This window comes from Drosophila ananassae, unplaced genomic scaffold (genome assembly GCF_017639315.1).
Source record: "Drosophila ananassae strain 14024-0371.13 unplaced genomic scaffold, ASM1763931v2 tig00000157, whole genome shotgun sequence".
Taxonomy (NCBI): Eukaryota; Metazoa; Arthropoda; class Insecta; order Diptera; family Drosophilidae; genus Drosophila; species Drosophila ananassae.
This window is the reverse complement of record NW_025319134.1, coordinates 13,976-85,758: the sequence shown is the minus strand read 5'-3', so window position 1 is coordinate 85,758 and position 71,783 is coordinate 13,976. Positions and strand designations below refer to the sequence as shown.

The window sequence follows — 71,783 nt, the reverse complement described above, 5'->3', positions numbered from 1 at the left end:
AATTCAGGAAGAGCTTTACTCAACTCTTCTTAGATTTTGGCTAAACAAATTCGCTCTGGTAGCCGACATAAAAAAGATGTATCGTCAAGTGATGGTAAATGAAGCAGATCGACGATACCAGTTGATAGTGTGGAGAAAAGACCCGTCTGAGTCCTTGAAATTGTGCAAGCTCAACACCGTTACTTATGGCACTGCACCAGCCCCATTCCTGGCCATAAGGTGTTTGAAGAGGTTGAGTGAATCCGCGAAAAATACATTCCCTCGAGCTGCTAAAGTTATTGGGTCTGACTTTTACGTCGACGACATGTTAACGGGGGCTGGTTGCGTGGAGGAGCTAAAGACAATTAAGTCTGAAGTAACTCAGGTTCTTCAAAACGCTGGGTGGGAATTGTGCAAGTGGTTTTCAAACTCGCCTGAAGTTACTGCATCCAAGAGCACGGTTAAGCCAATAACACTTTCGGACTCAGAGCTGACAAAAACATTAGGAATCGCTTGGGTTCCTAAAAATGATGTATTTAAATTCGAAATTGATATGTCAGTCATGGGTCAAAGGGCGACTAAGCGGAATATTCTTTCGGTGACGTCAAAGCTTTTCGACCCTCTTGGCTTATTAAGCCCGATCCTTATTAAAGGAAAGATCCTGTTACAGGAACTTTGGCTTAATAAGCTAGATTGGGATGAGTCCATTCCACTGCACTTGGAAACCGCATGGAACAAGATTCAGCTTGCCTTGTCACAGTTAGAAGAGATCTCAATACCGAGATTTGTGATGAGTGAGCCAATGTCACCAATTGAAATTCATGCCTTTTCTGACGCATCGATGAGAGCCTATGGAGCCTGCGTCTATATCCGTTGCAAATCTGCAGAAGGTAGTAAAGTCTCATTGTTGTCAGCAAAGTCGAAAGTAGCGCCGCTCAAGACAAAGACGCTCCCCCGTCTTGAGTTATGTGCCGCTCACCTTCTCGCGGACCTCTGTCGCAAAATAAAACCTCTTATCAAAGCACCGATCGAACAAAGTGTATATTGGTCAGATTCGGAAGTTTGTCTTCATTGGATTCGTTCCCATCCATCGTCGTTGTCAACGTTCGTATATATAATAGAGTTGCTGAGATTCAAGAGTGGTCAGAGCACGTGGCGGCGTGTACCGTAAAGGAGACGGTGGAATCGATCTGGTTTACAGGTCCATCGTTTTTAACGGAGCCGAAAGATAAGTGGCCAACGAGCCCTCGGTTTGATCCGTCACCAGAAATTTTGCAGATGGAAGCAAAGAAGAGTGCGGTCGGACTGACTGCAATGGTCTCTACCTCATATTTGTTGGAAGTGATAGAAGGATTTTCCTCTCACTTAAAACTGCTGCGAGTGTTCGTTTACATGGTCCGCTTTATAAAGAAGTGTAAAAAAGTAGTAGTTCCTTCTGATAATGTACCTTCCCCTGTCGAATATCGAGACGCGTTTAATAAAATTGTCCAGATAGTCCAAGAGCACGAGTATCAAGAAGAAATTAAAAATGTTAGAAAAAATCTTGTTGTTAGCCCAAGCCTACAGAAGCTAAGTCCGTTTGTCCATGAAACCTCTCAGGCTGGGCTTACCTTTTCGTTGTTGCGGGTCGGGGGGCGACTAGCTAATGCTCCTATTTCGTACGATGCCAAGTTTCCAGTATTGTTGACGAAGCGCTCTCAATTTGTTCAGAGCTACGTCCGATACTTCCACGAGTCGAATTTTCATGTGGGTCCACGAGCACTAGTGAGTCTCTTGCGACAGCGCGTTTGGATAGTAAACGCGCAGGAAGTCTGCAGTCAGATAGTGCGGTCATGCATACGCTGTTTTAAATGCAAGCCGCATCTGATGACTCAAATCATGGGAGATTTACCCTTAGATCGAGTTCGTGCTCTCCGCCCATTTTCCATATGTGGCGTGGATTTCTGTGGCCCTGTTGAGACGACCTTGAAAATTCGTGTTAGGCCACCATACAAGTCCTACATTGCCCTGTTTGTTTGTTTTTCGTCTAAAGCAGTACATTTAGAAGTAGTTTCCGATCTGTCAACTGATTCCTTTCTATTGGCTTTTCAAAGGTTCGTTGGGCGCCGAGGATGTCCGCAGATGGTACGCTGCGACAACGCGACGAACTTCGTCGGAGCGAGTCGCCACTTCGCGGCACTGCGGCACCAGATCGAGAGCGAAGCGGACGAGCTGCGGCAATACGCATCAAAAAAAGGATGCGTACTTGCGTTCATACCGCCGCGGGCTCCGCACATGGGCGGACTATGGGAGGCAGGTGTGAATTCTGCAAAACACCTACTCCTACGAGCGGTGGGCAGCGCAAAGTTGACCGCAGAGGAGCTGCAGACCGACCTCGTTGGAGTCGAGGCCGTCCTGAACTCGAGGCCCCTGGGCGCCCTCAGTCAGGACCCAAGCGACGGCGAGGCGTTGACTCCCGGGCACCTGTTGACAGGCGGGCCGCTCATCGCCCCACCAGAACCGCGGACCCCGGACCAGCAGGGTCTAACGTGCTTGCGGCGATGGCGGCTTGTCTCGTCAATCAAGCAAATGTTTTGGCAGCGTTGGTCCCGGGAGTACGTCTTGGGCCTACAGGCGCGGTCACAGTGGCAGCGGGAGCAGGAGGACGCCAGGAAGGGCGATCTGGTGCTGGTCGCCGAGGACAACCAGCCGCCCCAGCCGTGGATCACCGCCAGGGTCGTCGAGACTCACGCCGGCGCGGACGGAAGGGTCAGGGTCGCCGACGTCAGGACGAGTAGAGGAGCAGTATTTCGGAGAGCAGTCCACAAGCTGGCAAGGTTGCCAATAGTTAAAGCCTAAGGAAGGCCTTCAACGGGGCCGGTGTATAATTAGATGTAGATAATACGTGGAATTTTAATGAAGTCTAGTATAAGTTAGTTTAGGGCGGAGCGGGAGCGCAAGTGAAGCTCTCACTTGCGCTCTCCCATGAATTCGCCCCGCTTCGCCGCACTAGATAAGCTAGGCTTAAGGTTTTGTTAATATATCCTTATATCCTTATATATATAATCGAATTTATAACGTCGAAGAGTGCACGCATTTTCGTTTTCGTTCGTTTTTTTTGCAATTTAATTTAATTTCTACAGCCACCTATTTTTCCTTTCGTTTTCGCGACGAGATAAAATAATCTTAATAAACAGTTCTCATAAAGGGTAGGGTGGTCCACAAAGACAACCTTCGGTAGGCCGAGCTTGACTATATTATCGCTCGCCGGATAATTTTTCATTTTTTATTGTCTTTTTTTCGTACCCACTTGGCATAAGTTTTTTGCTTCCATTAATATTTTAATCACGGCTACCCAATTTCAACAAAACTTACAGCACATTCAAATTACAGGTTCACAACTATATCCCTGATTTTCCTTTTGGCCACAACATCGCCCATCTACGCGGCCTGCTCGACTCGTTGAGCATCCATCATAGGGTAGCAAGAAACTTAGACTTCCTAGGGACCGCGTTGAAAGTAGTGGCAGGAACGCTAGACGCGGAAGATTTTGAGAAAATGAAATTTAGAGAATTCAAATTAACAAATGCAAACAATAGACGGTCAATATTAATAATAAAGTACAAATTCATATTAATAAATTTTCCGCTACCGTCAACCAACTTTTAAGGTCAGCTAAAAAGTACCAAATTGATAAAGGGCACCTGTTCGAGATGCTTTTACCCGAAATAGGATGATAACAATGGAGCAGCAGGATTTAATACTGGCAGTAGCACTTGCCAAGGTTAATGTTGTTGTTAGATCATCCAGACCTGGAAGGTGTGTGGATGGAAGAGCCCACCGAGACCTCGATTAGGGATGTTTTGTCCGTATCGTCCGTTAAGATCTTACAATCCGATTGCGAGATCCACCAAAGCGACTCACAACCCCTCACTTAGTTGATGAGTGGATTACAATTATAAATGATAGCCCGTTTCGCGTGTGTGTGGATAATGGCACCTGTGCCCACCTTTAAAGAAGGTGCCATCGTCAATGAAACCCGATTGGTCAATCACAACACAGCCCAGAAGAGGGCTCCAGGAGTGGCCAGCTCGCCTTCCCTGAACGTCACTATATAACCTAACGTTTTCAGTCTTCCTTATCTTCACCGGTTGAGTGAACGTAACCTGGAACACATTAAGGAGTTCGGGGAGAAGATCAACCACCATCAATTATATCATTTGGTATTCATAGCGGAAGCAATATGCTGCGCTTTGAATTGCAACGGGTTGGCCTATCGGCGGGTCACTAAGGCCCGAAGAACCCTCGGCCCAACTAAAGGAGATGATTGCCCAAATAGGGTCGGCCGAGGGCGGCCTCATTTTTAAAGGGGGAATACATAACTGAAGTTAATAGCGCAACGGCAATGTCCGATTTCTTAATAGCTCGCTCTGGCCAAACTGCTGACACAGCGTCTGGCCGAATGGTCTACATAGCCGGCGAACACTGCATATTTGCGTGGCCGCTGTGAAATATATTTTGTTAGCTTTAAGTTTCAGTTTCTATTAGAGCTTCATACAATAAAGAAGTCTTTCATTAATATTCCGGAATAGCCGTTAAAGTCAATACATTTGTCAAATTGGTTACCTGGCCTTATGGGCAGTAGCAACGGAGTTAGTAACTCCCACCATAACTTCCCGCGAGAAGGAAGAACCCCCTAGGCAAACACCAGGGACAACATTCATTTCCCGCATCTGAAAATATCGTCATCAACGAGGGACCAACAACTACTACTACAAATTAACTTAATTAGCTTATATACGGCAGATCCGAACGAATTTCACAATTTTTCGAGCGGTTCCCTCTGCATACGTACAGCCCACCTCTCGTCCAACGAACAGCATCGCGTGGATAGATCCGAGAAAGTTTAAGAGAAGAGTAGGAGTAAAATATCACGAGGAAGAGTGTGATATTTCGCTTCTTTCATAAAATAAATAATTTTTATAGAATGGAGAGTAATAAACCCAAACTTAATTCCACGACCCTTTAACATTTAATCTTCCTTTTAAATCCTATCTGCGGTAGGACGGCTTAGACCCTTTCATCCAGGTAACTCTGCATTTGTGATTACAAACTCTGTGATGGTCATTCTCTCATAAGAAACTCCTGCCCAAGTTTTTTAAGCTTGTCGCATGAGGATCGTTTAGGCCTTGGATTTGGGCACCTATCTGGGCATTGCAATGCGTCCCCGCCAAATTCCCGCCAATGTAAAGCTAGCGGATCGTCATTTTCACCAGCCTTAGCCAGTTGATTTGCTAATCGTGTGGGGAAAATTTATCTGTCTCCTGGTTTGCCCTCAATCCAAAAAACTCGGCTCGGTTGGATTGTTTGTGGAGTCTGGCCGGGATCTGTGTGATTTGTGAAGCTTACAGCCTTTATTCTCATAAGAATGATTCAGGCTTTTTGGAACGTTCATGTAGATTTCATGTAGTTCCATTTAAAAATGCAGTTTTTACAACCATATGATAAATTATTAAATCATGTTGATTTGAAAGTGCCAACAAAAATCTTAAACTACAAATTCGTGCAACTGGTGCAAATGTCTCATCCCCGCACTACAAGTCTAGCTTTGTACTTTACTAAGTTCCCAAATTCATCTTGTTTCATCATCTAAATACCTATTTGCAATCAACTATGTTTTTATTATCTGGCTTCTGCACTAAGGTCCAAGTATTATTTTGAAAATGAGATTTAAGTTCATCCTATATAGCATTCTCCCAGAAAGATCTTTCCTCACGAAACTTAATCTCATCAAAGGTATTAGGAATATCATTTGGGTATACTTGAGTATTCATAAGACATTTTTCTAAAAATCGATATGATAATTTGGGTTTACTTTTAATTCTTTCTTTTAATTTATCACCAGTTTTAACGACTGGATCGGCATCCTTTATATCCAACAAGTATAGCTTTAATTGACCTTTCGTCAAACTTTCTTTTTTGTACTTTATTCTATGCATATACCGTCGAACCGTTGTCCATCGGAATGGACAACAAACAAAGGTCTTGTAATATTTTCCTTATGTTAAAATTTTTGAAACTTTAATCTAGATTGCTTGCCATTTATACAAGCCTCGCATAATTCATGGTTTAAATCAATATTGCTTAAAATATTAGTATCTTCAAAAAGACGATTTTGCTTTATTTATAACAATTTTCCTCCCTTATGTGACCTAATCTTTTATGCCATAATCGATACCCAGCGCTATTTGAAATTTTAGACGTAAATACTTTAATGTTCAATCGAAATTTTATAATAGGTACATTGTACTCACAGATTCCATTAAAAGCCAATTTACCATTCATACATACTTTTACACCTCCAGGATTAAATTCAATGATTATGCCTGCATCCTGCATTTTCTTTACCGATAGTAGGTTGTGTGGAATATTCTTGCAATACAAAACATTTTGCAAGGTGATTTGGCTTCCGCAGCTAGCTTGGCAATCTCGATGGGCACATTTGATTGTAATTGGTCATATTCGGAGAACAATGGCGTGTCATTTATTAGGTGGTCTGAGGCTCCTGAGTCTAGTATAAACTCAGCCTCGTTTGTCTTTGAATTGGAAGTTGCATTTTTCAACATGAAGGCAAAACTATGCTCTGGTTGGGTTGTTTCTGCTGTTGCCATCTGAGCCTGCCCTAGCTTTCTTTTGTTTTCATTAAAATTTTGATTTGGCTGCCTTTTCGAAAAGAAACAATCCTTTAAATGATCTAGCTTACCGCAATGAAAACATTTTGGTTTCGGTTTGAAACTGGGCTTGAATAATTTTTTCTTGAATTTCTGCATTAGATTATTTTTAAATTTTATATATTTGAACTCCCTTTTACCTACTGCTTGCAAGTTTTTAATACTCGTATCCTTACTAATATTCCTAAGTTTTATCTCTTGGTCAAGAAGTCGTGTTTTTACAAAAGTTATCAAATTATCTTCTGATAGAGTTTCTATTGCCGTTATAACTCCATCATAACTGGGTGGAAGACTTAGAAGTAAATGGGAAATTTTATCCATATCATCTAATTTTGCTCCTGATGCGATAAGTTCAGTAATGAGGTCATCGAAGAAATTAAAATGATTGAGGAGTGAAGTGTCACCTTCTAATTTCATGGCTAAAAGTTTCTTTCGCAGAGATAGTTGTGATGCCAAGCTTCTTCTCTCGTAAATTGCATCTAAATTTGCAAAAATCTGCTTAGCAGGGTTAGTAAAAGATAAAAACGCATATCATAAGTATTCAATTATTAAACCTTTTGCATTTCGTTCTGCCTTTTTTATCTCATCAGTCACTTCTTCATGCGTTTCATCTATAACCTTCTGAAGATCATGCTCTTCTAACAACGCTCTCAATCTAAACTTGCATTTTGAATATTTGTCACAGTCAAACGGTTTCATATTTCTTTTCCTTTATCCATTGTAATTTTATAACGCAATAGCAACTCAACAACTACCACGCAACTCTCCTCAGCAACAATCTCCAGGAACAATATCCAGCAACTTTTCACAGAAACAATTTCTTTCAACTTTTCACAGCCACAATTTCCTTCAACAGCAGCACTGTCTGGTAACACCGTCCCGCCGCCACGCAGAGACTTGCGGCAAATTCTTTGAAGCGTCTCTAGAAAGATCTTGGCGAATTGGCCAAATGCATGTGTGCTTTGTTATTTCTTGAGTTTTTTTTTCTGCTTCCCAGCCCATCTGATTTTCCGACTTTTCGCCCGTTCTGATCTTACAGGGTTTTCGCACTTCTCAGCCTGCCGCACACACCCTTTATAACTTTTAATAACTTTTTCACTTTTATACACTTTTTACATTGTAACAATCAAAGCGTAACTATTTATTCACTGTAATTGTGTCTGGGCCCATAACCTATTCTTTTGTTTTATAAATAAATAAGTAATTCAATTAAGTATTAACCAGACAACCCTCAATGAACAAACAATAACGCACACATTATGACAGAAAGGAAGTGAACGAGAATATCGATAGGGCAAGAGAACAACGAACAGAAGAAGTGAATGAGAATATCGATAGGGCGATGTTGTCATTGTGATTTTTGCATATTTGAACACGAAATTTTCAACAGGGCGACTAAGCGAAACCATCTTTCGGTGACATCAAAGCTATTCGAGCCCCTTGGCTTTTATGTTTTTATTTTTGTTTTTCCAAGTTTTTGTTTTTTTTAGAGGGATTTATAAGCCCTACGCGCAGTGGAGGAGTGATGGAGTGTGTTTTTGGAATTATCACAAAAAAAAGAAACACACACCCAAAAGAATCATTAAATGAGACCAAACGACCAACATACAAAAAATATACGCCACACACACACATTACGAACAATTAATTCAAATACAAATGCAATTATTAATTAGAAATTATAAAGAAAATCAATAGCAATTTAAGGACAAAATACTATTCTAATCTATTGGTGCGTATCCTAAAGATATTTATATATATATAATATTATTTATGGGAGATTAAATCGTTTTTGTCTCTTGTTTTGTTTGCTCACTCGCATTGTGGGCAAAATGTCTTGTATTTTGGAATATTTTGAATTGGAAGGGAATTGGAAGTTGAAAAGAGATGCTGCCACGCGTGCTCAGTACTTGTGCATTCTGGTCTCTATAAAAAACACACACACAAAAACATAACACAACATCTCGCACAAGTTTTAAAAACCTGTTACTAAAACACAAGTGTGTGTGTGTCTGTTGTCCTGCAAGCCTCCTCCTCCCGTTCCGCCTGATCATCCTGTTCCTCCGTAAACAAATCAGTCTGAGCAATTACAATTTAAATGTGCCTGTTACAGCTTTCAGCTGCTGCCTAACAACCTGTCTTCGAACCAATTGGCACAAATCCTAATCGATATGCTGCCCGCATACAGATGACTGTGCTCTCTAAATGGTGGCAAGGATCTAAGCGCCATAATGAGCAGCGATAACTAAGCAGCATCGCCCAGCCTTGGACATGGGCGATGGCTAGTGATACTACTGGTGATGGAATTGGTGGTTTGGCTATCGATGATGATGATGGGATCCCACAGTTGCAGTTGTGCATGGCAACGTCGCCATTTTTGCTGCATCTACCGCTGGCTTATTAAGCCCAATCCTTGTTAAAGGAAAGGTCCAGTCGCAGGAGATTTGGCTTAATAAGCTAGATTAGGATGAGTCGATTCCACTGCATTTAGAATCAGCGTGGAACAAAATTCAGCTTGCATTGTCATAGTAGAAGATGTCTCAATACCGAGATTTGTGATGAGTGAGCCGATGTCACCAATTCGTTGCGAATCTGCAAAAGGTAGTAAAGTCTGAGGCTGGACGAGCAACTCTGACTGCTTAGCTGCCATGAGGACCTTACCATCGTCAGGGCCTCGAATTGCCCCACATAAAGCAGTTCGTAAAATGGTCCAACTCCAATTAGCAAATCAACTGGCTGAGGCTGTTGAAAATGAGGATCCGCTAGCTCCACATTGTCGGGAATTTTCCAAGAGCTGACGTCCAATGCAAAATTGGGCTGAAGGTTCGTGATGTTGGAGGCTACGATTGCAGTTAATTGCGCAGAGTAGTCAGAGCATTGGAATTGCAAGCTGACTTGCACGGAAAACCAATCTGTAGAGAACCCTGCGCCTCGTATACCGGATACAGCCACCGGAGTCCTTATCTTCCGCAGCTGGTCCGCCAGCCTTGAAGTAACTAGATGCACCTGCGAGCCAGATTCAAGCAGCGCTCGGCAGGGCAGTAGATCTCCGGAGCGGTTCCTAACCAGAATATTGGCAGTGGCTGGTAACACCACATCACAAATCCGATCCTTAGCGACGAGAGAATTGACGGCGGCGGACGCTGAACCAGAAACAGCGTCGCTGGATGTGGGAACCGCAGGAGAGGGGTTTTGGTCTGGAGCTGGCGAATTGCCTCCAAAATGCAGCAGCGACAATCTTAAAAACCTTGGACAGGAGTTTATCACATGAGAATGGCCATCACAGATCATGCATGCGGAAGAGTTTGTGATAACAAACGCAGAGTTACCTGGATGAAAGGGTCTACGTCGTCCTACCGCAAAGTTTGGTGAATGTGATGTCGTCGGCAAATCCATGCTCTCGAAAGTCCGGCATCTTTGCTCAAGAAAACTGGCGATGCACTCCAACGATGGAATGGAATCCAAGGAATCCGAGTCAGCTTGCATTTCCTTCCACTTAGACTGCGTGGCATCATCAACCTTCTGCAACAGCACTTGGATTGTGATGCAGCTTTAAATTTGTCCGAAAGCTCGCGAAGCCTCGTCGCCCATGCGGACTCTACGGCCCTCAGATTCATTATCTCATTAACATGAGCTTGAAAAATGAGCCTGCGATTACTAATCCTTTTGTTTAGCAGCTCCAATGCGACGTCATAATTTTTGTCCGTGAGCTCCAACGATCGAACAGTCTCCAAGGCTGATTCACGAAGGCAGGACCGCAACCGTTGAAGCTTCTCGACCCGACTGATGAATGGGTTTGTTTCCACCATGGTCGAGAACAGTGACCGATATTCAAGCCCCTCCGCATAACCTCCACTAAACGTGGGAAGTGGCGGTGTCGGCAAAGCCTGATAGGTTCTGCCAGACGATGTGTCGAAATTGGTGGCAGAAGATGCGTTGTTCAGCGTCGAACTCGCCAGAAGTAAACTGGAGCGCCTCATAATCTCCTGATCCAGGATGAAGCGTGCCTCCCGCGCCGCATCGTTGAAGCTGACGCGCAGATCGCTCCTGAGTTCTGCAACATCCATCTCGGACAGCTCCTTGTGTGTGCTCTTGAAATCCGCAACGATTCCCTCCAATCGGCTGAGCCGCACATTTAACATCGCCTCCTTAAAATGTCCACTGACAACAACCCTTGAAGATCCTCAAAAAGGATAGACGAACTTTGGCTCAGGAATTCTTTCCTTCCCGGAGAGGCACAATCATTTTTTGCAACAAAGAATTTATTTTTTTTTTTTAGCACGTTATGAATTTGGAATTCTTAAAAAATCTTAAATGCATCGATAACAAATGAATATTTATGCTTTGGTGTACCGGTGTGGGCTGCTACTGCATCTTGCAATATAGCCTTATTGAACAAATCATAGGACTGTTACACATATATATGTTATATACGACTTTATACGGGTCTATGGGTATGGCTACGTCGCGTGTTCTCGGCCACGAGTAAAGAGAAGTGGATTTGGATTTCCATCACATCGAATGAGTGTGTCGCCCTCGACGGCTGAGTGACTTCTGACTAGGATGATCCCGATCCCGAACCCAATTTGCTGCTCCTGCTCCTTCATCCGCTCCCACGTCAGCGGCCTAGCAGAGAGGCAGTTGCCGCTGCGGGCCCCGATCATAGAAGAGCAGGTAGGCGGGCACGCTGAGCACCTCGTCGATGCTCACCTCTCGCACAATCGTGTCCGATGTGTAGAACCAGCTGGAGGAGCAAGAGACACGTCTTTAGTTGCCATGATCAAGCTGCTAGCCTACTTACCGATGCGCGTTCCTCAGCGAGCCGCGCCGGTAGGTCACAAAGTGCCCGCTGTTTGCCTCGCCGGAGTGCACCACCACCGCCAGAAGACGGTACAGATTCTTGGGGAACATGGTGCCGAAGCCTTCGCCCCCGCCCAAGCTTACGCCATTGTTCATCGGCAGACTGGATGAGTACAGGGACATGGTAGAGCCCCACGGGGTCCCAGCCTAAAATAAAAAGAGAAGTTAGTTGTATGCGCCAAATGGAAAGAGACAGAAGGCCATCACCTGGCTGTTGAGATGCGGCTCACGACCCACTGTGCCACTTCTATAGAACGGGGAATAATATATGTATGAGCGATTGTAGACCTCTGTAAACAGCGTATGTATGTATGTCACAAATCACAAACCGAATAATGTTTTTTAATTTGTTTATGTTTTAAGCCGCGCAGCTAAAATTTTCAAGGGAAAATAATTTAACAACTTATTTTCCTATGCACAATCACGTCGGGGTTCACCAAATGTTCAGTTACCGAGCGATTTCAGGAGCTATATTCAATGTTCTAAATATTAGCTTTAGTTAATACAAGCACAGTTCAATTTCATACAATTTGATTAAAATGTTTTGGCTTTATACAAAGTGATATATGTATAGATGCGACTGCGAGGGTGAAGACCGAATTAGAATGCAAACGCGGGAGCGCGGCTCAACGCTTGAAGCTGCGGAGCGATCGAGAGAGCCCGGGAGAGAGCGAGACAAACGCTAGTGCATGACGGCAGATGCAGGTGCCCGATCGAATGCACGAGAGCGGGCGATGCGAACATAAGTATAAAAGAAAGTGACGTCACGAACTCAATAAATTATTGCCGGTCAAACTTCTTTCCGGAGGCTGCTTGACCCGACAGATACGTTCCCATCCATCGTCGTTGTCAACGTTCGTATATATAATAGAGTTGCTGAGATTCAAGAGTGGTCAGAGCACGTGGCGGCGTGCACCGTAAAGGAGACGGTGGAATCGATCTGGTTTACAGGTCCATCGTTTTTAACGGAGCCGAAAGATAAGTGGCCAACAAGTCCCCCGTTTGATCCGTCACCAGAGCTTTTGCAGATTGAAGTAAAAAAGAATGCGGTCGGATTAAACGCAATGGTCTCCACCTCATATTTATTGGAAGTGATAGAAGGATTTTCCTCTCACTTAAAAATGCTGCAAGTGTTCGTTTACATGTTCCGCTTTATAAAGAAATGAAAAAATAAGTAGTACCTCTTGATAGTGTACCTTGACCTGTCGAATATCAAGATGCTTTTAATAAAATTGTCCAGATAGTTCAAGAGCACGAGTATCAAGAGGAAATCAAAAATATTCGAAAAAACCTTGTTGTTAGCCCAAGTCTACAGAAGTTTATTCCATTTGTCCAAAAAGCTTCTCAGGCTGGGCTTGCCTTTTCGTTGTTGTGGGTCGGGGGCGACTAGCTAATGCTCTTATATTGTATGATGCCAAGTTTCCAGCGCTCTGAATTTGTCCAGAGCTATTCCCGATACTTACACGAGTCCAATTTTCATGTGGGTCCACGAACACTGGTGAGTCTCTTGCGACATCGTGTTGGGATAGTAGTCTGCAGTCAGATAGTTCGGTTATACATACGCTATTTTAAATGCAAGCCTCATCTAATGAGTCAAATCATGGGAGATTTACCCTTAGATGTAATCCGTGCTCTCCGCCCATTCTCCATATATGGCGTGGATTTCTGTGGCCCTTTTAAAACGACATTAAAAATTCGTGGTCGGCCACCCAACAAGTCCCACATTGCCCTTGTTGTTTGTTTTGCGTCCAACGCAGTTCATTTAGAAGTAGTGTCTGATTTAGCAACTATCGTTGGTCGCCAAGGATGTCCGCAGATCGTGCACTGCGACATCGCGATGAACTTCGTCGCAGAAAGTCGCCAATTCGCGGCGTTCATATCGTCGGGGGCTCCCCACATTGGCGGACTATTGGAGGCAGGTGTCAAATCTGCAAAGCACCTACTCCTAGAAGCGGTAGGCAGCGCGAGGTAGACCGCAGAAGAGGTGCAGACCGTCCTCGTTGGAGTCGAGGACGTCATGAATTCGAGGCCCCTGGGCGCGCTCAGTCAGGTCCAAAGCGACGGCGAGGCGTTGACTCCTGGGCTGTTGTTGACAGGCGAACCGCTCATCGCCCCACCAGCACCGCAGACCCCGGACCAGCAGGGTCTAACGTGCTTGCGGCGATGGCGGCTTGTCTCGTCACTCAAGCAAACGTTTTGGTCGCAGAGGATCACCAGCCGCCTCAACAATGGATCACCGCCAGGGTCGTCGAAAGTCACGCCGGTGCGGGCGGAAGGGTCAGGGTGAGGCCGTCGTGCTGACTAGCTCTAGCAATTCATAAGCTGGCGAGGCTGCCAGTTGGTTGAAGCCGGATGGAAGCCTTAAACGGGGACGGTGTCTAGTAAAAGTTAGCATAGGGCGGAGTGGGAGCGGGAAAAAAGCTTAGTTGCGCTCTCTTGCCAATTTGCCCCGCTTCGCCGCAATAGATAAGCTAGGCTTAAGTTATTTTTTTTGTTGTGTAACGAACTGTTTTGCTATATTTTGCTCGCAACAAACGACGCGGCTAGCTCACAGAGCTAGATAAATTCCACCGAATTTATAGATTCGACGTGATTGCCCGAGCCCAGAAATAACACGGTATTGCTTGTTTTCAAATAAATCCCCTTTATTGTAATTAATTTACAAAGCAATAAAGAGAATCTCACCGACTGTCTGGCTCAGCCGACCGACCGCTCGTCCTCCCGTCGATCCCCGATCCCCGCTCCGGGTTGGTGTCAATACGCACGCCCTCCCAAAGCTTGCGCCCGGCAGGTCGTGCGGTCTTGGTGCCTGGCGCCGAAACGGCTCTCGGTTCCCTTCGTTCGGACTCACGGACTCTGGTTGCGGGGCCTGTGTTGCTGCTTGTCGTCTTCCGCTGGCGCTGCCTGTCCGTCGCTGCTGCTCCCTCGTCGTCGCTGCTCTACGGTTGCCGCTGCTCCCTCGTCGTCGCTGCTATGCTGCTGCCGCTGCTCCCTCGTCGTCGCTGCTCTCCTGTTGCCGCTGCTCCCTCGTCGTCGCCTCTGCCGTTGCTGTTTCTCCGTTTGGGGTGCCGTGGACTCGGAACCTTTGGCTTGCCTGGATTTGCCCTTTCGCCGTGGCCGGCACCTAATCCGTGTTAACAGACCGAGTTAACAGACCGGGCTCACCTCCCAGGCACACGCCGGGCAGGATCTGCTCCTCGCTGCTTAGCGGCCGGATCAGAGCACGAAGGGCCTTCCTACCGTACAGGACACGCCCCCGGTCGCGTTCGCCACTCGCCTCCAAACACCTGCGTGCCTACGCCCCGATCTATGGTGGGCCAGAGGTTTGGGCGTCGCGTCTCCTTTGACTCCAGGGGATACGCTGTGCATACGCTCCAACGCCTGGATCAGGATTCTCTTGACTTCCCGGGGTGTCCCTGCTTGGTTTCACTGTTGCGCTTGAGTTACCGGGCTGGCTATCCCTCGCGTTACAGGATCACACCTGGATCGAACGGTCAGGAGCTGACAAGGCGTACGCCAGGCTGATCCGTCGTTGCCGCCACTACACCAGGATACCTGTCGTGTCCGGGAATAACTCCACCCGACTCTTGTACCCTTGGGCCTTAGCTTTGCCGCGGATCCTTGATCCTTTTCCCCTTGCTCCTTGCTCGATTCGCGTACTGCCGCCGGACTTACCCACAGGGGGTCCTTAAGCTATTTGTCGTAGATCCTCGCTCACTCGCTTTAATAGCCCGCACTTAGGACTGTCGGACTTACCCACGGGGGGTCCTTCAGCCTGTACTCCTAACTCTTCCAAGGAAACTTTCCAACTTGAATGGCAGACTTACCCACGGGGGGTCTTTCACTCACTCTCCCAGCTTCCCTAGAAGACTTGGCCTCGATTCGCTCCAGGGGCCCTCCTTATATAGTGCTAGAGGCGCCCGTTAATCCTTGCAAATCTACTTCCTGCCGTTAATCCTCCGCTCATTCACTTTCTCCGTTAGCTTTCTCCAATCCCGCCGTCTTTCTATTGGCGGGCTTTCTTTATTGTCCCTCCCCCGATTGCCCCGCTTGGGCCTCCGATCCGCATTATTTTTGTGCCGGTCATTGGACTTCGCCCCCCCTGGACATTCCAAATGCATTTCTGTGTTTTTGTGCATTTTGTAAACACAGCTGCGCAGTCGCCGGCCGCTTCGTTCCCCGCCGTCCCCGCGGTTTCCTATGACCTTCGAGCGCGGCCGCGGAGGCCCGGCCGGGACCGTTACATTCCACGGTGATTCCTCCTCCTCCCTCTTTCGTGCGCGACGCCGTGCTGGTTCCTCTTGCCCCTGCAGCTGCCCCCGCATGCGGACGCATTTCTCCTTTTCAATTTTTCTAAACACAGCAGCGCTGGCCCATCCGACGCTGCAGTGCTGACTTGCCTCCCCCCCCCCCCCCCCCCCCCCCCCCCCCCCCCCCCCCCCACGCTGCTGCCCCTCTTGCCACCATGCCGAGTGGACGCATTTTATTTTTTCTTCGTTTTAGAAAGTTTATAATAAACCCCATCCTTTTTATTTTAATTATTTCGTTGAGATAAAAGGTCAGTTATATGACAGGATATAGTCGGCCGATCCTTATGAAAGATCGGATTAGACTGTCGAAAACGGAATCCGTAGAAAGTCCCAACATTCTAGCTTCAAAAACAACAAAGTTAAGCCAATTGCGATTGTTCAGTTATATGAGAGCTATAGGATATAGTCGGCCGATCCTTATGAATTTTATACATAAGATATTTTGACCAAATATAACATGGGTGGAAAGCCCCAACCCCCTATCTTAAAAAACACCAAATTTTGAAAATGTGCGATCAATCAGTTATATTGCAGCTATAGGATGTAGTCGACCGATAGGCAAATAAAGAAAAAGTTGAATGAATTGAATTGATTGATTACCACAAAATTGGTAGCTGCACTTATAGGACTTTATCTTGAGTTAACGAATTTTGCCAGATATAAGCGATATATCAAAAGTTGCTTCATCTCAAGGGTTATCTCCACGTGCAATATAAATGAGATCAAACGAGCCAATGTTAATAAAAACTAATGAAAAATATTTATGTTTAGTCCATTTTGGTCGTAGTTTGGTCGTAAAGGCCTTTGGCCTTTTCAACCGTGTAAAGTTTTAATACATGTTTTAATGTCTCCCTTGATTATAAAGTCATGCATTTTTTATTTAACAATGTTTTTTTTAATTTTTTAACGTAAGCTTAAGGTATTTTAAAAAGTTTGTTCACTGAGATTATTTTATCTCGTCGCGAAAAACCGAAAGACAAAAAAGGTGGCTGTAAAAATTAAAATAAGCAACTACGAAAATTGCGTGAACTCGCTTCAACTTTATAAATTCGATTATATTTTTACCAAAAGGAACTTAAGCCTAGCTTATCTATTGCGGCGAAGCGGGGCGAATTCACGAGAGAGCGCAAGTGAGCTTTTCCGTCCGCACCGGCGTAAGTCTCGACGACCCTGGTGATGATCCACTGTTGGGGCGGCTGGTTGTCCTTGGCGTCCACGACCAGATCGCCCTTCCTTCCTGCTCCCGCTGCCACTTCGACCGCGCCTGTATGCCCAAGACGTACTCCCGGGACCATCGCTGCCAAAACGTTTGCTTGATTGACGAGACAAGCCGCCATCGCCGCAAGCACGTTAGACCCTGCTGGTCCGGGGTCCGCGGTGCTGGTGGGGCGATGAGCGGCCCGCCTGTCAATAGGTGCCCGGGAGTCAACGCCTCGCCATCGCTTGGGTCCTGACTGAGTGCGCCCAGGAGCTCCTCAGCTCCTCTGCGGTCAACGCTGCGGTCGCGCTGCCCACCGCTCGAAGGAGTAGGTGCTTTGCAGACTACACACCTGCCTCCCATAGTCCGCCCATGTTCGGAGCCCGCGGCGGTTTGACTGCAAATACGCATCCTTTTCTTGATGCGTATTGCCGCAGCTCGTCCGCTGCGATTTGGTGCCGCAGTGCCGCGAAGTGGCGACTCGCGTTGTCGCAGCGTACGATTTGCGGGCATCCTCGGCGCCCAACGAACCTTTGGAAGGCCAATAAAAAGGAATCAGTTGACAAATCGGAAACTACTTCTAAATATGCCTTGGACGCAAAACAAACAAAAAGGGCAATGTAAGACTTGTAGGGTGGTCTACGACGAATTTTCAACGTCGTTTCAATAGGGCCACAGAAATCCACGCCACATATGGAGAATGGGCGGAGAGCACGAACTCGATCTAAGGGTAAATCTCCCATGTTTTAAGTCATCAGTGAGGCTTGAATTTAAAACAGCATCTGCAGACTGATCTGACTGCAGACTTCCTGCGCGTTTACTATCCTCACCAGTGCTCGTGGACCCTGAACAAATTGAGAGCGCTTCGTCAACAATACTGGAAACTTGGCATCGTACGAAATAGGAGCATTAGCTAGTCGCCCCCCGACCCGCAACAACGAAAAGGTAAGCTTAGCCTGAGAGGTTTCATGGACAAACGGACTTAGCTTCTGTAGGCTTGGGCTAACAACAAGATTTTTTCGAATATTTTTGATTTTCTCTTGATACTCGTGCTCTTGAATTATCTGGACAATTTTATTAAAAGCCTCTTGATATTCGACAGGAAAGGTACATTATCAGAAGTAACTATTAATTTTTTACACTTCTTTATAAAGCGGACTATGTAAACGAACACTCGCAGCAGTTTTAAGTGAGAGGAAAATCCTTCTATCACTTCCAACAAATATGAGATAGAGCCCATTGCAGTCAGTTCGACTGCATTCTTCTTTGCTTCCATCTGCAAGATCTCTGGTGACGGATCAAACGGTGGACCTGTGAACCAGATTGATTCTATCGTTTACTTTATGCTCCACCTCTTGACACAATATCTGCCGGGTTCTGTTTAGTTAGATGCCGCAACGTGCTATCCTCTGACCACTCTTGAATCTCAGCAACTCTATGGATGGAAACGAATCCAATGAAGACAAACTTCCGAATCTGACCAATATACACTTCGTTCGATCGGTGCTTTGCGACAGAGGTCCGCGAGAAGGTGAGCGGCACATAACTCAAGACGGGGGAGCGTCTTTGTCTTGAGCGGCGCTACTTTCGACTTTGCGGTCAACAATGAGACTTTACTACCTTCTGCAGATTTGAAACGGATATAGACGCAGGCTCCATAGGCTCTCATCGATGCGTCAGAGAAGGCATGAATTTCAATTGGTGACATTATCTCACTCATCACAAATCTAGGTATTGAGATATCTTCTAACTGTGACAAGGCAAGCTGAATTTTGTTCCACCCGGTTTTCAAGTGCAGTGGAATCGACTCATCGCAATCTAGCTTATTAAGCCAAAGTTCCTGCAACAGGATCTTTCCTTTAATAAGGATCGGGCTTAATAAGCCAAGGGGGTCGAAAAGCTTTGATGTCACCGAAAGAATATTCCACTTAAACACGTCATCTTTAGGAACCCTAACGATTCCTAATGTTTTTGTCAGCTCTGAGTCCGAAAGGGTTATTGGCCGTGCTCTCGGATGCAGTAACTTCAGGCGAGTTTGAAAACCACTTACACAATTCAAACTCATCGTTTTGAAGAACCCGAGTTACTTCAGACTAATTGTCTTTAGCTCCTCCACGCAACCAGCCCCCGTTAACATGTCGTCGACGTAAAAGTCAGACCCAATAACTTTAGCAGCTCGAGGGAATTTATTTTTCGTGGATTCACTCAACCTCTTCAAACACCTTATGGCCAGGAATGGGGCTGGTATGGGGCCATAAGTAACGGTGTTGAGCTTGCACAATTTCAAGGACTCAAACGGGTCTTTTCTCCACACTATCAACTGGTATCGTCGATATTTCATCACTTGACGATACATCTTTATTATGTCGGCTACCAGAGCGAATTTGTTTAGGTCGTTGTACTTTGAGGCCGTAAGACACACTGGTGGGGAATAACGTAGTGTGGAGAAGCAAGAACGTCATTGCTTGCAGGGGACATATGGCCTAGAGATTCGTATTCTTCCATAAATTCCAAATACATTTTCTTTATGTTCGGATCTCGAGATAATCTTCTCTCGAGCGACAGAAATCGGCGTTTGGCTATTTTGAATGAGTTGCCCAAAACGCTTGGATCCGACTTAAATGGAAGTTTAACTTCAAATCGACCTGAAGGCAGTCTGAAGTTCTTGTAGTCTTCCGATAATGTTCCTCACATAGCTCTTGTTCTGGCGACAACATCTTTTTTTAGAAGATGAAAATTCTTCCAACGACCAGAATTTATCTCTAATATTTCTTCTTGGCATTTCAGACTAGATACCGGCTGTTGAGGAGTTGAGGAATTTGCCAGATATTTTCCCGATACTATCCACCCAAGAGAGTTTTTTGAAGGATGGGATGGTTCGGACCTTGCTTTATTTGGCCAACGGACAACAGTTCGAAAAATGACTCAGCTCCAATTAGCATATCTATCCGCTGTGGTTTGTAAAAATATGGGTCTGCTAATGGCTAATGGCAAGTCATTTGTGACCCTGAGTCAAGTACCATAATGCTCGAGCCAATATGTGCTCACCATTTTTTGTTCGAACGCTTACGATCGACGTTGCTAACAAAACCCTTTCTACGGACGACGCATGCAAAGCATGTGAAGTGGAAGGGCCATCATTCGGTAACGCTAAGTTATTATCAGTCACTGTGAATCGGTGCAGAAGTTTATGGTGCGATCTTGCACAGATTTGACACCTGGTCGATTTGCACTTCGCTACCGTGTGACCTTTTCGCAGACAATTCAAACATAGGGAGGCTGACTTAACAAACTCAAACCTTTGCATTACAGCAAGGCGAGCGAACGGACTGCACTGGGCCAAAAAATAGTTGTTAGCGTTACAATAACTGCCAGCTGGTTTGGCGTTGGTAGAAGAACAAGCCAACAAAGTTCTATTCAATTGCTTGCTGAACCCAGTTTTTCCTTGTTTTGGGTTGCCAGTCTCTTCAGCGGACAGATGCTGGTATCTACCATTTAGTATTTTTTTGAAATCGGACCACAGCGGCAATTCCTCATAATCCAGTGACTCTTCCCATTTTTGCTTGGTCACTGGATCCACTCTGCTCAAAACTAAATGGATAATCATTGAGTTTGCAATTTTAGTGTCATCTCCTATGGTCGTAGTATTTTAAAAAGTTTGTTCACTTAGATTATTTTTTCTCGTCGAGAAAAACCGAAAGACAAAAAAGGTGGCTGTAAAAATTAAAATAAGCAACTACGAAAATTGCGTGAACTCGCTTCAACTTTATAAATTCGATTTTATTTTTACCAAAAGGAACTTAAGCCTAGCTTATCTATTGCGGCGAAGCGGGGCGAATTCACGAGAGAGCGCAAGTGAGCTTTTCTTGCGCTCCCGCTCCGCCCTATGCTAACTTATACTAGACTTCAATACAATTCAAAACTTCTACAAAATCTTCTACATTAATTCTACACCGGCCCCGTTGAAGGCCTCCATTAGCCTTCAACCACTGGCAACCTCGCCAGCTTGTTGACTGCTCTCCTGAAGACCGCTCCTGCACTAGTCCTAACGTCGGCGACCCTGACCCTTCCGTCCGCACCGGCGTGAGTCTCGACGACCCTGGCGGTGATCCACTGTTGTCCTCGGCGACCACGACCAGATCGCCCTTCCTTCCTGCTCCCGCTGCCACTTCGACCGCGCCTGTATGCCCAAGACGTACTCCCGGGACCATCGCTGCCAAAACGTTTGCTTGATTGACGAGACAAGCCGCCATCGCCGCAAGCACGTTAGACCCTGCTGGTCCGGGGTCCGCGGTTCTGGTGGGGCGATGAGCGGCCCGCCTGTCAATAGGTGCCCGGGAGTCAACGCCTCGCCGTCGCTTGGGTCCTGACTGAGTGCGCCCAGGAGCCTCGAGTTCAGGACGGCCTCGACTCCAACGAGGTCGGTCTGCAGCTCCTCTGCGGTCAACTTCGCGCTGCCCACCGCTCGTAGGAGTAGGTGCTTTGCAGACTACACACCTGCCTCCCATAGTCCGCCCATGTTCGGAGCCCGCGGCGGTTTGACTGCAAATACGCATCCTTTTCTTGATGCGTATTGCCGCAGCTCGTCCACTGCGATTTGGTGCCGCAGTGCCGCGAAGTGGCGACTCGCGTTGTCGCAGCGTACGATTTGCGGGCATCCTCGGCGCCCAACGAACCTTTGGAAGGCCAATAAAAAGGAATCTGTTGACAAATCGGAAACTACTTCTAAATATAATGCCTTGGACGCAAAACAAACAAAAAGGGCAATGTAAGACTTGTAGGGTGGTCTACGACGAATTTTCAACGTCGTTTCAATAGGGCCACAGAAATCCACGCCACATATGGAGAATGGGCGGAGAGCACGAACTCGATCTAAAGGTAAATCTCCCATGTTTTAAGTCATCAGTGAGGCTTGAATTTAAAACAGCATCTGCAGACTGATCTGACTGCAGACTTCCTGCGCGTTTACTATCCTCACCAGTGCTCGTGGACCCTGAACAAATTGAGAGCGCTTCGTCAACAATACTGGAAACTTGGCATCGTACGAAATAGGAGCATTAGCTAGTCGCCCCCCGACCCGCAACAACGAAAAGGTAAGCTTAGCCTGAGAGGTTTCATGGACAAACGGACTTAGCTTCTGTAGGCTTGGGCTAACAACAAGATTTTTTCGAATATTTTTGATTTTCTCTTGATACTCGTGCTCTTGGATTATCTGGACAATTTTATTAAAAGCCTCTTGATATTCGACAGGAAAGGTACATTATCAGAAGTAACTATTAATTTTTTACACTTCTTTATAAAGCGGACTATGTAAACGAACACTCGCAGCAGTTTTAAGTGAGAGGAAAATCCTTCTATCACTTCCAACAAATATGAGATAGAGACCATTGCAGTCAGTTCGACTGCATTCTTCTTTGCTTCCATCTGCAAGATCTCTGGTGACGGATCAAACGGTGGACCTGTGAACCAGATTGATTCTATCGTTTACTTTATGCTCCACCTCTTGACACAATATCTGCCGGGTTCTGTTTAGTTAGATGCCGCAACGTGCTATCCTCTGACCACTCTTGAATCTCAGCAACTCTATGGATGGAAACGAATCCAATGAAGACAAACTTCCGAATCTGACCAATATACACTTCGTTCGATCGGTGCTTTGCGACAGAGGTCCGCGAGAAGGTGAGCGGCACATAACTCAAGACGGGGGAGCGTCTTTGTCTTGAGCGGCGCTACTTTCGACTTTGCGGTCAACAATGAGACTTTACTACCTTCTGCAGATTTGAAACGGATATAGACGCAGGCTCCATAGGCTCTCATCGATGCGTCAGAGAAGGCATGAATTTCAATTGGTGACATTATCTCACTCATCACAAATCTAGGTATTGAGATATCTTCTAACTGTGACAAGGCAAGCTGAATTTTGTTCCACCCGGTTTTCAAGTGCAGTGGAATCGACTCATCACAATCTAGCTTATTAAGCCAAAGTTCCTGCAACAGGATCTTTCCTTTAATAAGGATCGGGCTTAATAAGCCAAGGGGGTCGAAAAGCTTTGATGTCACCGAAAGAATATTCCACTTAAACACGTCATCTTTAGGAACCCTAACGATTCCTAATGTTTTTGTCAGCTCTGAGTCCGAAAGGGTTATTGGCCGTGCTCTCGGATGCAGTAACTTCAGGCGAGTTTGAAAACCACTTACACAATTCAAACTCATCGTTTTGAAGAACCCGAGTTACTTCAGACTAATTGTCTTTAGCTCCTCCACGCAACCAGCCCCCGTTAACATGTCGTCGACGTAAAAGTCAGACCCAATAACTTTAGCAGCTCGAGGGAATTTATTTTTCGTGGATTCACTCAACCTCTTCAAACACCTTATGGCCAGGAATGGGGCTGGTATGGGGCCATAAGTATCGGTGTTGAGCTTGCACAATTTCAAGGACTCAAACGGGTCTTTTCTCCACACTATCAACTGGTATCGTCGATATTTCATCACTTGACGATACATCTTTATTATGTCGGCTACCAGAGCGAATTTGTTTAGGTCGTTGTACTTTGAGGCCGTAAGACACACTGGTGGGGAATAACGTAGTGTGGAGAAGCAAGAACGTCATTGCTTGCAGGGGACATATGGCCTAGAGATTCGTATTCTTCCATAAATTCCAAATACATTTTCTTTATGTTCGGATCTCGAGATAATCTTCTCTCGAGCGACAGAAATCGGCGTTTGGCTATCTCGAATGAGTTGCCCAAAACGCTTGGATCCGACTTAAATGGAAGTTTAACTTCAAATCGACCTGAAGGCAGTCTGAAGTTCTTGTAGTCTTCCGATAATGTTCCTCACATAGCTCTTGTTCTGGCGACAACATCTTTTTTTAGAAGATGAAAATTCTTCCAACGACCAGAATTTATCTCTAATATTTCTTCTTGGCATTTCAGACTAGAGACCGGCTGTTGAGAAGTTAAGGTATTTGCGAGATATTTTCCCGATACTATCCACCCAAGGAGAGTTTTTTGAAGGATGGGATGGTTCGGACCTTGCTTTATTTGGCCAAAGGTTCGAAACAGTTCGAAAAATGACTCAGCTCCAATTAGCATATCTATCCGCTGAGGTTTGTAAAAATATGGGTCTGCTAATGGCAAGTTCTTTGATAGGGTCCAATCTTTCACGTTGCACTTCGCTACCGTGTGACCTTTTCGCAGACAATTCAAATATAGGGAGGCTGACTTAACAAACTCAAACCTTTGCATTACAGCAAGGCGAGCGAACGGACTGCACTGGGCCAAAAAATGGTTGTTAGCGTTACAATAACTGCCAGCTGGTTTGGCGTTGGTAGAAGAACAAGCCAACAAAGTTCTATTCAATTGCTTGCTGAACCCAGTTTTTCCTTGTTTTGGGTTGCCAGTCTCTTCAGCGGACAGATGCTGGTATCTACGATTTAGTATTTTTTTGAAATCGGACCACAGCGGCAATTCCTCATAATCCAGTGACTCTTCCCATTTTTGCTTGGTCACTGGATCCACTCTGCTCAAAACTAAATGGATAATCATTGAGTTTGCAATTTTAGTGTCATCTCCTATGGATAATAATGATCCATAAATTGATGACACAGTGTCGATGAGACCCCTTAGTGATTAAATTTCTCAATAACAGGAATGTTTACATCTTTGTCAACTAATGTCTCGAAAAGACTTATGAAATTTTTGAAATCCGAATAATTTCCACTGAATTTTGGCAATGCCAAACTAGGAAGTCGAGCTCGAGTTGGGGCTGCAGAAATTGCAGTAGCTGGATGGGAGTCTTCAGCTGAATTAAAGGCATTACATAAGGACTTAATCCTTGCCTTGGTAGTTATTCCGAATTCTTCCAACTCGGCTCCGAAATCATCCAATTCATCTATTTGCTCTATCTGGTGTTGCAACTCATTTGCTTTAGAAATTGCCTCATCTAAAACCTGAAGCCTGCACTCTAGCTCGGTTTTGTTTAGAGGAAGTGATCCATCTTCCAAACGTTCCTCCAACCGCCGAATGCTTTTAACTTTAACATTTAATCTTCTTTTTAAGTCAATAAGAGTTGTGGAATTAAGTTTTTGTTTAGTACTTTCCATTATAAAAAATTTGTTTTTTTTCAATACAAAAACGAAAACAATGCAAATTTAAGATTTAATAATTTATTTAAAAGTTTTTATTAATTTTAAAATATTAATATTAAAAATTTATTAAATTTTTATTTATTAAATTTTTCTAAAATTTATTGAATTTAATTCAACAACAAGAAAATGCGAAAACGAAAATAATTAATTAATCTTATTTAAATATAATAAATAATTTATTAAATTTAACCAAAAAAAAAAAACTAAATTGATTAATTAATTGATAAACGAAATATTTGATAGTCGAGGCACAGAGTATCCTAATAATATATATAATATATATATATTCTGTTTTATTTTGTCCACAGGCAGTACATGTAGGTTAGCACATATAGTTATAATTAAATTTTAGGACTTCTATATATGTTTTTATGTATTTTTGCTCTACTATTTTTTCTACGTACGTATGCGCCAAGAATTGAAAGGAGGGTGAAATATTCCAGCACAAGAAGGATTTTAATTTGTCTTATCTCAACTTTCAATTTTTTTGCACAAATACCTGGGGTTCTGCTTTCGGATCCTTTAATCCTGCGGCCACTTTCCTTTGACAATCGATGCAGGTGCAGGGCATGGGGACGACAAATCCTTCCAGTAGCAGCTCGTTGAGTTTGTTTCGCAACGCGGAGAATTCTTTAATTTTTAATTAAAGAGCAACTCTTTTTTTTTTTTAATATATGTTATATATTGTTTGCTGAAGATTATTCGACCCAAGCACATCACTTAAAGCGGATTTATTACGCTTTGGAGACTCATTTAGTAGTTGAAGACTACTAAACTGTGTATCGAGCGCACAGAGTTGGTCATTGATTTTACGAAAACCACTAATCAACTCCTTGAAACCGCTTTTAGTCTGCCTCATGAACGATCTCATTTCGTTCTGAACAACCGTCACAGCAAAAGTGGAGACCAGACCAGATTACATCCGAAACTGAGGCCGTGAACCCGGCACACGTGTAAAACGTTTTCACTGGATGGTAGGCTGGGAAGACGAGATTGTCTTATTACAAGACTTCAACGCACAGACCAATTTAAAAGCCATAATTATTAAAAATTTAAATAATTAATTTATTAAAAATTATTACAAATTAAATAATAAATTTATTATTATTTGATTTTGTTATTGAGGAACCTTGAACCACTGTACCAAGGAAACGAAAGGGGGAGATTAAGGAGAGCAGTTAGTGCAAGTTAGTAAGATTCAAAGAAATAGAGATAAGAATCTCTATTGAGCGAGAGTAGAAGCAAAAGAATAGCAACAACACCGTAGGAGATAAAGAAGCAGAGCAGGGCTATGTTTGGAAGGAACATTAAACAAATTATTATTATACCTCCAAATATATCATTACACAAGCGAAGTGCGCACAAAAACGTAGTAAGCACAAAAAAACACGTCCGTCCGCTTTAAGATAAGGAGAGAAATAGGACTAAAATGTCGCAACCAGCCCCAATTTTGTGATTCAAAATTTTTTTACTTTCACCCTAATTTTTCCCAAACCAAATCGCACCTATTCCGAGATCCATGCCAATTCCCTTACTCGTTATCCGGTGGCCCAGGTACAATATCTTTTCCCTGAAGAAATGAGACTTGTCCGTGTTTATCCTTAAGTTTGCCGCCTTCAGTCTACGGAATATTTCCTTCTTCCCATATGCTCCTCCCATGTGCGTCTGATCTCGATGTCATCCTGATATGCAAAAGCGTGCGGAGCCATATCCGGGCTTATGACCTGGTCCAAAGCTGTAACGAATAGTAGCAGGGGCTGAGGTGCTCGAGGCTGGACAAGAAAATGTACATATCGGGAGGACTTGCGCCTATCCCTTCAACAAAGCCAACACAAAACACTCAGCAACAGTGCACCAACCCGAAATCTCCGGACAATACTTCCTCTTTCCCGTTTTCGGCACCGTTCGGCCATCAGTCGGATGAACCCCTCAGCTCTCTTGAACAACGGAGCGCTTCTTGAAAACGCCGCAAGCGCCCCGTCCCTGCTTCCTGTCCCACGACTGTCGACTCCTCCACCTTGAAAGCGCCGCCAGCGCTCCGTTCGTGCTTCCGCTCCTACAGGATGGCGCCTTCTTCGCTCCTTGAAAGCGCGGATCGCTCCTTGACGCTCCTTGAAAGCGCCGCCAGCACTCCGTCCTTGTTTCCACTCCAACAGGATGACGCCCTGTTGCTATAGCAGGTACCGTTCCCTATCCGGATCCACAGCGGAGCGCCCCTTAAAACGTCGCGAACGCTCCGGCTGTTGCCGTTACTTCAGCTCCATTTAAGCTCACTCTGCTCCCAGCTCCAAACTATTCGACGTCCTCTTCTCCGCCACGCCGCACAGGCGGCCGAATGACGAGGTTCGCTCCGCTTCTGAGACTCGCTTCGCTTCAGAGATTCGCTCTGCTTCTTCCGGCCGAACGCCACAATTCTCTGCTTCTTCTGCGAGCGCCGCTCAAATCACGCCTCGCTGCCACTAAGGATTAGATCCTGTACGCCAAGACCCTTGACCTAATAAAACAAAACCATCTACGTTAGGCTTACACGACCATGACCTAACCTCATGACTCACCTCGCTTCAGCGAACCGCGACCCGCTCGTGGCCCTTTGATTGATGCCGGTCTCGCGTAGGCTCCTCAAACGCGATGATACCTTAGCAGGTAAACCTTTGCTTTAGCAATTTTTTTTTAATTTCGCAATGCCTTCTTTCGCAAAGCTGCGTCCGAGCCTGCAGTGGGATGGTCCTACTATGCGATCGGGCTGCCACGTAGACCACTTTCCGGCCGCCCCGAGTTGCCATCCCGGCCGAACTATCGCCGACGTTACAAAATGCCCCCTTCTGAACAGCTAGAACAGGGTCTCAAACGAACCTGTTTAGCTAAACCACGGAGGCGAGAACTACTGCTTCAAATCTTTAGCGTGATAGGTACCTATCCCTCCAGCTCATAAGTAGCCTTCCCCGTTCTCCCCCGAACTCTAGCTTTAACGAGATCTCCTGGGATAGCCAGACTTTTCTATCCTTTATGATACTTAGCTCTCTCATGATCCTGATCCTACAAACTGTGGCCCAAACACTAAGTAATATGGCGACTCACCCGTGCTGGAACGCACAGTGCACTGTGGTTGGGCTTGTATGGAGCCGCGGCCATAAATACTTTCCGTTGAGATATCAATGTGAAATTTTTTCCAAAATTCTAAAAAAATATTTGAAATGCATAGTAAAAAAAATTAGCCATATCGTACGTCTATATCATATAGCTGCCTTAGGAACGATAGGATAGAAATAAGTATATAATATGAAAAACTTTTTGTTTTTCGAGATATGTAAACCAAACGTCCAGATAGTACGCTTGGACCTTTTTGACGATACTTCTTTATTATGTCGGCGATGACGACTTGACGATACATCTTTATTATGTCGGCTACCAGAGCGAATTTGTTTAGGTCGTTGTACTTTGAGGCCGTAAGACACACTGGTGGGGAATAACGTAGTGTGGAGAAGCAAGAACGTCATTGCTTGCAGGGGACATATGGCCTAGAGATTCGTATTCTTCCATAAATTCCAAATACATTTTCTTTAAGTTCGGATCTCGAGATAATCTTCTCTCGAGCGACAGAAATCGGCGTTTGGCTATCTCGAATTAGTTGCCCAAAACGCTTGGATCCGACTTAAATGGAAGTTTAACTTCAAATCGACCTGAAGGCAGTCTGAAGTTCTTGTAGTCTTCCGATAATGTTCCTCACATAGCTCTTGTTCTGGCGACAACATCTTTTTTTAGAAGATGAAAATTCTTCCAACGACCAGAATTTATCTCTAATATTTCTTCTTGGCATTTCAGACTAGAGACCGGCTGTTGAGAAGTTAAGGTATTTGCGAGATATTTTCCCGATACTATCCACCCAAGGAGAGTTTTTTGAAGGATGGGATGGTTCGGACCTTGCTTTATTTGGCCAAAGGTTCGAAACAGTTCGAAAAATGACTCAGCTCCAATTAGCATATCTATCCGCTGAGGTTTGTAAAAATATGGGTCTGCTAATGGCAAGTTCTTTGATAGGGTCCAATCTTTCACGTTGCACTTCGCTACCGTGTGACCTTTTCGCAGACAATTCAAATATAGGGAGGCTGACTTAACAAACTCAAACCTTTGCATTACAGCAAGGCGAGCGAACGGACTGCACTGGGCCAAAAAATGGTTGTTAGCGTTACAATAACTGCCAGCTGGTTTGGCGTTGGTAGAAGAACAAGCCAACAAAGTTCTATTCAATTGCTTGCTGAACCCAGTTTTTCCTTGTTTTGGGTTGCCAGTCTCTTCAGCGGACAGATGCTGGTATCTACGATTTAGTATTTTTTTGAAATCGGACCACAGCGGCAATTCCTCATAATCCAGTGACTCTTCCCATTTTTGCTTGGTCACTGGATCCACTCTGCTCAAAACTAAATGGATAATCATTGAGTTTGCAATTTTAGTGTCATCTCCTATGGATAATAATGATCCATAAATTGATGACACAGTGTCGATGAGACCCCTTAGTGATTAAATTTCTCAATAACAGGAATGTTTACATCTTTGTCAACTAATGTCTCGAAAAGACTTATGAAATTTTTGAAATCCGAATAATTTCCACTGAATTTTGGCAATGCCAAACTAGGAAGTCGAGCTCGAGTTGGGGCTGCAGAAATTGCAGTAGCTGGATGGGAGTCTTCAGCTGAATTAAAGGCATTACATAAGGACTTAATCCTTGCCTTGGTAGTTATTCCGAATTCTTCCAACTCGGCTCCGAAATCATCCAATTCATCTATTTGCTCTATCTGGTGTTGCAACTCATTTGCTTTAGAAATTGCCTCATCTAAAACCTGAAGCCTGCACTCTAGCTCGGTTTTGTTTAGAGGAAGTGATCCATCTTCCAAACGTTCCTCCAACCGCCGAATGCTTTTAACTTTAACATTTAATCTTCTTTTTAAGTCAATAAGAGTTGTGGAATTAAGTTTTTGTTTAGTACTTTCCATTATAAAAAATTTGTTTTTTTTCAATACAAAAACGAAAACAATGCAAATTTAAGATTTAATAATTTATTTAAAAGTTTTTATTAATTTTAAAATATTAATATTAAAAATTTATTAAATTTTTATTTATTAAATTTTTCTAAAATTTATTGAATTTAATTCAACAACAAGAAAATGCGAAAACGAAAATAATTAATTAATCTTATTTAAATATAATAAATAATTTATTAAATTTAACCAAAAAAAAAAAACTAAATTGATTAATTAATTGATAAACGAAATATTTGATAGTCAAGGCACAGAGTATCCTAATAATATATATAATATATATATATTCTGTTTTATTTTGTCCACAGGCAGTACATGTAGGTTAGCACATATAGTTATAATTAAATTTTAGGACTTCTATATATGTTTTTATGTATTTTTGCTCTACTATTTTTTCTACGTACGTATGCGCCAAGAATTGAAAGGAGGGTGAAATATTCCAGCACAAGAAGGATTTTAATTTGTCTTATCTCAACTTTCAATTTTTTGCACAAATACCTGGGGTTCTGCTTTCGGATCCTTTAATCCTGCCAGGCTACCAGAGCGAATTTGTTTAGGTCGTTGTACTTTGAGGCCGTAAGACACACTGGTGGGGAATAACGTAGTGTGGAGAAGCAAGAACGTCATTGCTTGCAGGGGACATATGGCCTAGAGATTCGTATTCTTCCATAAATTCCAAATACATTTTCTTTAAGTTCGGATCTCGAGATAATCTTCTCTCGAGCGACAGAAATCGGCGTTTGGCTATCTCGAATTAGTTGCCCAAAACGCTTGGATCCGACTTAAATGGAAGTTTAACTTCAAATCGACCTGAAGGCAGTCTGAAGTTCTTGTAGTCTTCCGATAATGTTCCTCACATAGCTCTTGTTCTGGCGACAACATCTTTTTTTAGAAGATGAAAATTCTTCCAACGCACTGTGGTCCCAAATCCCGATTTGGTGGCATAAAGTCCCAAATTTCATGGAAGAAAATCTGAATTTTTTTTTTATATATTTAAACTAGATACCCTAGATAGAAGGTATCAATAAATATTTTTGTCAAAAATGCAACCTTGCAATTTTTACAGATGTTTAAAGTCAGGTGATTGAGCAGCTGATTTTTGTGACAAAATTGGCGGGAAATATTTAATAACTTTGAGAGCTTGGCAAATCTAAACCAAACAATATTTTTCTATTATTTAAAATGGATATTGAAGTTGGAGGTATGTAAATTACGAATAATAAACACAATTTGTGTGGTAATTTGTTTAACGTTATATAATTGTACTGTTTTGTGTTGTCCAAGGAAATCAAAAAGCTGACAAAAGTGTTCGTCTTCTGTAGAGGAAAAAAGGTGTTGTGCGTAATTGTGCGTTGTTTAATGTATGTTAAACAATAGTAGACACTTTATGTTAAATTTTAATAATAGTTTCGTTTGCGGCTTTTTGCGGCTTTTCCGATGCTATAATTATTTAGATGTGCTTGAATTCTGTCACGCCACGTTGCTGGACGTGTGGATGGATAGCGGGCGCCACTCTTCCGCGCTGACTGAATTTGTATTTGGTCAAATAGATCAATGTACACTAAGCGACGACAAAAGGAGTGAAATAAATAAAAAAATAAGAAGTTTTGAAATTTTTGTTACGTCAAACCTGCAAAAGTGCAGTCGGAATATGCGAACATTCAGAGAAAAGCATTCACAGTGGCTATTAAAGTCTCTTAAAATACATTTGGAAAATCACTCGGAGATGGAAAATTTAAAGAAGGGAAGACCAAAACTGACTTATGATGAAGGAGGTTCGCGCCTTAAAAGAAAACTTGCTGGTGAAGTAGCGCTTAAGAATGAAAATGATACGCAACTTTTGATACACGCAGCTTCAATATCAGCAAGGAAATCAAGTGAACATAGTGTTGCATTTTTAAATTGTACAAACGTGATAGGCAAATGCATGCTCGAAGAAATTCCCGAATTAATAATTTGATGGATGTTTTCCACAGATCTATGGACTCATCAGATCCACTTATTTCAAGTATGGGTATTAAGAAAAGGACAGCACGTCATAAGAAACAACCGCTTCCCCATGATGTAATCGAACTCTTAGAAGCACCCCATCATATTGTTCAAAGCAATACAAAGTCATTTGTTAATAACGAAAGTTTTAATGATCTATTAGATGACTCAGATGACTCAGATGATTCTGAATCAAATGAAATAAATCCATTTTCGTTTGAATTAGCCGTAGAAAACTACTGAATACATATCTATATGCTTACACATATATTTTTAGTTTTGACTTCTAACAACAGATTACTATAGAATAAAATAAACAAAAAGCAATAAAACTTTATTATAAATATAAAAAAAAGTATAAAATAAAAGAAAATAATCTATATATATAAAAGAACATCGTGTTTTATGTTACACCACTTATAAATCAAGAACGGAAGAACAGATTTGAGTGAAAATTGGTAGGGAGGTAGCTTAGAGCCAGGAGAAGGACATAGGATACTTTTTGTCCCGTTCGACAGCGTTCCTCCCTGGCCCATACTTTTTTATTTAGGCAGACAGCTAAGAAGAAAATGTCAAATGTCAAAATGTCAGTTACAAACGAAGTCAAATTCATAGTCAGGCTCTCAAATTTAACAACGAACCAAAAAGATTGTGTTGCGCTGAAATCAATATTAAAACTATTTCTATTAAATAAATAATTAACAAGTGGATTGAAGTGAAGTGAAGTTTAATTAATAATGCCGCGACCAAGACGGTCGAATCTTTCCCGACAAAGCCGTAATGCAAGAAGAATACAAAATATTGCATATGAAAGGACTGAAGAAGAACGAGAAATTGCACGTGAACAGCGCCGCAATAGTATGGCTCGACTCCTAAAGGTTGGCTCCGTAGTAATCATGCTTCGAAACATAAACCAACCAAAACTGTGCAACGGTACGCGTTTGGTGGTTAGTAAATTGATGAACAATGTAATTTACGCTACGATAATGATAGGAAAATTCAAAGGTGAGGAAGTTCTCATTCCGAGGATCCCGATGATCCCAACCGATATGCCGTTTGAATTTAAAAGACTTCAATTTCCGATACGTCTTGCATTTGCCATGACAATCAACAAATCACAAGGCCAATCCTTAAAAGTTTGTGGTTTAAATCTAGAACATTCATGTTTTTCCCATGGTCAATTATACGTGGCATGTTCACGGGTCGGAAGACCATCTGCGTTGTTTGTTTTTGCGCCTGATAATAAAACAAAAAATGTCGTGTATCACAAGGTGCTTAAGTGAAGAGCAACCTATGTACTAAAATACAGAAATAATAATGAATGATTAAGGAGGAGAAACAAAGAATATTGTATACCCACAAGTATTACAGAATTTAATTAATTTGAAAATTATTCTTTTTTGTTTGACTTATTTTTTATGCGTGCAACAACAATATGCCACAGCGAAACGTGGCAGGGTACTGCTAGTAAAAATATGTTTAAGAAAACAAATTTTAAGAAAACATCACGTATACGTCATGATGTGTATATGGGCTGTTGGAGTAGGCGTGGTCAAACTTACTTGAAAGTTTGCTTAAATATTTAGAGTGGTCTATTAATGAAGTGTGCCAAGTTTCAGCTCGATAGATGCAATATTCGATTTTATGCCACCAAATCGGGATTTGGGACCATAGTGCAACGACCAGAATTTATCTCTAATATTTCTACTTGGCATTTCAGACTAGAGACCGGCTGTTGAGAAGTTAAGGTATTTGCGAGATATTTTCCCGATACTATCCACCCAAGGAGAGTTTTTTGAAGGATGGGATGGTTCGGACCTTGCTTTATTTGGCCAAAGGTTCGAAACAGTTCAAAAAATGACTCAGCTCCAATTAGCATATCTATCCGCTGAGGTTTGTAAAAATATGGGTCTGCTAATGGCAAGTTCTTTGATAGGGTCCAATCTTTCACGTTGCACTTCGCTACCGTGTGACCTTTTCGCAGACAATTCAAATATAGGGAGGCTGACTTAACAAACTCAAACCTTTGCATTACAGCAAGGCGAGCGAACGGACTGCACTGGGCCAAAAAATGGTTGTTAGCGTTACAATAACTGCCAGCTGGTTTGGCGTTGGTAGAAGAACAAGCCAACAAAGTTCTATTCAATTGCTTGCTGAACCCAGTTTTTCCTTGTTTTGGGTTGCCAGTCTCTTCAGCGGACAGATGCTGGTATCTACGATTTAGTATTTTTTTGAAATCGGACCACAGCGGCAATTCCTCATAATCCAGTGACTCTTCCCATTTTTGCTTGGTCACTGGATCCACTCTGCTCAAAACTAAATGGATAATCATTGAGTTTGCAATTTTAGTGTCATCTCCTATGGATAATAATGATCCATAAATTGATGACACAGTGTCGATGAGACCCCTTAGTGATTAAATTTCTCAATAACAGGAATGTTTACATCTTTGTCAACTAATGTCTCGAAAAGACTTATGAAATTTTTGAAATCCGAATAATTTCCACTGAATTTTGGCAATGCCAAACTAGGAAGTCGAGCTCGAGTTGGGGCTGCAGAAATTGCAGTAGCTGGATGGGAGTCTTCAGCTGAATTAAAGGCATTACATAAGGACTTAATCCTTGCCTTGGTAGTTATTCCGAATTCTTCCAACTCGGCTCCGAAATCATCCAATTCATCTATTTGCTCTATCTGGTGTTGCAACTCATTTGCTTTAGAAATTGCCTCATCTAAAACCTGAAGCCTGCACTCTAGCTCGGTTTTGTTTAGAGGAAGTGATCCATCTTCCAAACGTTCCTCCAACCGCCGAATGCTTTTAACTTTAACATTTAATCTTCTTTTTAAGTCAATAAGAGTTGTGGAATTAAGTTTTTGTTTAGTACTTTCCATTATAAAAAATTTGTTTTTTTTCAATACAAAAACGAAAACAATGCAAATTTAAGATTTAATAATTTATTTAAAAGTTTTTATTAATTTTAAAATATTTCTCAATAACAGGAATTCTAAAATTTATTGAATTTAATTCAACAACAAGAAAATGCGAAAACGAAAATAATTAATTAATCTTATTTAAATATAATAAATAATTTATTAAATTTAACCAAAAAAAAAAAACTAAATTGATTAATTAATTGATAAACGAAATATTTGATAGTCGAGGCACAGAGTATCCTAATAATATATATAATATATATATATTCTGTTTTATTTTGTCCACAGGCAGTACATGTAGGTTAGCACATATAGTTATAATTAAATTTTAGGACTTCTATATATGTTTTTATGTATTTTTGCTCTACTATTTTTTCTACGTACGTATGCGCCAAGAATTGAAAGGAGGGTGAAATATTCCAGCACAAGAAGGATTTTAATTTGTCTTATCTCAACTTTCAATTTTTTGCACAAATACCTGGGGTTCTGCTTTCGGATCCTTTAATCCTGCGGCCACTTTCCTTTGACAATCGATACAGGTGCAGGGCATGGGGACGACAAATCCTTCCAGTAGCAGCTCGTTGAGTTTGTTTCGCAACGCGGAGAATTCTTTAATTTTTAATTAAAGAGCAACTCTTTTTTTTTTTTAATATATGTTATATATTGTTTGCTGAAGATTATTCGACCCAAGCACATCACTTAAAGCGGATTTATTACGCTTTGGAGACTCATTTAGTAGTTGAAGACTACTAAACTGTGTATCGAGCGCACAGAGTTGGTCATTGATTTTACGAAAACCACTAATCAACTCCTTGAAACCGCTTTTAGTCTGCCTCATGAACGATCTCATTTCGTTCTGAACAACCGTCACAGCAAAAGTGGAGACCAGACCAGATTACATCCGAAACTGAGGCCGTGAACCCGGCACACGTGTAAAACGTTTTCACTGGATGGTAGGCTGGGAAGACGAGATTGTCTTATTACAAGACTTCAACGCACAGACCAATTTAAAAGCCATAATTATTAAAAATTTAAATAATTAATTTATTAAAAATTATTACAAATTAAATAATAAATTTATTATTATTTGATTTTGTTATTGAGGAACCTTGAACCACTGTACCAAGGAAACGAAAGGGGGAGATTAAGGAGAGCAGTTAGTGCAAGTTAGTAAGATTCAAAGAAATAGAGATAAGAATCTCTATTGAGCGAGAGTAGAAGCAAAAGAATAGCAACAACACCGTAGGAGATAAAGAAGCAGAGCAGGGCTATGTTTGGAAGGAACATTAAACAAATTATTATTATACCTCCAAATATATCATTACACAAGCGAAGTGCGCACAAAAACGTAGTAAGCACAAAAAAACACGTCCGTCCGCTTTAAGATAAGGAGAGAAATAGGACTAAAATGTCGCAACCAGCCCCAATTTTGTGATTCAAAATTTTTTTACTTTCACCCTAATTTTTCCCAAACCAAATCGCACCTATTCCGAGATCCATGCCAATTCCCTGACTCGTTATCCGGTGGCCCAGGTACAATATCTTTTCCCTGAAGAAATGAGACTTGTCCGTTTTTATCCTTAAGTTTGCCGCCTTCAGTCTACGGAATATTTCCTTCTTCCCATATGCTCCTCCCATGTGCGTCTGATCTCGATGTCATCCTGATATGCAAAAGCGTGCGGAGCCATATCCGGGCTTATGACCTGGTCCAAAGCTGTAACGAATAGTAGCAGGGGCTGAGGTGCTCGAGGCTGGACAAGAAAATGTACATATCGGGAGGACTTGCGCCTATCCCTTCAACAAAGCCAACACAAAACACTCAGCAACAGTGCACCAACCCGAAATCTCCGGACAATACTTCCTCTTTCCCGTTTTCGGCACCGTTCGGCCATCAGTCGGATGAACCCCTCAGCTCTCTTGAACAACGGAGCGCTTCTTGAAAACGCCGCAAGCGCCCGGTCCCTGCTTCCTGTCCCACGACTGTCGACTCCTCCACCTTGAAAGCGCCGCCAGCGCTCCGTTCGTGCTTCCGCTCCTACAGGATGGCGCCTTCTTCGCTCCTTGAAAGCGCGGATCGCTCCTTGACGCTCCTTGAAAGCGCCGCCAGCACTCCGTCCTTGTTTCCACTCCAACAGGATGACGCCCTGTTGCTATAGCAGGTACCGTTCCCTATCCGGATCCACAGCGGAGCGCCCCTTAAAACGTCGCGAACGCTCCGGCTGTTGCCGTTACTTCAGCTCCATTTAAGCTCACTCTGCTCCCAGCTCCAAACTATTCGACGTCCTCTTCTCCGCCACGCCGCACAGGCGGCCGAATGACGAGGTTCGCTCCGCTTCTGAGACTCGCTTCGCTTCAGAGATTCGCTCTGCTTCTTCCGGCCGAACGCCACAATTCTCTGCTTCTTCTGCGAGCGCCGCTAAATCACGCCTCGCTGCCACTAAGGATTAGATCCTGTACGCCAAGACCCTTGACCTAATAAAACAAAACCATCTACGTTAGGCTTACACGACCATGACCTAACCTCATGACTCACCTCGCTTCAGCGAACCGCGACCCGCTCGTGGCCCTTTGATTGATGCCGGTCTCGCGTAGGCTCCTCAAACGCGATGATACCTTAGCAGGTAAACCTTTGCTTTAGCAATTTTTTTTTAATTTCGCAATGCCTTCTTTCGCAAAGCTGCGTCCGAGCCTGCAGTGGGATGGTCCTACTATGCGATTGGGCTGCCACGTAGACCACTTTCCGGCCGCCCCGAGTTGCCATCCCGGCCGAACTATCGCCGACGTTACAAAATGCCCCCTTCTGAACAGCTAGAACAGGGTCTCAAACGAACCTGTTTAGCTAAACCACGGAGGCGAGAACTACTGCTTCAAATCTTTAGCGTGATAGGTACCTATCCCTCCAGCTCATAGGTAGCCTTCCCCGTTCTCCCCCGAACTCTAGCTTTAACGAGATCTCCTGGGATAGCCAGACTTTTCTATCCTTTATGATACTTAGCTCTCTCATGATCCTGATCCTACAAACTGTGGCCCAAACACTAAGTAATATGGCGACTCACCCGTGCTGGAACGCACAGTGCACTGTGGTTGGGCTTGTATGGAGCCGCGGCCATAAATACTTTCCGTTGAGATATCAATGTGAAATTTTTTCCAAAATTCTAAAAAAATATTTGAAATGCATAGTAAAAAAAATTAGCCATATCGTACGTCTATATCATATAGCTGCCTTAGGAACGATAGGATAGAAATAAGTATATAATATGAAAAACTTTTTGTTTTTCGAGATATGTAAACCAAACGTCCAGATAGTACGCTTGGACCTTTTTTATATATGCTTGCCAAATATAGTCCAAATCGGAAAACTATATCATACAGCTGCCATAGCAAAAATTGTAAACATAAATAAGTATTAGTTTCAAGTAATATTCAAATACTTTAAAAATTAGACAATATTGTAAACAAATTAGGAGCCAAAAAAAAACATAGAAAAACATAACAATTAATCAAATTCTTCTAACAAATCTAACGTTGATATCATTAAATTTTATTTAAATTTGCAAGGTAATTGCCTTAGTCCTGTAATAAAAGGATCAGAGGATAAAAGTAGTCTATGAATTAAATCCGTATTTGTGGCAATTCGAGATATTTTTCGTGTGTTCTGCTTTCTATTTTGTTGTATGTCTTTGTTTCGCGCTCTGCAGCTTCTTCCGATAATTCTCCAATTGAAACAAGAGCAAAATTAATCACATCTGCACCATGGTTTAACACTTTGTGCACTGAGGGTGGGAAGTAGTACCTATCATACAAACTATCATATGGGAATCTCTTGAAAACTGAATATCAATGAAATAAATAAATAAAAATTGTTAAATAAAACCGGACTTGTTTCGTCCGTTGGAAAACCTTGCCATCCATGACCTTCAAATCTGGTACCATCTCACCATTGGCTTCAACCGTATCCCGAAGGGTCTTGTACTCCTCCGCCTTAAAAAGTGGGGACACATAATCCATTCCTACTTCAGCAACTACTTCCTCATCTAACTCTCTTTCGTATGCCGTAGACAACGCATCCGGAACCACGTGAAGTTTGCCCTTTCGATGCTCAATATAAAACTTGTAGGCCTGCAGTTTCGCCGCCCATCGCCCCAATCGAGATCTCAAATCCGGCTGCGCCATGAGCCATCCTAGCGACACGCGATCTGTAACGACCTGAAACTTATGCCTCTCCTCTCTACTTGTTCAATTTCTTCGAGACGAAAGCTATTGGAAACTCCACTCCCTTGCCTCCTTCCGTCTTCCGCATCGCAGTGGATGTAAAACGACTTCCTAAAATCTGGACTGTGCAGAACCGGAGCCTGTCACATTGCCTTCTTAAATAAAGAAAGCCCCCCGATAGAAAGGCGGCAGGATTGGAGAAAGTTAACTGCGAGAAACGTAGGAGCAAAGGATTAACGGCAGGAAGCGAGAGTTGCAAGGAGTAACGGGCGCCTCAGGCACTATAAAAGGAGGGCCTCTGGAGAAAATCGGGACCGAGTCTTCTAGGGATCTGAAAGAGTTGCGTGAAAGCCCCCCGTGGGTAAGTCTGACATTCAAGCGGAAAAGTTTCCTTAATGGAATTAGGAGTATATGCTGAAAGACCCCCCGTGGGTAAGTCCGACAGTCTCAAGTGCGGGCCTGGCGTACTCCTTGTCGGTTCCTGATCAATAAGTCCAGGTGTGATCCTTTGAAGCAAGGGATAGCCATCTCGGGAACTCAAGCCCAACAGTGAAACCAAGCAGGGACACACCGGGAAAGTCACTAGTATCCTGATCCAGGCGCTGGGACGTATGAACAGCGTAATACCTGGAGTTAAAGGAGACGCGACGCCAAAACCTCTGGCCTGCCATAGATCCTGCGGAGCGTATGCACGCAGGTATTCGGAGGCGAGTGACGAACGCGACAGGGGGTGTGTCCCGCGGTGTAGGTAGGCCCTTCGTGCCCTGATCCGGCCGCCAAGCAGCGAGAAGCAAATCCTGCCGGCTTATGCCTGGGAGGTGAGCCAATCGGTCTGCTAAAACGGATTAGGTGCCGGCCATCTATAAATTTGGTGGAACATACCCCAAACTCTGTGAACTAGTCGCGGCATTTGTTGTGATCAAACATTAGCAAAAACAGTTCGTTACACCTGGCGCCCAAACTACGTGATTGCTTTTGAGGGACGAAGGGATGGCGATCACTCGTGGATTCGAGGAGAAATACGCGCAGAGGTCCACGCCGAGGCAGAGGGCGGTGAGCGAGTCGGAAAAGCATGGAGCATGGAGCCACAAGTGCGGAAACCAGTCCCGATACAGGTTGACTATGCGAAAGTGGCGAAACAATACCGAGCAGGAGATCCTCTCGAGTTCGTGGACCGAGTAGCATGGTCTGCCAAAACATACGGGATAGAAATAAATACAATCCCGCGGGCGATGCCATACCTACTCCAGGGAAGAGCGCAAAAATGGTTCCTAATGAACGACGAGGAGTGGCCCACATGGAAGGAGTTCAGAAGGAGCTTCGAGGCCTTTTTCCTGCCAAAAGGATACTTCGAGAAACTGGCAGACCAGGTAAAGCAGCGGAAACAACAACGAGGAGAGCCTTTTAAAGAGTACATGGTGGACCTTCAGGCGCTAATGAAGCCGTTAGGAAAGTCCACAAAAGAGGTCATTGATAGGCTAGTGGAAAACTGCACGCCGCGCATGAAAATGTACATGAGACCATACGCATGTGCATCACTCGAGGAGGTCATGGGTCTAGCCGAGGAATTCAAGGAGCTGGCTTTGGAAGAGGAGGTCTTCAATAGACAAACCTCCGAGGTAGACAGAAGATGACCAAAAGAGGAACCGCACCATAAACCACCGGAGCAACAGAGCCATCCAGGACAGGGGTGGGGGCATAGATGGCAGCCGGAGGAACATCGCCAAATGCAACAGCAACAGCAGACGAGCCAGCAATGAACAGGCACAAGGCAACAGCAGTCGAATCAACGATGGGCAGCAAGCCAAAGTAGCCAGGCGAACATGCAGTGGGCAGCGACGCCTAGACAGGGACATGTAGAAAACCCAGCACAGGCATGCAACAGATGCGGAGGCATGGGCCATTGGGCCAGCGGGTGCAGGAACCCCAGAATTCTGTTCTGCAGGATGTGCGGCGCAGTAGGGGTGAGAAGCACAGAATGCTGCCAAAGAGCGGGAAACGTGCAGCGATCTCAGCCGTACAGAACTAGTTGGAGGATTAACCGGAGACGATCAGCAATTAGCGGCAATCATCAAGGTCGGAGGAGCAGAAGTGAGGGCCATGGTGGACAACGGCTAGCTTCATCTCAGAAGAGCTAGCAAAGAACCCGGGAATCGCCTGAGAACGAAAAGCAACAAGGAGACTAGTAAAGTTGGCCAACGGGAGCCACATAGAGACTCAAATGGTACTCTTAACAACAGTAAGCTTTCGCAACATGAAAAAGGATTTGAATATGTTAGTGTTGCCAGGCATGGGAGACAGCGCGGTGCTTGGATGGGATTTCCTCGGCTGTCCATAGCCGTAGCTGGACCACCGGAGGAGTGGGAGCGCGAGCGGGATAAAAAGTTCATCGAAGAAGAGCTGGCAGCGTTCACAAATCAGAAGGGTTGTTCAAACATAACCCAGCACAAAATCGATGAAGGACTACATCCCAATTAAACAAAGATATTACCCAAAGAACCCGAAAATACAGGGGCAAATCAATGAAAAGGTGGAGGGAGGAGCACATGGCAAATCTGAAGGAAGTGTTGCGAAGACTGAAGGCGGTTAAGGATAAACACAGATAAGTGCCACTTCTTCAGGGAAGAGCTGTTGTACCTGGGCCACCGGATAACAAGTCAGGGAATTGGTATGGATCCGGGAAAAGTCGCAGCGATCACGGAATTGGAACCACCGACAAACGTGAAAGGAGTACGACAATTCATAGGGATGGCATCGTGGTATCGGCGATTCGTCCCTGATTTCGCCGGGGTCGCAAGGCCGTTAATTAAGAAGAATTACTCGGCAACGGAGAAAGAATGCCTGGCAATTATATGGGCCATTCAGACTTGATTTACCGACATGTTCCACACAGAGCCGGGAGCGAGGAAGTGGTATCCCGGAAATTATGTGTGCCGATGGACATGAGGCAAAAGGTGCTGAAGGAGAACCACGACGCACCAACAGCGGGACATTTAGGCGGAAGGAAAACGATTGCGAAAGTAGCAGCAAGGTACTTCTGGCCAGGGACGTGAGGAAATATGTCAGGAAATGCGAGACATGCATGCGGTATAAACCGAGCCAGATGCAGGCCACAGGGAAAATGTTAACACAGGTCCCAGAGGAGCCGTGGGCGACGGTATGTGCGGACTTCGTGGGACCGTTGCCGAGGTCCAAGCACGGGAACACCATGTTACAAGTGATGATCGATCGGTTCTCAAAATGGACAGAAATGGTCCCCATGCGAAAAGCCACAACAGAGACGATGCAGAAGGCAATTCGCGAAAGGATCATCGCTAGATACGGGGTGCCGAAGGTGATGGTGACGGACAATGGTGTTCAATTCACCAGTAGGTGCTTCAAGAAATTCCTCGAGGAGCTCGGAGTTCGTCATCAGTTCACCGCACCATACACGGCGCAGGAAAACCCGACGGAAAGGGCAAACAGGACAGTGAAGACGATGATCGCCCAGTTTGCAGGAAAGGACCAAAGGACGTGGGACGAGCAGTGGCCAGAACTGATGCTGGCGGTGAACTCGAGCGTGTCGGACTCCACGGAATACTCACCATGCTTTGTAACCCAAGGCAGAGAGCCAAGAATGCCGAAAGCAATATTCGACAAAGGGGCATTGGGGACAGGAGAAGCACAAGCCACCCCCTCATAAAATGCAGCAAAATTACAAGAAGTGTTCGAGCTGGTGCGAAGGAATATGGAGCGCGCGGCGCAGGAACAAGCTCGGCATTACAATCTGAGGAGGCGGGAGTGGAGCCCGAAGATCGGCGACACGGTATGGGCAAAGGAGCACCATTTGTCAAAAGCAATCGAAAGTTTCACGGCAATACTAGCGCCGAGATACGAAGGGCCGAACACAGTGACAAATTTCATTTCGCCGGTGATCGCCGTGCTACGTCACGTTGGCACGAAGAAAGAGAAGAGAGCACACGTAAATGAGCTAAAAGCCCAAGTGGAGGAGTCGGCACCACAGGCGTAGGGCAGAAAAAGTACAACCACCAATAATGTCAACAAAAAAAAAAAAAAAACAAAACAAAAAACTGCAGAACCCATACACAATTACACGAACAAACGGAGAAAGGAGGAGACCCACAACGGGAGCATGGTAAGGGACACAAGAACCGTAAGAACGGATCTGTTCCAGGCGGCAGGCCTTTAAAAAGGCAGCATTGGACACCGGCCGGCCTTCTTTTTTTTCCCTACACCAAGATGACAATGGACACGACCTTATCACACGCATCGCCGGTGGTCTCATCGCATTAGAGTGACATGGAGTTACTGCACATGCCAGGTTGGGATGTCCGGCGGCTCCAGGCCTCGAGGAGGGTCCTCCGAGTGATGGCCCAGGGGGCAAACGGAGTAAGAAGTATCCTGGTGGGCACAGCCAAAGTGGAGGAGGAGGACCACTGGCCCAGTTTGGAGCTACTGGCGCTGCGCTGGCGACGGAGGAGGAGCAAGGACCGGAGGGAGGCCGACGCAACCCTGGCGCTGGCAAGGGCCAGAGGAAGCGGAGATGGCCAAGGAAGCGGTCCAACGTTGGAATGCGGAGGCGGCTTCGGGGCGAGCTGCAATGCTCCAAAGAGCGGGGCGCCAGACATGCTAGCGAAGCAGGGCCACCGGCGGGTCCGGTGGGCCATGAAGGAGGCGTTGAACGCGAGAATAAGAAGGATGACGGGGCCACGGGAGTGGCCAAACCGAAAGTGGCAGCCGGCGAGGCCACCCACCCCGCACCCCCAGGAGCACGCGGAGAAGGAGGAGGACCAAGAGCCATGGACGCGAGGTCCTTGGGTGCGGCCGGCCCCGACGGAGAGGCCGAGGATGGCGAGGCAGATATCCTGCCCGGAAAAAAGGCCTCCTAGGCTGGTCCTCAGGAGACCAGAGCACTATGGTCCAGACGACCCCTTTTGTTGGCATAAATTAATAACTCACGAATGGAACAAGATATTTCGATCTAGTTTTTTTTATTGGGTTAATATAATCCATAGGCAGTAGAAATTTAAAAAAAAATGGGTGTGGCACCGCCTCTTTTTATATATATTTTTTTTATTTTATTAAATGTTTTAAAATATGGTTGTATTGGATCAAAAACATAATATTAATATACAGTTTTAATAAAAATCAATGAAATTAAGGGTTCCACATAAAGGAAACAGCTTCAGGGATCTGAAATAGATAACGTTTAAGTTTGTATTATGCTTTTTAAATTTGATTAATTAACAGACCCAAATGTTGTAAAAGCTCTTGATTTTCATTCTCTAGTTCAAAATTTAGTTCGTATTTAAGACTGTCATCGAATTCCTCTTCATATTCGAAGTCTTCACTTGGGCCCCCTTCGCATAAGAGCATTTCCAAGACTTCAGGTGGGAGCTTCATTTTTTTTGGGTTATGAATGCGTCTATCCAGGTTGACTGACGAAATGATTGGATCAGATGTATCCATGGCTCGATGGAAAACATCACAAATATTATCGATACGGCTGCATTTACGTGCATGATGCAAGCGATCTGATTTGTAAATTTTATTTCGAGCTTCAGCTCCCTCCTCTCCAAAATAACCTACAGGAAGAACAGATCTCTCCATAATATCGCTTGAATGTACTAATATTTTATGCACAGTAGGTGTCATTGGTAACCAAGGGTACTTGTCAATTATAATTTCTGCAGTTTTATGACAATATTGTTTAAATTTAATTATATTTATTGGTAAAAAAATTTTTATTGTTTAAAAAATCCGAGGAAGTTGCCCCGCAAATTGGACAGGCGTGAGTGGATTTAGTTGCAGTTAGTGCGTTCAGAACTTTACCATCAATTACAGTTAGATGAAGATTAAAATATAAATACACAAATTTTCCGCCCTCCATAATCAATTTGCATGGTCGCAATTGGTTTATTTGCTCTTTCACTTCCGAGTTTTCGTTTAGTATAGCCTCTGTGGTCTCTTTTAAAAATGCCAACTTTAAAGGTCTACAAAATCTAGTTGATTGTGGTGCTCGGTTATTCCATATAATATTTCCGGAAGCATCTATCAGTCTTAATGGTGTGACGGTTGTTGCGAAAATATTAGAGTCCATATCAAAATTGTGACCTCCATTATAAAGCTGATTGTAATTGGACTGTCCGGAACTACCATCGAATCCATAGCTTAATGTTAAATTCGCAGACAAAAAACGAACTTTTTGCTCTTCCATGATATTTAAAATAACATCTTCTTGCAAAGAGATGATTCGACTTGCAGTGTGTTCTAAAAGATTTTGAAGAGGGACCTCTGCTTTTGTTTCTGTAATTAAAATGTTTTCCGGCCGACTGTGCTTCTTCTCCTCCAAAATTTTGTTATACGTAGGGTATATGTCTAAATTGTTCTTTTTAGTTTGCTCTCTTATTGCGCAATACTGCTCTTTGCTAAGATTTTTATCAAGGAGCAAAGCTAATGCTTCGTTTGGCAAAATTAGTTTTGGCTTTGAAATCGGAGCTGAAATAGCTTTGCGAATGTGTAGGGCCTTTTCTGGGCATAAGGATAACAACTTTAGCACAAATGCAAGATCGTGTTTACCCTGTTTTCGTGCGGCCATGCTAGCCGATTGAATTAATAAACTTGTGTTTCCCCCTTCAGACACCACAAGATCTGCTACCTGTTTTCTTTGAGCCCTTCGAGATTTTTCTAAGTAGTCTAGTACAGGGCGTCCTATTGAATGTTTTCTCCTTCCAACCGGAATACAAGTTTGTGAACAGAGCCAATCGGAATGTCTCCTTTGAAATAGCTTTGCATTCGATCTGCAATTCTTCCATTTTACCGTTAAACGGTAGCATATTTTCTTACTGGCATCCTCAAAAGCTTGCATTTTTTTCTCAAATATTTCGCCACTAGTTTTAGATTTAAAAAAATCAAGAATTGCTTTGTACTTTTGTTCTTGGGTCTTCACAGACTTCCATATTTCAAACAATTCTGAGTTGTCGAATTTTAGGTTATGAGCTAAAAACGCAAATTCCAAAGAAAGTGGTTAAAAGTGGGAATTCTGACTATATACAATCGAAAGATAATTAATTACTCTACGACGTACAAAAGGTTTCAAGGTTGGACTAGGCTGGACTCACTTTCTACAGCTTTTTAAAAACGAGATTTCTACACAATTTTCACAGTTCAGACGATTCACTTTAACATATAACTACGAAGACACCACAACAATATATAACATTTCATTATACACAACACGTAGTACAAACCCCACTGAATCTTATTCATGTCTAAAGATTGGTAAAATTGTTGTATTTTTTGCGCAATGTGATGTTGAAAAAGACTCTTTTTTTTCACTTTTACTAACTTTTTTCAGTATGACCAGCTGAGTTTAAGTTCCGATTTCGTGAATGTGGCGCCATCTATAAAAATTTTTAGTATGCAGCATTGATAGTCGGTCTTCTCCGAATAAAATGCGATTAAAATGACTTCGATATTTTAACTTTTAAAATTTGAATTTTGGCCAACAAAAGGGGTCGTCTGGACCATAGTGCAGAGGTGCAGCGAAAAGTGAAGGAGTAGGCCAGGAGAAGACGGCAGAAGAAGGGGGGGGAAAGTTTTCGGACTTGCAACTGCCAACATTGAATAAAAAAAAAAAAAGGCGGGGAGGGGGAAAAAAAAGAGACAAAAGAACACACACTAAAAAAAAAATGTAAAAAATAAAAAAAAAGGAAAAAAAGGAAAGATATAAAAAGAAAAAAATTAAAAAAAAAATACGTAATATGGAAAAAAAATAAAAAAAAATATATGAAAAAAATATGAAAAGAAAAAAAAATATTCCTTTACTATGCACAAAGAAAATAATAGAAAAATGGTATATACACGACCGAAGAACGACCCAACATCAAGTGCGGTATTTAGAGCGAGTGCGAAGGATCTGCGAGTCAGTAGCTAAAGGACCCCCTGTGGGTAAGTCCGGCGGCGGTACGCGAGTTCATCAAGCAATAGAAGTCAGGAGCAAGTGGGAACAGGATCAAGGATCCGCGGCGGAACCGAAGCCCAAGGGTAAATCGAGTTGGGTTAGGTTATTCCCGGACACGACAGGTATCTTGGCGATAGCGACGGATCGGCCTGGGGTACGCCTTGTCGGTTCCTGATCAATAAGTCCAGGTGTGATCCTGTGCAGAAAGGGATAGCCAGCTCGGGAACTCAAGCCCAACAGTGAAACCACGCAGGGACACCCCGGGAGAGTCATTAGAATCCTGATCCAGGCGCTGGGGCGTATGCACAGCGTAAGAGCTAGTCGCGGCATTTGTTGCTATCAAACATTAGCAAAAACATTTAGTTACACCTCTATTCACCTTGTGAAAGCGCCAGTAAAATTCTCCAGCTTTCCTATCAAAGAACAAACTCGCAATTCCGCAGCGTGCTGAAAAGTTACTACCCAGCGTCTGGTGGGTCAATGCTTCTACTCGATAGATGAAATTATCGATGGTCATACCGTCGGGTTGTCCGCTTAACAGAATCTTCCAACTTTTCAGGATCTGTCCCACTTTCTTTGGTCTATACCCAAAGTTGTGACCAGCCTGCTGCCTCATGCCTTTTCCTATATAGTCACCCTGATCCCGGGTCTCCCCTTCATTACCGTAGATCCTACTAGGCTGCTCGTAACCTCCTGTTCTCTCTTCTGCTTCCCTCTCTGATTGCGCCCTTTGGTGGAACAGTCTGTCCATCTACGCTGACATTGTTTCAACAGCATCGCTGTTGCTGACATTGTTTCAATCAATCGTTTTTCACGCTTTTTGGAAGTCGTGGCCGCACATGTTCCTGGCTCTGCCGGTTGCCATTTCTTTATTACATAGTGCGCAGACAGGCACCTTCTCGGGCGTCGCTGCCCCCTACTCTGACTCTGCCGGGTTCATCCTTTTTTACTTTCTTGCTTAACCTAAAAAAATACTCGCTTTTTAAATACCGAAACTCTAAAACTGAACTTCGCCTTCGTTTTTAGTCTGCCTAACGCCATTGCACGCTGCCTAACGTTCTTCTTTCTTCACCATTGCTTCTCACCTAATTCCGTTCTGGAAACCGCTCTTAAAAAACTCCCCTTTCCAGCTCTTTGTCGCCTGTCCGACGTGGTCATTTCGTAACTGCTACGACTGAACTCCAAGCGTCATTTTGCTCTCCTAGGGGATGACGGGATCTAGCTGCCAATCTACAGGCGAGGTCAGATATCAGTCCGCTGATTGATACTGCTTTTCCAAGCGACTGTGGCACTGGCTCTCCCGTCCTTTCGTTCCAAGCGGTACCCGCGCCTCTGCTGAGGGTTTTGGTCTGATTACTCCCATGCTACTGTAACCGGCCGATTTGTCCGCAAAACATGGCTGCGTCTAGCCATGCTAAAAACATGGCCACTAAATTGGTCGCCAGATAAATTTATGCTTAAGATAATTATAACTGTAACGAATAGTTGCAGGGCTGTGGTGTCATCGTTGGTGATATCGGATGAAAGAAAGGGTTGCACGCGTTGTCCGGCCAGATCTCGTCGGCTAAAGGGCGGGTTTTGAAACATCCCCATCTCTCTCCTATATGCTGCCTCGGAAATCATAAATTATTTCAACATCGATGCGTGCGCGACCTTACGAACCGCGTAGGTCAAACATGAGCTCCTCAGAACGTTGAATTTTAGGATCCCTTGGGGGTCCTTGAGAAAGTCTATGGTATAGGCTGGCGGCAGGGCGGTGGCAAATTAGACGAGGCGAATTTTATTTTCTCACTCCATTTAGATTTCCATATTTATTCCTTAAATAAAGTCCTTATATCTCTAAATAACATTTCTTTTCCAGCTTCCTAATAATCCTAGTAATTCAATATATATTCTTTCTTACTACGCTTAACGGTAACTTATCATTCTCATTTAAATTCAAGGCAATATGATGGTTGACTAACTGGTGAAGCCTCTTGGGCGGGAATTTGGAAAACGTGGAAAAATAATGATCGGAGAATTCCGCTTCACTTTAACTGGCTTTGCATTGATTAAAGATTACTCATTTTTTTATATCCGCGACGAGCCGTTGAAGCGCTTCCACTGCTCGAGGCTGGAAAAGAAAATATACATATCGGCAGGACTCTCGAATATCCCGTCAACAAAGCCAACACAAAACACTCAGCCAGCAACAGTGCTCCAGCCTCAAGTCTCCGGACACTACTTCCTATTTCCCGTTTTCGGTACCATTAGGCCCTCAGTACTCTTGAACAACGGAGCGCTTCTTAAAAGCGCCGCAAGCGCCCCGTCCCAGCTTCCTGTTCCACGACTGTCGACTGCTCCACGATCGCTCCTCCGAACAACGGATGGCGCCTACTTCGCTCCTTGAAAGCGTGGATCGCTCCTTGACGCTTCTTGAAAGCGCCGCCAGCACTCCGTCCTTGATTCCACTCCAACAGGATGACGCCCTGTTACTATAGCAGGTACCGTTCCCTATCCGGATCCACAGCGGAGCGCCCCTTAAAACGTCGCGAACGCTCCGGCTGCTTGCCGTTACTTCAGCTCCATTTAAGCTCAATCTGCTCCTAGCTCCAAACTAGTCGACGTCCTCTTCTCCGCCACGCCGCACAGGTGGCGGCGATTAGGCTGCCACTTTCCCGCCTCCCCGGGTTGCCACCCCAGCCGAACTATCGCCGACGTTACAAAGCCCTTTGGAACGTTGCCAAGGCTGAATGCAATTTCCCGCTCTTTGGCAGCACTCTGTGCTCCTTACCCCTATTGCGCCGCACATCCTGCAGATCAAAATTCTTGGATTCCTGCACCCACTTGCCCAATGGCCCATGCCTCCCCACCTGTCTGCGCTGGGTTTTCTATCTGCCCTTGCCTAGGCGTCGCTGCATATTGCTGATTCGACTGTCGCTGACTTGGGCTTGCTGCCCATTGCTGACTCGCCTGCGGTTGCCTTGGGTCTACCGCCCAATGTTGGTTCCGCTGTTGCTCCTTGGACCTTGGTGTCACCGTTGCTCCGATCCCGTTGTCGTCGCTGCTCCTGTAGTTGACGTCGCCGTTGATCCGCTCCCAGTGTTGTCGCTCCTCCTGTCGTTGACGTCGCTGCTGATCCGCTCCTCATAATCGCTGCTCCTCTTATATGGGTCGTGGATCGTGGTTATCTTTGTCTCACTGGAAATGCCCTTCCGCCGTGGCCGGCACCTAATCTGTGTTAGCAGACCACTCGCCTCCAAACACCTGCGTGCCTACGCTTCGCAGGATCTATGCCTTCTTCACTCCAGGTGATTCGCTGTGCCTACGCCCCAGCGACTGGATCAGGAGTCTGTTGACTTGACCGGGGTGTCCCTGTTTGTTTTTATAGTTGGGCTTGAGTTCCCGAGCTGGCTACCCCTCGCTTTATTGGATCACGCCTGGTCGTAACGGTCAGGACTCAATAAGGCGTACACCAAACCGATCCGTCGCTATTATTCTGACACCAGGATACCTGTCGTGTCCGGGAATAAACCAACGCGACTCGATTTACCCTTGGGCTTCAGTTCCGCCGAGGATCCTCGATCCTTTTCCCACTTGCTCCTTGACATACCCATGTTTGATGACTCGCGTACAGCCGCCTGACTTACCCACTGGGGGTCCTTGAGCCACGTATCACAGATCCTTGCGCACTCGCTCCACATCCCGCACTTAAGCCTGTCGAACTTACCCACGGGGGTTCTTTAGCCTCTACTACACAAACAACTTTTCACATAACTCTTCCAGCTTCCCTGGAAGACTCGGCCACGTTTCGCTCATGTGGCTCTCCTTATATAGCGCCTGAGGCGCCCGGTAATCCTTGCAAATCTCGCTTCCTGCCATTAATCTTTCGTTCCTCTTTGGCCCTTTGGCCATTCCTAATGCATTTTCTAAACACAGCACCGTACTCGGGGATTCCTCTTTCCCCTTCTTCCGTGCGCGTAGCAGTGCTGGTTCTTCTGCCCTCGCTGCTCCTCCTCCATGCCGCCTACGCAAAGACGCGCTGGCCCGTCCGGAACCGCAACATTCCACGGTAATTTCTTTCTGCTTCTTGTTTTACCCTTAGATCCAACCGTGCCCTCCGCCCATTTTCCATATGTAGCGTGGATTTCTGTTGCCCTATTGAGACGTCATTAAAAATTCGTGGTGGGTCACCCTAAAAGTCCTACATTGCCTTTTTTGTTTGTTTCGCGTCCAAGACAATTCATTTAGAAGTGGTGTCTGATTTATCAACTGATCCCTTTTTATTGGCTTTTCAAAGGTTCGTTGGACGCCGAGGATTTCCGCAGATCGTGCACTGCGACAACGGGACGAACTTCGTCGGAGCGAGTCGCCACTTCACGGCATTGCGGCAGCCAATCGAGGACGAAGCGGACAAACTGCGACAATACGCATCATAAAATGAATGCGTATTTGCGTTCTTACCGAAGCGCGCGCCGCACATGGGCGGACTTTGGCAGGCAGGTGTCAAATCTGCAAAAGAACCTAATCCTACGAGCGGTGGGCAACGGGAGGTTGACGTGCAGGCCGTCCTGGTTGGAGTCGAGGCCGTGAAGAATTCTTCAGTCAGGACCCATGCGACGGCGAGGCGTTGTCTCCCGGGCATTTGTTGACAGGCGGACCGCTCATCGCCCCACCAGCACCGCGGACCCCGGACCACCAGGGTCTAACGTGCTTGCGGCGATGGCGGCTTGTCTCGTCAATGAAGAAAACGTTTGGTAGAGATGGTCCCGGGAGTACGTCTTGGGCCTACAGGTGCGGTCGAAGTGGCATCCGGAGCAGGAGAACATCAGGAAGGGTGGTCTGGTCCTGGTCGCAGAAGATCACCAGCTTAACTCCCACCACGACTTCCTTGCCGTCATGTTAAACGTCGACTCGTGCATATTAACCACGTTAGAAATTCTTTTGGTCGACTGTTGGGCTTATGTTTCGTTTCTGATCCTGATAGAATTACCCTTTCCAGAACTTTGCCCCTTTCTAACCCTGAGGATCCATACCATCCCACTCTTAATATTATTCACTAGCATGCGAGGATATAAACATTGCAATACAAAAATTTTATTAAAATTTTTTCTCTGACAGACAGAGAGACAGGCAGACAGAGAAGCATACAGACAGAGAGACAGAGAGCCGTAGTAAATTTCTGTAGACTCCAAATTCGCTTCTGAAGAGGTAAAATCACAAGAGTTTGATGACATTGAATTTCTTTGCATCAAAATCACTTTGTCCAATCAATCTTTGTATGTTACATCTCGTACATTCCACCTTCGTCCGAACCGCCAACATACTGGCAACATTTGTCCGCTATTCGTTTGGTTTTCGATCATCCGTCTGATGGTGACCAGCTGATAGCTCTGGGTGACTTTAATATCCCAGAACTTATGTGGTCAAATGTTGAAAATTCACCATCTTTACAGCTTAACTCCCACCACGACTTCCCTCCGGGCATGTTCAATATGTCACTCAGGAAAATTAACCACGTTAGAAATTCTTTAGGTCGGCTGCTGGACTTATGTTTCGTTTCTGATCCTGATGGAATTACTCTTTCCAGAACTTTGCCACTCTTTCATCCCAATCTTGAGCTTTCAATTGAAAACAACTCCTTAATTGACTTTAAGTCTACACTTAAATCTCATAAAGTTCGTTTCTTTCGTAAGGCTGACTTCATGAAATTAAATAAGTTAATTTCGGAATTTGATTGGTCTGATTTACTGGCATGCGAAGATATAAACATCGCATTACAAAAATTTTATTACACTTTGAACATATTTTTCGACACTTGCGTGCCGTGGAAATATCCGTCCGCTTCAACGAATCCGCCTTGGTATACAAGGCACCTTATAAATTTAAAGAATAGTATGAGCAGACTTTTAAATAAACATAGATTTTCTGGCTGTACAGTTATTTTTTCAAGATCAAGGTATCTGTAGGTTAGTTTTAAGTACCAAGAGATGATACTGTAGTGTTATCTTGAAGGCTCCCCAGGTTTGTGGTCGTGTTCCCAGTTTTATTGATTACATCGGTTGGTTTGAAGGTTTAGCATATCTTTATTTTATTTAAGGTTTGCTTTGTATTCGGAGCAGCTGTTGTTGCCGCTCCGAGCTCATGGGAGTTTCTGATTTTACAAATTTACTTATGAGTTAAAGGAAGTCTAAGTCTCGTAGCTGCGCTGCCCAAAGCGGCAGCGGAGAGACGGTTATGTATTCTTAAATATTTATATATGAATATATATTTATGTTATGTTCGCTTAGGCGGAGGTATGTGGACATGCATAAGGTCCACTCCTGTTACGTATATGCGGACATATGCACTTTTCGGCGTACAGCAAAGGCACAGCGGGCGATTCATATTTCGGTGCACTTAGGTTTATGACCGAGACCTTGGATAACATAAACACTGCGACAAAGTGTTACAGTGTGTACCCTTTAAGTACTCTTGGTACAGTGGGTGGTCGATATATAAATATATGATATTAATAGTGCATATATGTGCATACTACATCTCCCTCCTTTTAAAAAATAACGTAATTTAATGAAGTTATTTTCTAACATAGATTGTACAAAATTTAATAAATGATGTTAACATTAAGTTTTTTTTTTTTTTTTTAGTGTTATACCGAATGCATACGGAATGTTTATTTTTCTCTTTTTTTTTTAATTATTTATTTATTTATTTTTTTTTTTAATTTATTTATGTATGGCCATACGTGATACATTTATGAAATGTTGATTGATTATGAAATAAAAAGTTTTAATCTATCTTTATGTACTATTTGTTTTTTATTTTTATTGTTATATTATCCCTATCTCCTATTTGTTCTTCTTTATAGGGGCCTGTATATTTAAAATCTAGCTTATGTCCAGTTTCATTTTTTAATAAGACCTTATCTCCTATTTTCAACTCAAAATCTAAACTAGTTTTGTCGTAAATAATTTTTTGTTTTATTTTATGAGATTCTAGCATTAGTCTGGCTCTCTTAAATGCCTGTTCTAATCTGAATTTTGATTCCTTAGCATAATCTTCTATATTATAAAGAGGTTTTATGTTTTCTATGCTATTAAAATGCTTTGGTAAATTTGAAGTTTTACCAAAAACTAGCTCATATGGACAATAGTCATGTGCCATCGAGGGGGTCGTATTAAAGCAATAGACGAAGTATTGTAGCCATACTTCCCAATCCGTTTTGTCAACTGAGATGTATGAACGAATGTACTCATTGAGTGTTCTGTGGCTTCGCTCCACGGTACCTGTAGTTTGGTGATGATATGCAGAAGAAGTTATGTTTTCAATATTTAAATTTTTACATAGACCTTTAATAATTGAATTTCTATATTCCGTTCCCATGTCCCTAATGAACGTCTTCATTGGACCGTACTTTAGAATAAAATCTTCAATTATAGCTTTTGCTACCGTATTTGCTACTTTTATTTGGTATTGGTATCGCTACCAGGTATTTGGTTAAATCGCATATGAGTGTTACTGCATACTCGTTTCCATTGTTTGATTTTGGTTGATTGAACCAATTGAAACATGTTCAAAGATATTTTCCCACGGTGCCACTTTAAGTTGGCTGATTTTGGTCATACCGGCTTGCTTTTCAAGCCTTTGAAAGAATTGACCTAAGTCAAGGGTTCCATTAGTATACAAATCGCTAACATTATATCTTGCTGTAATTTTCCTTCCGTGCTTAAATAAACACATATTGTCATTAACATGCTTTACGTACTTCATCATTATTAATGACTTCATATACGTTGGGCTTTGAAGCTTTTTCTATGGATTGCTTATGCAATTCTATTTTTTCTTTTCCTGCGCAGGGTTTTTGTCTACTTTGGTTTCTGGTAGTGACGTTCAGAATTTTAATGTTTAAATGTATGTTTTTCAAGTCGGTGATTGTTATTCTAGACAGCGCATCGGCTACATAATTATCTTTACCCTTTAGATACTCTACTGAAAAATTATATTCCTCTAATTCAAGTCTCATTCGTGTTAGTTTGGAACTGGGTCTGTTTTGACAGTGAAGTGTCTACCATAAATATATGGTCTGAAGTATGCTATTGCCCAATGAATAGCTGCTAATTCTTGTTCTGTAGTGCTCTTGTTGCTTTCACCTTTCATAAAGGATCTTGATGCGTATGCAACTGGAAGCTGTAATCCATTTTTATTCTGAGTTAGTACTGCTCCACAAGCGTATTTGCTAGCATCTGTAATTATGAAAAATTCTTTGCTAAAATCTGGGTATTGCAACAGAGTTGGGTTTATTAATGATGATTTTAGATGTTCGAAAGAGTTTTGACATTCTGTTGTCCATTCGAATTTTACATTTTTCCTACATAATCTTGTTATGTGACGGGAGTATTCTGCAAAATTCTTTATGAAACGTCTGTAATAATTGCAAAATGCAACGAATCTTCTAGCGCTGTCCACATCATGTGGGACTGGGTAATTTTGAATGACGTCGTATTTTTTGTCGTCGGGCAAGATTCCTTTATTTGTGCATTTATGTCCTAGGAAGGTGACTTCATGCATGAAAAATGAACATTTTTCGGGATGTAACTTTAGGTTGTGTTTCCTGCATTTCTCGAAAACATCAGTGAGGTTCTTGAGCATGTGGTTTTCGGAGCAACCTATGACTCTTAAGTCATCCATGTAAAGAAATGCTTGGGAAGGCTCCAATCCAGAGAAAGCTATAGTCATCATTTTTTGAAAGGAGTTTGGGGCTATTTTTAAACCGAATGGTAATCGCGTGAAACGATATGAACCATTGTTCGTTGAAAAGGATGTTATATCTCGTGAATTTTTTTCGAGTTCAATTTGGTGAAAACCGGACATTCAGTCGAGACATGAGAAATACTTTGCTCTACCTAGTTGATCTAAAATGTCATCGATTCTAGGGAGTTGAAATTTATCAGATAAGAGTTTTTTATTATTTTGACGATAATCTATTACTAATCGCCATTTTTTATTTTCTGAATTTGGGAGTGACTTTTTTGGTACTAGCAAAAGTGGGCTATTATAAGGTGATACAGAGGGTTCTACTATTTTATCATTAATGAGTTTTTGGACTGGTTTTTGAATTTCGTCTTGTTGACTATGAGGGTTTCTGTAATTTTTTGTATATACGGGTTCATCATCACTTAATCTCAGTTTTTGTTTATAGAAATTATTTGTAGTGATCGCTTCGGTTTCTAGTCCGAACACATCACTATACTGGGTAATTTGGGTGTGGGTAATTTTGTAAGTTGATCATTGAATTTAGGTGGGAAGTTTTTTGTAAGTTGGGATAATACAGTTTTTTTAAGGTTTTCGGGGTCTGTTTTTACTATCTCGTAGTTTGAAAGTGGTTCATGATGAATATTTTTAATAATAACTACCTTATCTATATTTGTGGTATTTAGTAGTCTTACATATGCATTCTGGTCTGTTGCTATTTTATTTGCTATATAGATACCTTTATGAATCTCTTGATCGGAATCAGTACACTATTTTCTTCGGAGTTTATCGTAACTTTTCGGATGACTTGGGATCTTGCTGGCAGAATTAGGGAGTTGTTGCCAGAACTGTATGTTATCGGAACATAAATTGGATATTTGAGATTATTTGGTCTAATTATAAGCCAGTCTTCAGAAGGCTTGAAGTCTAATTGACAATTGTATCTTTTGATAAAATCTATTCCCAGTATCCCTTCACAAGGAATAGCGAATTGCACATTTACTATATGGAAATCATGTGGGATGATATACTTAGAAGTCTGGATTTCAATAGAAGTTATGCCTTTTGATTTGGTAACCTCTTGGCGTATACCCTGTATGTTTATGATATGATTATCTTGAATGTTTTGAAAATTATCAGAATTTTCCTTTAATATGGAAATTTCTGCACCTGTATCTAGTAGAAAAATTAATTCTTTTCCTGTTGCTACGTTTATGAAACTAACGAATGTACTTTGACTGAGATTTATAGTGTGAATCTTGTTATTTTTTACTGACGTGTATATAAAGGTGTTTGGGAGTTTTCCGAATTCGTTTGGGCTATCCTTATATTGTTATTTTGGTTGTTATTATTATTACCGTTATTATTGTTGTTTCCCCCACGGCTATTTCCGCCGCGGTTGTTTCCACCACGGTTATTTCCGCCGCGGTTGTTGTTTGTGTAATAACTGTTATTCTGGTTACCGTTATTTCTGTAGTAGCTATTGTTTTGATTATAACCGTTATTCTGGTAATATCTGGTATTGTTATAATTGCCTCGATTATTACCTCTTCCGCGATAATTGTTTCTGAAATTATTACCGCGATAATTATGTCCTCGTTGGGTGTATAATATTGAATTGGCATTACCTGTCATTTCAGTACTGCATTGTATGTACTTTGTGACGACTTCATTCATAGTTATGAAAGTGCCTGCTTTCAATATTGTTTTGAGGCGGCCATGCTCACAGTTTTTTACCATTGTGGTTATGGCCTCCTTGGTACTGAATTTGTCAGCGTGTTCGGCCGATAGGCCTTCGTCAATGTACGAAGCTTCTAGGAGCTTTCTTAAGTTGTCTATTTCCGTCGTGAATTTTTCCGCGGTTTTGCCTTTTTGGGTTGTTTTCGCCATTTTGGCTTTAATTATGTCAGAGGTTTCTCCGACTATAGTGTCTTGTAGTTTTCTGATTATTGCTTCTATAGTTCCTTCATTTTGGACTCTGTATAAAGTTGATCCAATTATTTTGGATTTAATTACTTCTACAGCCAAATTCTCGAATGTGCCTTTTGTTAGGTTAACTAACCTCAAAGCTGTTATAAATCTTTGAAGGTGTAACCTTTGCCCGTTAAATTCCGGGATGGCATTCGATATTTCTTTAATGTATGCCCTTTGGCTCTCGTCAGCCATTGCGGTTGGTTTTAATTCTATAACGCTGTCGTTAAATTCAGAGTCGGACAAGTCCTGGTCTGATAATTCAGATTGAATAAGGATTGCCGGAACCGTAAGGTTGTTAATATCGCTTTCTTCTATTTCTTGTTGGTCAATAACTTCTTTTGATTCTGGTTCGTCGCCAGCTTCAATTGTTATTGAAGTATTGAGAATAGTAGGTATTGAAATATCAAGCTTGAACCTTTCTTTAACAGATGTTAGATTAGATCTTAGTCTGATCAAAAACTTTGATACTCGATACCACTGATCCGGATTTAACTTTTCTCTGTGTTCATATATTAATATTCGAGCTTCATTAAAGCATTTAACTAATATTTCTACGTGTTTATTGACCGTTGTTTTTTGTATCGGTCTATTCTGTGTCAGTGACTTATGAGATTTGTCGAATTCTGCTTTAATGCTTGAGAGTTCTTTCGATAATTCATTCCATTCCATTATATTAAGGGTATGGATTATCTTAAAAAAACCATCATAACAGTTTTTTTTTTTTTTTGGGTGGCAGTGCTTGATATGTTCTTTCGACAATTCATTCCATTCCATTATATTAAGGGTATGGATTATCTTTTAGAAACCATCATAACAATCGTTCTACCTAAAAGTAGATGCTCGTCTATTCTTGATTTCACTAGCACACCCGGGATTGTTGTTAATACTATTCCTTTTTGGGTTGCGGTGCAGTGAAACAATGGTGAAACGTGGCAGTGCTTGATATGTTCTTTCGACAATTCATTCCATTCCATTATATTAAGGGTATGGATTATCTTTTAGAAACCATCATAACAATCGATCTACCTAAAAGTAGATGCTCGTCTATTCTTGATTTCACTAACACCCGGGATTGTTGTTAATACTATTCCTTTTTGGGTTGCGGTGCAGTGAAACAATGGTGAAACGTGGCAGTTAAATGTTTCTATATAAAGTATTTCTAGTTCATACACACTAACTGGGGTTGTTGATACTAACTGCTTGATCCTTTCTTTGAAATAGGGGTCCTTTTGATATGTTATGTCTGTGGCTCTTTGTGTACTCATACTGGAATTATTTTCTTTTAAACTTTCTTTATTTTATTTATTTTTATTTTATTTTCATTGTACGTAAAGATAAGATTATTTATGAACATATGAAATCTTTTTTTTTTTTTGTATATATTATAGGTGCATCTTTAATATATCAGAATTTGGCATCGAGCGTTGGTTTTTTTTTTTTTTAAACATGTCTAAAAATTAATTTTTATTTTTCCTTTTTTTTTTTATATTTTGTCCAGATTGATAGCCTGGCTTTTATTAATCGCTCTTTTTGCTATACATTTATTATGGAAAATATATGCTTTATACAAAATTAATGCGATCAAAATGAATACAATAATTGATAATAGGATATTTGTCCATTCTGTGTTCGTAGTGCTGGACTCAATTTTATTTATTACATTTGCTGTGGAGTCCACTTGTTTTACATCTACTAAAACCATTTTGGGTATTTTCTCTAGAATTGGTATATAATTTTTTGTGTGAATTGTATGATTTAATTTATTATTTATTTGGCATTCAGTTTGGCTCATTTAAAGACTTGCCTTTTTTGGCTATATGTATATTGCGTTTTTTTTTTTATATATATTGGTAGTTTTTCTTTGTTGTTCATTGTATTTTTTTTTTTTTACATAAAAACCTGCCTATTTTTTTGTATGGTTTTCAGGCCACACGCTAATCGGGCAACTTTAATATCGCTCAATTTTACAAAGGATTCTTTATACTAAAAAAAAATATGCATCGCAGTGCAATACAAAAAAAATATGCAACGCAGTGCATGGGGAAAAAAAAATTTTGCGCTCTTGGTAGCGCTGTCGGTTCACTTTTCCGCGCTTAGCTTGGAGCGCTAAACGGGGCCGGTGCTGGCTGCACAGGCTTATCTTCTTTGTTTGGTCGTTGGGGCACCGGTGCTGGCACAGGTTTGTTCGCAGAAGGGTGATTCCAGGGGTCCTCTGCAGTCATTGGGGCATTTTTTCTATATTCTCGGTAATTCCTGTTTTGGTGGTGGATTAAGTTTTATCTTATCTTTCTATATGTTAGATATTGCAGTGTAGGTGGAAGTGGGAGTGGCTGTGGTTTTATTATTTCGTTGCGTTAGTAGGTTTTTGATGTGTTCAACTTCGGCGTGTATTTTCACCGAGTTGTTCCATTCTAATTTACTTCCGCTATTTAGTAGCTTCAGTAATTCAGCCTTTCTGGCTTTTAAACGTTTAACCACGCCACTACGTTTTGCACACATCACACTCTACTTACTGCGATATTCTGTTTTCCATTTTTATCATTGGAATTCCATTTAAAAGTGGCTGCTGCTGTGTGTTTTTTTTCTCGTTGATGTTTTTTTTCCCAGTTGTTGATCCTATGATGCCTTCTGCGTTGGGGATCCTTCGATGTCCTTTGGTCCTGTCACGGTCGCCATGTAGTGTTATCTTGAAGACTCCCCAGGTTTGTGGTCGTGTTCCCAGTTTTATTGATTACATCGGTTGGTTTGAAGGTTTAGCATATCTTTATTCTATTTAAGGTTTGCTTTGTATTCGGAGCAGCTGTTGTTGCCGCGCAAAGTGTTACCTTTAAGTACTCTTGGTACAATGGGTGGTCGATATATAAATATATGATATTAATAGTGCATATATTTGCATATTACAATACTATGTAACTAAACGATACACTCTGTAATCGCAACTATCTTTATTATGGACAAGTTGATTTTTTATAAGATCAGTGAATTTCATATTTTGTATTATCACATCATATGTGTTGAAGGTCCAGCCTTCAACTGGGGGAGGATGTTCGGCCAAGCAGCCAAAGGCGAAGCTGTTTGAAATAATCTATAAAGACTCTGAAACGGAGGAGCAGCGGCGGGCTTATCAGCAGCTTCTATTTTATTTATTTCTCCCACGTGTGTAGCGCCTTGGTGGTATTTGTTGCGCATGCGCTTTTGGAGCTTTTTTAGAGCTGCTGCGCAGTAACTCATCTTGAGGTTCTGTGCGTTCCGCCCGCCTTGCCTTTTGCCAACGAAATAATAGACAAATGCATTTTTCTGATCTTCAATTGCAACAAATCAGCGCAGCTATCATGGAGTGCACTAATTCGCTAATACAACGCGTTCATTTCTCAAAGTTCAACAAGTCTAAATCTGCATTGGAGGATAATATTGTGCAAGTGATCGAGGGAATAATACTATCGCCCCCAGAGCAGGAGAAATATTACTCTCTTAAGACTCGGTTGCTAGCCCAGTTTGCCGAATCGCCGGAACGTAAATTGCAGCGTCTTCTCTAGGGAATCGACTTAACAGGCTTAAAACCAACGGAGACGTTGGTCCGCATGAGGCGACTTCAGTGCGGATCTAGGGGGGGGGCAAAAGGGGCAGTCGCCCCGAGCGCCAAGACTAAGAGGAGGCAAAATTGGTGCAAACAAATTTTATTAATGCAAAAAAACGCCGAGCCCGCTCTTGAATATTCAAACTTGCTTTTGTTGCCGCGCTTTTGCATACTCTGTAACCGGGCATCTTTTGGCATAGTGTGGAGAGGGGGGGTCGAGAAGGCGCTTGTAAGCGTCTTTGGCCCCGAGCGCCAACGAGGCTAGCTCCGCCACTGGGCGACTTGGAGGCTAGTAAGGCGGGCAACTTAGCAAGTGTGGACCCTATATCCTAGAAAACTAAAGAAGGTAATAAAAATCCAATCTTAGAAGTGCTGCTGGAGTGTTTTGGACATGTTTTGGACAAACGTAACTTTGGAGTTGTTTGATTCAGTGCAAGTAAACATGGCCAAGTCGACTACTGCTAGTATTATCAAAAGTTCGGGAATACAGCCCGCAAACGCCGACCGGGATGCAAATTCACAGCTTCGTCCAACTTGTGCAGCTGACACCGACGCTGGTACTCGGCAGCTGCATGACCAGCATGAAGTCAAACTTCACAACCAATTCTTTATGCGATCTGCGGTTACAGATCCTCAACCCAAAATCAAAGATATTTTTCTTGGTGGACAGTAGTATCACTTATTCTACGTTCCCACATTCCCAAAATTAAATAAACGTAACTTCTTTGCAGCAAACCAAATGTTTAAATTTGCTTACCGCCAAGGGGCCAGGCGACGTTAACTCTGAGGACCAATTCTTCGATTCAAGCGACGTTATGACGACCGAAAACATTAAAGTGCAACTGGTATCTGTCGGCCGCCCAAAAGTAGCTGAGCTAGCCTACTGCACATGGATCCCATGGAGAGCTTGTGGTGATAGGAAATGGAGAGCTTGTGGTGATTATCGCAAGTAAAACTCCATAACGATATCAGACCAAAATCCGACGCGTTAAATCCACATTTACCACACTCGATCTGGCACCACACTGGATCTTGTGGTGATTATCGCAAGTTAAACTCCATAACGATAACCGACCGAAATCCAGTGGCTCACGTGCAGGATTTCGGAGTTAAGCTGCACGGTAAATCTATATTCACATTCGATGTGGTACGTGCTTATTACCAAATTCCGATGGCCAACGAGCACATACAAAAAACTGCCGTATGCACACCGTTTGGGCTTATAGAGTTTGTGTACATGCCACTCGGTCTTAAAAATGCCACCCTAACATTCCAGCTCTTTTTGGACACGATTTTTAGAGGCATTGATCTTGTATACTTACAGAAAATCGAATCAAAGCCATTACCACCTAGAAAAACCTCATACAGTCTACGAATTAAGTCGATTCCTTGGAATAGTAAACTACTACCGTCGGTGCATCCGGAGTGCGTCTGCAATTCAAGCACCTTTAAGTGAAATCTGTAAAGGGATGAAAAAATTACAAATGACAAATCCAGCTGGGAGACAACCCCAAAACAACCTCGGTTGGCCTCCTCATGTAAGATGATTCCTGCTGATACCGTTCAATTATCGGTAACGATTATCTTCTCCAGCAATTCTGGGCATTGCACCTATCGTTATCGTTAATTGCGAGGTAATTGCCAGTATTTCCTTCCCCATCGCTGCGTCCTTAAGGAAGACAGCTCCACTACTAAGCAGAGAGTTGTGTTCAACGGTTCGGCTGCTGTAGCATCCCACAATGATGTCCTGTTGTCCTGAGGTGAAGATTTTCCAGTTGGTCAAGGATTTTTATGTGGACGACCTCATATCTGGTGCCTTAAACGAGGACCGAAGCGGTTAAGATAATAGCTCAGACACCGAGCCTGTTGAACAAGGGTCAGTTTCAATTAAGGAAATGGTGCTCCAACATCCCACAGGTTGTGAGGAGATTAGATCTCCCACACGCCAAGACAGGTGGCAAGAGGGGCAGCAGGGGGAGGGGGGGAATAGGTAAGCTAGCACGGCGGCGTAGGATGGGCCAGCGCGTCGGTGTTTAGAAAGTACGGAAGAAAAGAAATGCGTCGATTGCAGACTGCGTGTGGGGGCAGCAGCGGGGGCAGAGGAACCAGCACGGCGGCGCGCACGAAAGAAGGAGAAAGAGGAATCACCGTGGAACGTAACGGTCCTGGGCTGGCCTCCACGAAAAAAAAAAAAAAAGGGCGCCTCAGGCACTATATAAGGAGGACTTAAGGACCCTCTGGTTAAGTGGTTAAAACCGGCGGCGGTATGCGAATCAGACAAGGAGTATAAATCAAGGAGCAAGTGGGAAAAGGGTCAAGGATCCGCGGCGGAACTGAAGCCCGAGGATCGGCCTGGCGTACGCTTTGTCGATTCCTGACCGTTAAGACCAGGTGTGATCCTGTAAAGCGAGGGGTAGCCAGCTCGCGTACTCAAGCCCAACAGTGAAACCAAGCAGGGACACCCCGGGAAAGTCAAGAGCATCCTGATTCAGGCGCTGGGGCGTATGCACAGCGTATCACCTGGAGTTAAAGCAGACGCGACGCCAAAACCTCTGGCCTGCCATAGTTCCTGCGGAGCGTAGGCACGCAGGTGTTTGGAGGCGAGTGGCCCTTATACGGCTGCCATGCACCGAAAAGCTCACCCTGCCCGGCGTATGCCTGGAAGGTGAGCCTATCGGTCTGCTAACACGGATTAGGTGCCGGCCACGGCGAAAGGGCATTCCCAGTGAGCCAAGGATACCGAAGGTCCACGGCACCCGCGAAGAAGAAGCAGCGACAAATCAGCGAAGAAAGCAGCAACAGGAGCGGCGACGACGAGGGAGCAGCGGCGTCGACGAGGGAACAGCGATGACGGAAGAGCAGCGTCGACAACAACAGCGACAGAAGAGCAGCGACGACAATAACATCGACAGCACACGCCCCACAGCTGGAGCACGTGAGTCCAAACGGAGGGAACCGTGAGCCGTTTCGGCGCCAGGCACCAAGACCACACGTCCTGCTGGGCGCAAGCTTTGGAAGGGCGTGTGTATTGGCACCAACCCGGAGCGGGTATCGGGGATCAACGGGAGGACGAGCGGTCGGTCGGCTGATGAGATTAACCCTTTTGTCAATTTATCACAATAAAGGGGGATATTTATTAAACGAAGCACTTTGTGTTATTTCTGGGCTCGGTTAGGATTAGATGGGATCCTTCTGCTGACCTTCTGCTGTTTTCCTTTGAATCCCTTCAGCCCACCGCCAACCCAATCAGCAGAAATATACTAGATCCTGTTGTCACCAGGGCAAAGATCTTATTGGAACCGCCGGCGCTGGTACTCGGCAGCTGACCACCAGCACAAGGTCAAACTTCGCACTAATTTTTTCTCACTAACGATCTGCGGTTACAGATCCTCAAATATAGATCCTCAAGATAGTTTTCTTGGTCTACTCTTGATCAGTCGTATCAGTTATTCCTCGTTATCTCATACAAGTTGAAATAAAATTAAATAAACTCAACCTCTTTGCAGCAAACCAATCAAAAATCCATACGTATGGAAAAGAAGTCATAGAACTCGATCAGTCATGTCAACTTTCAGCATTGACCACTTCAGAGGTTTACTGCATTGTGTGACACACAGTGAATCAAACCAAATAAAAACCTCTGGAAATCTTATCGCAGAATGTCTTCGACGCCTCGCCTCGCCCCCTTTAGCCATTCCAAATGCATTTCTTCTTTTCTGCATTTTCTGAAGACAGACGCGCTGTCGTGGGCCGCTACGTTCCCCGCCGACCGAGCTCTCTGCATTCGAGTGCGGCCGCGACGGCCGAGACGACCGCGACGCCCACGGCCGTTAGGTTAGGCATTCCACGGTGATTCCTCTTTCTACTTCTTCAGTGCACGCAACCGTGCTTGTTCTTCTGCCCCCCCCTAGGAATTACTAGGAACGTTAAAATTTATGCGTGTTAGTAAATGCTGGCTGTCTACATTACCATAAATGAGATTGTATAGAGACATGACACCTAGCATATTTTTAAGGTTCGTAAGACCGCAGGGGTCTTACAAATATATTTATGAAAATATATAAAAAACAGAGAGCGGATTTATATATAAAAATGCGTGCCGATTTTTATATAATTATGTGCCGTCTGTCTGTCGGTTTCTACGCAAACTAGTCTCTCAGTTATAGAGTTGTAACTTTGCACACAACCTTCTTTTGTTTGTCGGAACGGCCTGGATGGGTCGACTATATCATATAGCTGCCATATAACTGATTGATCGGAAATGCCATAACTTTGATGTTTTTAAAGTTATAGGTTTGGGACTTTCCACACATGTTATATTTGACCAAAATATCCTATGTACAAAAAATTTCATAGGGATCGGCCGACTATCATAGAACGATCGGAATTGGCATAACTTTGGTGCTTTTTAAGTTAGAAAGATGGGACTTGGTACAGATTCCATTTTGGGCAAAAAAAATTTTGCCAAATTTCATAGGGATCGGCACTAATATTCAATAGCCACCATATAACTGAACGATCGGAAATGGCACCAAATTAACTGCCAGGGTTTATCAACTTCGGCTCCGCCCGAAGTTAGCTTGTTTCTATATAATTCTGATTGTCTTCTTGTGAACTATGTACTGTGGCTATTGTGGGTAATGACTACGCACTATCCGGTGATTCTCCTAAAAACTTTTCTTCTAGCTTAATCTTGACAGAGCATCAGCTACATGGATTTCTTTTCTTTAAAATTAAACTCGTTTAATTTTATTCTCCATCTTTTTAGTTTCATATTTAGTTCTTTTATATGAAGCCAAACTAATGGTCAATGACCGCTAAGAATTTCGAATTTGGTTCTTTTATATATAGCTGCAATATCTTTTTCATCGGAGAATCACTGTTGAGGAGCCACATAAACGCAACGGTCCAGTGCAATGCACTAACTGCCAAGAGTATGGACACACTAGGTCATACTGCACACTTCGAGCTGTCTGTGTAGTCTGCGGGGACACCCACAACTCCACTTACTGCACTACAAACAAGGGCAGTACCGCGAAGAAATGTGCAAACTGCGGAGGCAACCATACGGCAAACTATAGAGGATGTATGGTGTACAAGAATTTGAAGAGTCGCATGCGTCAAGCGACCGCAACGCGCAACCACTACGCCTGACGTCTTCTACGCCAAATCCGCGAGGTCCTCATTTGGTCCCCTAAATATCACCAACGACTGCTCCTATGCCGATGCTCTACGATCTGGAATGGTAAATAAAAATCAGCCTAACTCACACAGCGCTCAACAGGCTCCAGAACAGCCACATAGCAAAACGGAAACCATGTTGCTTACCCTCCAACAAAGTATGATGGAGCTTATGTCATTCATGAAAACGACCATGCAAGCACTTGTTTAAAACCAGAATACGGTAATACAGCTGCTCGTTGCACAACAGTCTAAATAATCTATGCAGACTCTACGAGCATCAATGTGGAATGCCCATGGTGTCCCACGGCATAAACTAGAACTGTCACGATTCTTGATCGATAACCATATTGACGTTATGCTACTGGTGGAAACGCATCTTACAAGCAAATATAACTTCCCAATAAAAGGCTATGCAATCTACCGCACAGATCATCCAGATGGGAAAGCCCACGGCGGAACTGGGGTTCTAATCAGAGAACGTTTAAAACACCATTTTTACAAAAGGTTTGAATCAAACTTCTTGCAGGCCACATCGCTACAAATTCAGTCAAGAAACGGAAGCCTTTCAATCGCAGCCGTTTACTGCCCTCCTCGTTTCTCAATCTCGGAAGGACAATTTATGGACTTCTACAATTCACTTTGGGATCGTTTTATAGCCGCAGCAGACTACAACGCTAAACACACGCAATGAGGATCACACTTAGTGACTCCCAGAGGAAGGTAATTGCACAATGCAATTATAAATGTAAGAAAAAAACTTTTTCCCCTGGAAGTCCCACATACTAGCCAACCAACCCCAGACCTTATTGATTTTGCGGTGATAAAAAAAATACCTTGCAATCTAATAAGTGCCAAAGCAGTCTCGGACTTATCATCGGACCACTCGCCTGTGCTTTTAACGCTTCTTCAAAGCCAAGAAACAACGGAAAACTCCCTCAGCCGGACAAAAAGTACGTGAGTGCCCACATAGAACTCGCCCTGGAGTTTAACATGGAATCGGACATCGACTACACTACGAGCGCCCTGGAAGAAGTACTCGTTGCGGCAGCTAAAATTACTACTCCTCAAGGGAGAAAGTAGACCGTAACAAATACTACAAATCAAATCAGCAAATCGAACAGCTCGTGCGAGAAAAGAGGCGCACGCGTCGTGATTGGCAAAACAGCAGATCACCAGCTTCAAATCAACGCCTTAAAGAAGAAACACGATCACTCGACCTGGCTCTTTACCAACAGGAGAAAAATGCACAGCTGAGGTACATCCATAATCTTTCACCAACAAGCACAAAGTATCCTCTGTGGAGGGCCCACCCAAATCTCAGCGCCCGAATCGAAACGACTTCCCCGATAAGAGCGAAGACCGGCGACGAAGACTGAGTTGAAACATTCGCTACACATTTCGAAAGTGTCTTCCAGCCAAACGCTGCATCAAATTCATTCCTTGTGCCAGTCATTCAGCCAGAGGTTACAACTCAGTCAACTGTACCTTCATTACGGCCGAACGAAATCGAAAAAATCATAAGAGGGCTAAAAGCAAAAAAAGGCTTCCGGTAGTGATTTACTGACGCCAAAGATGCTGATGAAACTTCCAAAATGTGCTATAGAGGTCGTTTGCAAACTATTTAATGGTGTACAAGGAGTTGAAGCGTCGCATGCGAATTAACTAAAAGTTTAATCCATATTTTATATTATTATTATTGATGATTAACTTTATTTATTGAACTGGCTCAATCGCTTGATTTCGCCATCTGTCTAACAAAGCAAAGTAAAAACTCACACGCCGAACTTGCAATCGACGCTTCTAGTTCCTTCTTCTTCTCTACATAAACTTCTTGTGTGCCCAGTTTCCAAATCGAATTGTTAATTAATGCAGTTTTTTAGTTTTACAGTGACCGTTCATCAACATCCCGGCCCCCCCTGAAACACTGTTTCAGAATTTGGTAATAGGGCGAGCTTGACAATTGGACGGGTGGTTTCTCCAGTTGGAGTCCTAAGTCGTACAGCGCGGACCATTCCATCCTTTCCTGGATACGTTTCGATGACTCTTCCGAGAGGCCATGCTGCTGGCGGGGTGTGAGAATCCTTAAGGAGCACGATGTCATCTTTGGCCATGTTGACCGATTTGTTCATCCACTTTGGCCGATGCTGGAGTGATGTAAGATATTCCATGTGCCATTGTTTCCAGAAGCCTTGCAGCATAGCTTGAGTCTGTTGCCAATAATCCAAACGGTTGATTGGTACATTTGATAGATCGCCTTCTGGTACTGTCGTGTAGGGACGACCAATGAGGAAGTGTGCTGGCGACAGATAGTTGACCTCAGTGTCCGAAGTTGAGAATAGTGGACGTGAGTTGACCACAGCTTCTATTTGGGCGAGAAGTGTGTGCATTTTCTCAAAGGTGAGGACATTCTTGCCAATGACTCTATGAAGATGCAGTTTGACAGAGCGCACAGCTGATTCCCATTTGCCACCCCAGTGTGGTGCATGGGGGGGAATGAAATTCCAGTTGATTCCTTCGTCTGCCAGGGCCTTCAGTACAGTGTTGTTGTGTTCGTCTGACTTCAGAAGAGTTTGCATTTCGTATAATACCCTTTTTGCCCCGACGAAGTTTCTCCCGTTGTCGCTATGAAGATGAGATGAGATGAATCGACTGAGTGCCGCCGAGAATGTGTCGGTTGTAAGATCTGTAGCCAATTCTAAATGCAAGGCAGAAGTGGCTAGGCATACAAATAGGCAGATGTAACCCTTTTCCTTGCGTGGATTTCGTCCCTTGTGGACCTTGAGGGTGATTGGCCCGGCGTAGTCGCAGCCAGTGTTTGCAAACGGAAATGCCTGCCGAACCCGGACAGGCGGCAGATCTGACATGAATTGGTGAGATGTGTGTTGCCGTTGTGTAAAGCATTTTAGACAGTCATGCGTGATCTTTCGAATGAGGTTGCGTGCGCCAAACACCCAGTAGCGTTGGCGTGCGATCACGAATAACGCCGATACTCCAGGATGTAAGTGAATCCGGTGCTCATGTTCCAGAATGAGCTTCGTTATGCGATGAGATTTGGGCATAATTATTGGATGCTGCACATCCGCTGGCAGTTCTGAGTTACCTAAACGGCCACCCACTCGCAGGAGTCCATGTTTGTCGATTTGCGGTGAGAGGGTGCGCAATTTTGATTTGTTTCCTAAATCTTGCTGGTTGAGGAGTCGCTTGTAGTCAGCTTGGAATTCGTCTTGGGCATGGCGCAGGTACAGGATCCGTGCGTCATGGATCTCCTCAAATGTCAGCGTAGCGGTGTTGGATTTTCTGCGATTGCGTCGGATGAACTTGAGAACATAGGCGAGAATACGAAGTAGCTTTGGCCACGAGGAGACACGGTCGATCAGTTGGCCCAATAGTGAGGTTTCAGTGTTGTATGTTCTCATTGTCGTGAAAGCGAAACCTTTTACTTCAGCCTGGACTTGTTCATCTGAAATGAAACTAGAATGAGGAGTGCTAGGTGTTTTTACCCATTCAGCTTCGGTTGAGTATAGCCAGTGTGGGCCCTTCCACCATAGGTTGTGGTTTACTAAGTCAGCAGCTAGCATGCCCCATGAAGCGCAGTCAGCAGGGTTGTCATCTGATTTGACATGTTGCCAGTGATCTCGTGGAATGATGCTGAGGATTTCGGCAGTGCGGTTTGCGACGAAAGTCTTTAGTTTGGCAGGTATGTGCGAGAGCCAAGCCAAAACAATGGTAGAGTCGCACCAGGCGTAAACAGTGACGTTGTAGTTTTTCAGTGCAGCTTAGACTGAGTTGATGAGTCGACTTAGTAGCAGTGCGCCGCACAATTCCAGGCGTGGAAGTGATTGTGTCTTGAGCGGTGCTACACGAGTCTTTGCAGCAATAAGAGTAACCTGTATGTTACCATCAGGGAGAGTGACTCTACTGTAAACGGCACCGGCGTAGGCTTTTATAGATGCGTCCGAGAAGGCGTGCAATTCAATTGTGTCAGTAGAGGTGCCAATGTAGCGTGGAACCTCAAGTTCATTGAGCGTGTTGATATCGTGCTTGCATTTGAGATACCAATCTTCCAGGCTGAGCGGTAGCGGGCTGTCCCAGTCTAAGTTGAGAACCCAAAGTTCTTGGAACAGGATTTTGAATTGAATAACCACTGGAGCCAGCAATCCAAGTGGGTCGAAAATGCGAGACACGTCTGATAAAACTTGCCGTTTTGTAATCTTTCCCTCGCTGGGCAAAGATACCTTGTATGCCAATGTGTCCGTGTGCGGTTGCCAATGAATTCCCAAAACCTTGTTCGTAGTTTCGAGTGGACTGTATGATGTATTGTTTGTGATTGTTGTCTCAGGGTCGACAACGCGGTTGCTGTTGGAAATCCATTTTCCAAGCTCGAGTTGAGCACATGACATTAGTTGAATTAGTTCTTGTTTGTATTGTAGAAGCTTTTCCTCGGTGTCAGCTCCTGTTAAAACGTCGTCAACGTAGAAATCTTCAAGAAGAATGCGCGCAGCAGTTGGATGCAAATGTTGGTAGTCTCTGGCCAGTTGCTCGAGAACCCGTACAGCCAGAAATGGTGCACACGCAGTGCCATAGGTTACAGTGGAGAGTTGGTAATGTAGAAGTGGAGCTGAAGGATGTTCTCTCCAAACGATACGTTGATAGTTGCGGTGATGCTTGTTGATCAAAATTTGCCTGAACATCTTGATAATGTCCGCAGAAAAAACGTATTTATTTAAACGAAAGCGTACGCATACATCGAACAGGTTTCGTTGAATGCTCGGCCCAACGTTCAGGGCGTCGTTTAAAGATTGACCAGAAGAATCTTGGAATGAACCGTCAAAAACTACTGGTAGTTTCTTTTCAAGTACAGGGTGATGTGGCATGTTGGTGAGAATTTCCTCAGGGTTCAATTGGCGCATGTGGCCTAGAGAAATATACTCTTGCATGAATTGTACATACCGTGAGTGCAGATCTGTGTCTCTATGTAGAC

General features: G+C 43.5%; 4 protein-coding genes across 5 annotated transcripts in view; all 4 read right to left on the bottom strand.

Annotated features, from left to right (window-relative positions):
* Positions 1–11,008: 11,008 nt before the first annotated feature.
* Positions 11,009–13,065, bottom strand: LOC116655454 (ubiquitin carboxyl-terminal hydrolase 30 homolog). The gene is made up of 4 exons (XM_032453346.2): positions 13,013–13,065; positions 11,757–11,796; positions 11,491–11,696; positions 11,009–11,433 (listed from the first exon to the last, which is right to left on the bottom strand). The coding sequence occupies exons 1-4, from the start codon at positions 13,063–13,065 to the stop codon at positions 11,316–11,318; spliced, it is 417 nt and encodes a 138-aa protein (XP_032309237.2). The 3' UTR covers positions 11,009–11,315.
* Positions 13,066–44,429: 31,364 nt separating this feature from the next.
* On the bottom strand, positions 44,430–46,904 carry LOC116655459. 2 transcript variants are annotated; one of them, XM_032453352.2, is made up of 4 exons: positions 46,625–46,904; positions 46,146–46,373; positions 44,627–44,890; positions 44,430–44,567 (listed from the first exon to the last, which is right to left on the bottom strand). In XM_032453352.2, the coding sequence occupies exons 1-4, from the start codon at positions 46,641–46,643 to the stop codon at positions 44,560–44,562; spliced, it is 519 nt and encodes a 172-aa protein (XP_032309243.1). In that variant the 5' UTR covers positions 46,644–46,904; the 3' UTR covers positions 44,430–44,559. The 2 variants fall into 2 exon arrangements, 1 of the variants encoding a protein (XP_032309243.1); XR_004310527.2 differs by lacking the exons at positions 44,430–44,567; positions 44,627–44,890 and having other exon boundaries at positions 45,865–46,373; positions 46,462–46,904.
* Positions 46,905–68,700: 21,796 nt separating this feature from the next.
* Positions 68,701–70,218, bottom strand: LOC123258316. Its single transcript, XM_044718184.1, has one exon. The coding sequence runs from the start codon at positions 70,216–70,218 to the stop codon at positions 68,701–68,703; it is 1,518 nt and encodes a 505-aa protein (XP_044574119.1).
* Positions 70,219–70,578: 360 nt separating this feature from the next.
* Positions 70,579–71,783, bottom strand: part of LOC123258317 — a 3,341-nt gene continuing 2,136 nt past the window's right edge. The window contains exon 2 of the mRNA XM_044718185.1: positions 70,579–71,783. This exon is cut by the window's right edge and continues 1,594 nt beyond it. Coding sequence (XP_044574120.1) covers positions 70,579–71,783 — 1,205 coding nt within the window.

What these genes read in the sequence shown, in the direction of transcription:
- LOC116655459 (XM_032453352.2), bottom strand. An exon ending in AAAGCTATTTCAAAGGAGAC is followed by an intron (nt 44,891 to 46,145) that starts ATTCCGATTGGC and finishes TGCATCATGCAC; the next exon opens with GTAAATGCAGCCGTATCGAT.
- LOC123258316 (XM_044718184.1), bottom strand. Translation starts at nt 70,218, where the DNA reads ATGAGAACATACAACACTGAAACCTCACTATTGGGCCAACTGATCGAC.
- LOC116655454 (XM_032453346.2), bottom strand. Translation starts at nt 13,065, where the DNA reads ATGTCGCAAGAGACTCACCAGTGTTCGTGGACCCACATGAAAATTGGA. An exon ending in AGCCGCATCTCAACAGCCAG is followed by an intron (nt 11,697 to 11,756) that starts GTGATGGCCTTC and finishes TTTTTATTTTAG; the next exon opens with GCTGGGACCCCGTGGGGCTC. An exon ending in TCGCTGAGGAACGCGCATCG is followed by an intron (nt 11,434 to 11,490) that starts GTAAGTAGGCTA and finishes TTGCTCCTCCAG; the next exon opens with CTGGTTCTACACATCGGACA.